We start from the raw sequence: 72089 nt of genomic DNA on the forward strand, positions 1-72089 counted from the left end.
GTTCAACATTCTGTTTACCTAAAGCTCTAACATGTAAGTCTCCAGCACAAAATGCGGTGCCTAGAGCATTCTTTCTGTTTGTTCCTAGTGACGATAACGAAGTCCGGAATTTAGAGCCATCGGTTTTGCTGAATTGACAATTGGAAGCTAATGTACACTACTCGACGGTTTATTTCCGGTTGTTTCTGCCCTTTGCCTAAATTCATTGAAACTTTCTAAAATTTACTGACCAACGACTTTACATTTATGTAAGCTGACTTGGGAACTAACCAATCTGGGCCCTACAGGTCACACTTGTAAAATGTGTGTTTCACGAACTTTTGTTCTTCATGTTGATAGAAGTGCTGGTCTGACCTTCAGCCATATGGTATGATTTAAGTTCAGGAGCTGTGTTGTAATGTAATCATTTGTGCTAGCTTCAAAAAATGTTTCAAATGGCTCTGAGCACTATGCGACTTAACTTCTGAGGTCATCAGTCGCCTAGAACTTAGAACTAATTAAACCTAACTAACCTAAGGACGTCACACACATCCATGCCCGAGGCAGGATTCGAACCTGCGACCGGAGCGGTGCTAGCTTCTTTTAGAAGGACCGGTGCAGAGAATTATAAAATTCTGTAATTTCTTTGATGAATTCTTCTCGGCTTATCAGACGAGTGGTGGTGTCGGCTTGTCGCAACGTTTCGACGAGTTTCGTGCCCATAATCTTCTGGCGAAGTGTCGGGATGTCCTGTCACCCTCTACTTTCCCCTCCTTGGGGAAGTGTATGGAGGAGTTTATAGCCTGTTGGCTTTTACTACACAATGTATGTTGTGGTTGTGTTCTGGTGGTGTATTGTACTTGCCTGAGGTTGGCGAGACGTTGGGTATTTTAAGGATTAAGGATTGGTATTAGGACTTGCAGATTTTGGGATTTTTCTCTTTGACTTAGTGGTCGAAGATCGTCATAGGGATCTACTAGTCAGCTTTGATGTCACTTCTCTTTTCACCCGGCTGCCGCTGGATGATTCCTTAGCTCTACTCGAAGATCACTTCGATGAGGACACATCCAGACTCTTTCGTCATGTGTGACTTTTTGGACATCGTGTTACTTCAAATGTGGCGGGAAATTCTATGAAAAAGCAGATGGTGTTGCCATAGGTTCCTCCTGGTCCCAGGTATTGCCAACAGGTACATGGAGCGTTTTGAAGATGTGGCACTGAACACTGCCCGCCATAAACCAAAGTGGCTCTACAGATACGTAGACGACACCTTTGTAGTGTGGCCCTATGGCAATGAAAAACTACAGGAATTCCTACGACATCTCAGTGACATACATTACAGCATCAAATTCACCATGGAGGTATAAGAGAATGGGTGCCTTCCGTTCTTGGATATTTTGATCAAGAAAAATCCGGACGGTAGGTTGGGACTCTCGGTCTACAGGAAGAAGACGCACACGGACTTGTATCTCAATGGTAGGAGCTGCCACCATCGAGCACAACGTAACTCAGTACTGAACACCTTAGTACAAAGAGCCAGGTCGATCTGTGACAGCGAGAGTGAGCACATCGGCGGGAAACCTTCCGTAAGAACGGCTACACCGAGACACAAATAAGACGCGCCTTGCGTGCAGACAAGAAGCGGGAGGAGAAACCAGAAGACGAAGCAAAACGTGTGACGTTTCTGCCGTTTGCTTTACAACCGACAGCCAAGATCGCAAGAATATTAAAGTAGCACGAAATAACGACCATCTTCCGCGCACCGAAAAAAGTCAAAGATGTACTTGGCTCAATTAAAGACCAGCTGAGGCTGCAGACGCTGGGCATTTACAGTATTGAGTGCGAATGTGGGATGGAATACATCGGGAAGACGAACGATGTATCTCCCAGCGCTGTACTGAACACATCAGGAACGTACGAGTAGGACAGACAAGGAAGTCCGCGGTAGCAGAACATAGCATTATCGAGGGACACACCTTCGAATTCGATAAAACGAAGAATCTGTGCACCGCCAACGGTTTCTGGGACTCTATCTTCAACGAGGCAGTGGAGATACGTCTGCACATCAATGTAGCAAACAGGGATAGCGGTTTTCAGCTCAGTGCAGCATGGATTCCCACAATTGACAAAATACGTCAAGAACTCTCCGTTCTGAAGGCAGCGGCATCCGCAGACAGATTGGAGAGCCCCCCCCCCCTCCCCCGCCACCCCCACCACCGCCGCTGTACCCCCTTCCGGAGGAACGTGATTGGCCGGCCAACAGAAGCGGACGACGGCCAAGCCGCTGTATAGATATGCAGAACACAGCATCCTGACGCTTCGCCAGAAGATGATGGGTACTAATCTCTTCGAAACTTTGCGACAAGACGAAACCACCACTCGGCTGATAACCCGAGAAGAATGCATCAGTGGAATACGAAGAGAAAGACTGCAACCTGTAATTTCTTTTCTATTTCCACGTGCACGTGGACCCACAATGTATTACCCTGTATTTTCTTGATGGCTCTGAGCACTGTGGGACTTAACTTCTAAGGTCATCAGTCCCCTAGAACTTAGAACTACTTAAACCTAACTAACCTAAGGATATCACACACATCCATGCCCGAGGCAGGATTCGAACCTGCGACCGTAGCGGTCGCGCGGTTCCAGACTGTAGCGCCTTTGACCGCTTGGCCACACCGGCCGGCCCTGTATTTTCTTAGTCGGACCCATAGTAAATGCCTTAAGTAAGCACTAGCGCTCTTTCAATCATTTACTATGTTTCCAGAGCCTCCAGCAGTTCGTAAGGTCATTTTCCGTGACGAATTCATCCTCACATTCTGCACTTGACGCAAAACAGGTATATCACAGGCAAGTAACACACTTTTGTGAGATTCGTACGACGAGGTTTCGTTTCATATCTCCTTATGTTGTGGATATATACCACATAAGGAGCAACACTATCATAGAAAATAGCTCATAGCAGTTCCGTAAAAAAGTAATAACAACATTCCTCATCAGGATTTCAGGAGACGGTCGTTTCTGTAATCAAATCGGAAGAGGTTTCTCTGGGCGTAGGTAAAAAGTAAAACGGCGTTCTCATTGCAGTTCAATAGAACACCTTGTATCTCTGATCTTGATTAGGAGGATGTAGTGCAGTCAGCCAAGGAAAATTAAGCACAAAAAATCGTATAGTCGTAAATTTTTGCACAGTGATAGGAGGGAGTGTCATGAACAGCACACTAAAAATCCTGATCGGTGGGATGGGAAAGTTGAGGTGGGTGTGGATCTGAATTTCACTTTCTGATGTTTTTCTCTAATAATTCGAAATCGGCTGCTTCTATCGAAAATCTTTCCCAGTACAAACCGTTTGGCTACAATCGTGTACATTACCTTTTAATGTGTCTTAGCTGCAAGAGAAATTTTTTGCCAGTGGAAACTCCATATACAAAATTTGTGAATGTTCGGTCTTTTCATTATGTACAATTGCTGCCAACTTTTGGTTATCATTATAAAAATGTATCAACATGTCAATGTATCAGCGCGCAACAGCTTGTGACCGCAAGAACACACTGAAAGGCTTGGTTAGTTATAGTCCACTGTATAATTGAATAGTATTGTTGTTACTCTCGGTGATCGTTAGTGAATGAGTAATTAATTTATTACAACTGTGAATGTTTCAAAATTAGTTATTGTGGTCCATAAAAAGAAGGCAAGCGTTTAGAATTATAATTTCGAAAAAAGTTTCCTATTCTTGTACAGATCTTATGTCTAAATTCATTAAAAATGAATTACAGCTTAAAGAAAAAGTTTCCTTCACACAGAAAAATTCAGAACAGGACTAAATTTCCTACGGGGATGGTTCTATTGATTTGTTTATCTAGGGCTAATAGCTTCCGTTTTACAAGAGATAGATAATTCGCCGATAGTGAAAACTATTGTTCTAACGATATAAAAATAATGTTTATTTTTGAATGAAGTATAAGAACGAAATATTAAAGGTTTGTATCACATCTTCTTGCAGGAGAGTCGCATTAAGGAATTGTTGTGTTCCACAGGTTTAACAGGGTGGAGGAGGTTGTGTGGGGTAGAAGTGCGGGGGAACGTAGGTCACAGAATTGTGTTCATGCACTTTCCTTCTTCAAAGGTCTGCACGCTGAAGGTCGAACAAGTGACTTCACATTCTGTCTATTACGTCAAAAAAGGCAACTACAAGTTATAGCGGCCCTCCGCAGCTAGCGTCATGCCAGGGGTGTGTTTATTTTGCACAAAATGCATTATCATTGCAGGGAATGAACATATTACACTCCCTCAAGAAACGCAAACGGATGGGATCTACGTAAAACCTCTGCTAACAGTTCTACACTGCCAGAGGAGAAATTTGTTCTTAATCATCATGTATAGCTGTTGTAGTATTCTTCTGGGGAAGGCAACTTCCCTCTCCCCCCGCCCCCCCCCCCCCCCCCCTCCCAACAAGCGCTGCTCTCTTTTTAGTAGCAGACTATAACACCCCAGTATTTTCTGTCTAGTTCTCTTACGTGGTCATGCTTATATAATACAGTTATTTTCAGTTTATTGACAATGTATTTGCAGTTGTTAAGTGAGATGTTACGTAAAAAAGCCAAATAGCTTTCATCTGTCTGCCAGAATGAAGAGCCTTTCGTAACTATGATAACAATGTCGATTTCAGTGTCTCCACTACCGCTGTCTCTAATACTTATCACAGTATGTGGAGTATCAAATGCATCATCCTAGCCTCAGCTCTCCCAAAATCTGAAGAGGATCAGAGAATTAAATTATGCCCCTCTACAAGAGAAGTGTGTTACCTAGGTGTCATAGAACTGTAGATATTTCAACGTAAGTCAAGAAATGCATTACAGCAGTTAATGTTTCATAGCTGAAAATCATCAGTCCCATTCCATCAGAAATATTCATACTCGATGTTGAACATAACTGTGGATGTATGGTAGCTTGTTACACGCAATGATGACCACTCTACAACTGCCAGCAACTCCTGAATAGAAAATATTTATGCAGTCTAACAAAACACAATGCTGATAGCAGTACCGTAACGTTCGGTCATTTGTTAATTCACCACCAACTGACTAAAGCATAATTACATTGCTTTAAAATATGCAAGGTGTCACAGTTACTAATCTAATTCCTCTCTCACCAACACTACGTAGATTATTGTCGCTATCAAGCTTACAAACTAAACACGCAGGAATGTATCCTACATAGCAGCTCACTTAGCAACTCCAGGTATAGTCTGCCAGCAAACTTAAAAGCGAGCAGCGCTCTTGGTGGAGGGGGGGAGGTTACCCTTCCCAGGAGATCACTACAGCTGCCATACATAATGACTAAGAATAAATTTCTCCTCTGGTACTGTAGAACTGCGTGCAGAGATTTACATAACTGACTCAACTCACTCATTGATTGAGGAGGGGGGGGGGGGAGTTATGGGGCTCCACATATCAAAAAGTGGGCGGATGCAGTAAGAGGAGTCACCAATATAAGGCGAGAATGCTAAGAACACACACAGTGGAGGGAAATAAAAGGGGAGGTCAAACCTAAAAATTGGAAAAACACAGAGGGATAAAAAAGAGCGGTCCCAGACCCAGAATACACGAAGAGAGGGCCTAACAAGAGCCTCCCTGCTCCTGCTCCAGGAGGAAAGCAAAACCTTATAACTAAAAAGAAAAACCACTTTCACGAAGGAAACTGAGTACCAGTTCAGCTAACCGTGAATCGTCCGCTAATATGAAACACAAGGAATTTGGAAGGCCATACTTAGTATGAATGTCCAGAAGAAGGGGACTTTCCACCTATATATGGGATTCCGTCAGTCAGTCTCCACAGCTGATTCTGTTCATATGAGTTACCTGCGTATTATTAGTCCCTCAAATCTAAATCCCATTTAGTGTTAACGCAGTTTGTGATAACCTCTGGTATGTAAGTACACAGTGTCGCCCTTGATTCGTAAGGCGCTCTGTGGTGGGTCCGTATAATTTCGTCAGAAAGTTGCGTTTAAACCCATCGCACCCCAATGTTCACATTGCATGTCAGGACGTTTCTTGAGTTGTTCAGGGCTCTGTCTTCTAGAAACCCTGCAAAAATTTTACAATTACACGTTTTTTACCCATAGTTGACCTTCTTCGGTCCTCACTGACTGGGCTAATGTGTACGTCTTTAGTCAGTCAACAGTCATGCACAGACCGTGCACACACACTGCGGCAAGAAGGACTGGCAAAGTGAGATACTGGCGGACTCCATAACTCCGACATTCGAACATTCAGGCACTATCGTGAGACACGAAACATCGAAACTCTCCGTCGCCATCGTCTTTCGAAATCGACAACATCAAATGTAGACCGCTGTCTGCAGAATTATGCCTTGCAGGTAGACCTAGGAAAACGCAACTGTACTGCGTACTTCATTTTGGAGGCAACGTATGGGGCTGTGGCGTCCCATGCATCATCCAACCCTCTCCACGTGGTCAAATTGGTCTATAGGGGTCCATTACGAACAAAAGACACCCAGCACTGCGTTTCGTGTACAAGACTGACGTTGGAACATCGTCTCGACCACCATCTGCTCACCATGACAATTTAATTTTAATATAGGGTGGAGCACCTCCAGGCCCACACCGGCATGATGACCAACATAAAACGTCTACTGCCATCTTTGCATATTGGTTGGTTTCCACTAAGTTAGGTCTCGCAGAATGTGGGTAATGTGATGTTTGTATACGTCTACTTATGATTAACCATTAATATCCGTTCACCTGAAGATATGTTGAGTCGAAAGTTGAACGAAGAGGCAGAGGAAAAAAAAGGTGTCAAGGCAAGAGCTCAGAGAAGAAAAGAATCTCTGTGATAGATGGGTCGGGTTGTAAGAGCAGTAGCGGTTTTCTTACTGCGTGCGACAGACCATACAAGGATAGGCTTTGTTAGTAGTTGGTATCGTTTAGGCGGACACCTTCGACTTTGTGCAGCGGTATTACTCGGCAGCTGCAGTTGGGTGCCGGTGTTGGCTTCGTGGTCAGTATCAGTACTCAAAATTTTGAAAAACGCAGCCCTCAGTCACGAACACAATTTGTGACCTAGGTTCGGTGTCACAAGAGGCACCTTCTTCGGACAAAATTAAAACTAAAAGTTACAGCATAACTTACCAAAAAATACGAAAGCTGCGGTCATACCTGACAGCGTCAGGTGTTGACTGTAGCAGAGGACACATGGCAGCCCCTAGTGGCTTGCACCTCTGTTACATTTTATTTAAATGCTGACTATCTGACGCTGCCAGGTATGACCACAGCTTTCGTATTTTTTTGTACGTTATGCTGTAACTTTTAGTTTTAATTTCGTCCGTCGAAGGTGTCCCTTGTGACACCGAAACCTAGGTCACAAATTAATTGTGTTCGTGACTGAGGGCTGTGTTTTTCAAAATTTTGTATTATACAACAGTCGCTGATTGACAGCCATGTTAAAAACCTTAAGTATCAGCATTCCTGTAACAGTGGGATTCGTCATCGTTTGGTGTCCGATAGGTCATATATCGGATTCGCTGTGTAGGATACTGTTTGCGAATTGTTTGTGTGTTAATGCGCGAACTTATCGGCTTTCATGCTTCGATAGCGGCTGACATATCCAGTCACTGCTGCTGATTGGCAGGGGCTTGCCGACGTTGTCGCTTGTGAGTATATGTTAGTTCGCCATTTGTGGTTATTTCCTAGCTAGCAGCGTTTTTGGCCGCTTAAGCTTCCACTATGAAAAGGAGGGTAGAAGCATGTCATAGTGCGTTACGTGGAGCAACACAACACTGGATATTCCCGAGCGACAGATTTCACAGAACGCTCAAAGATATGCACTTTTTAAGAGACTATCGCCATTTTGGTTATTGTTAAGTTTTTATTTTCTATTTTTTTTTCTTTCATTTCCTGCTCCCCTTGATTTTAAGCCTTTTCTGCCGTTTACATTACAACAGATTTCTTTTAAAAACCCTGCAATTATGAATTCGTCGACAAATTATGGAACACTTCACAACTCATACTTACTTACTTGCTGACTTCTAAAGCAGAATGATGTCCCTTGAAAGGAAGTTCAACGTACCACAGGCAGAAGAAAGGAAAACATTGACAATAGGAACTGAAGGTTAGTGTTGTTGCCTGTGGCATAACGTCAAGGTAGCTCCTATCCCACAATGCAAAAAGCACTATGAGTCCACAAGAAATACTCTGACGTTCACTCTGACTCAAGAAACTTTCTCGTGAATCACACATACTAACTTATCTCGAGTGGTTTTTGAGAAAAATTGTTGCCATAACAAAGCACCCTTAAGAACATTTCATTCATTTCCAAAAGCTTCTTGTTCCACATCTGAGACCTCAGAAAGTATCCGCCATTTGGACGATTTCTCGCGCGTGACAGCCTCAAAAAACTGCATTAATATGTACGAGGCCGTCGCGTGACGGAAGGACTGTAAAATAATATCTTTCCTTACAGCGTATTTATAAATGGACTTTTTGAGGAAATTACTATGGAAATAACACGCGCTAAACGGATAGCTTGTACAGGAATAAACGATCTGAAAATGAATATTTACAACTATTTTTCTATACTAACTTACAGCCGTCGACAAGAACTTTCCAGACATCGCAGTGGGAGGACGTCAGACTGTTGATACATACGAGATTCCTTGTCTGGCGTAGCTTCATCGCTGGAAATCTCGGCCGGCTGAGTGTCTCAAAACAGAAATCGCGCCTTTCCTGAGGTCTTGTTGGTCGCAACAAGAAACACATTATTTACAAGTTTTGTGAATTCTGAAAACTTACATCTTCAGATCGTGGTTTCATCAGTCGATTCTGTAGCCAGCCATCCTATAGATTATCTTGATGTAAGGCTGTTAGAAGAAGGAAAGAAGATTAGAGATTAACATCCCATCGACACAGAGTTCATTAGAGACAGAGCACAATCTCAATTGCTTGAAGGAGGGGGAGAAACCATTCCGATATTTGCATGAAGCGAGTTAGTGAAATGACGAAAAAGCGAAATCCGATGGCCGGACGCGGATCTCCCCAAAATGTGGGACCAGCGTGCTAACCCGAGCGCCACCTCGTTCGGTAAAACCGTTGGTGTCCTGATCACTTTCTGTGTCATTAATTTCAAGTCGAACGAGTACTTTCAGCTTCCTGCCCGAATTAAACAACACGACGAAAATGTTTCTTTAGAATACTACTAAAGTGTGCACAATCTTTAGACCAGTCTACTAGAGCTATTTCTTTTATGCGGGTTTGCCTCCGTGCAATGAAATTTTTCAACGAAAAGTTGTTGGAATTTCTTACCATTCCGTTTCCTTTATTTATGTACAATCTCTGCTCTGACAGATTCTCACAGAGATAAGGAGGTAATAGGAGAAGTAAAATCATTCTTCATTTTCCATTTTATTGTCTGGGACACGTTACCCCATTACCACGGTTCTGACCAAGATTAGCAGAAGGTTTCCCTTACTTGTAAGGCAAATGCTGGAACTGGAAATCAGTATGATCCACATGTTCCTTCGTCGATGATTCAACTGAGAACCCCGTTTTTTCCCCTGTCTTCTCTGTCCATATAATTTAGAAAATCCTTCTTATAGCAACATAATTGAAACCCTTCGATTCTCTTTCTTCCGATTTTCTCAGAGTCCCTGATCCACTACCATACTAAGTAGTGTTGCAAACGTACATTCTCAAAAATTTCTTCCTCAGATAAAGGTCGATCTTTTGTGTTATCAGACTTCACTGCCCCTTTTGATTGTGTAAGTCTGCTTTTTATGTCCTCCTTGATCCATCCACTGTGGGTTACTTTGTTGCCTTGGTAGCACACGAACACCTTATGCGTCTTGGTGGCCGAAATCTCGTAGGCAATGTGATGAAAAGTATCCAGACACCTGTTAGTAGACATTGATTTGAGATGTGTCCGTCATGTGCCCTTATGACGGCTTGACCATTGCTGGGTACACTTTGAATGAGGTGTCTGAATGCCCGTCTGAATGTCCGTAGAAGAATGGCAGCCCATTCTTCTTCAGGAGCAGAAAGCAGAGAGCGTCGTGATGTTGCATGCTGGGGTCTGGAGCGAAGTCGACCTTCTCATAGCAAAGGTGTTCAATTGGTTGGTTGGTTGATGTTGAGAGTTAAGGAATTAACCACCGAGGCCCTCAGTCCCTCGGTACAGAGGTAGTTCATCTGGAGTTAACGACGGCCGTAAGGAACATGTTCTGATCATGGAACTACGTACGAACGGAAAAATAGAGGCACCGAAGTCAGCTGAGAAATAGTTTATGGAGAATTATATGGTTCGGGTTGGTATGTAGGCCACACTAGGGGTCATCCACGGCTAGAGGAATTCCCCACCAACGCCATTAAGGGGCGAAGAAAGTAACGGAACCAAAAAACACATTCTAATAGGAAGATTCAGAACAATATAACTGAGAAGATTAAAAATTTAATTGACATCAGCTGGACCATAAACAATAAAATCAAGATGAGAGAAATACGTGTGGCCGGAGGTGGGTCTCCTAAGGGGCTCTACATGCGACGGGAGCCATAGGACCGACATCTGTTCCACCCCTGATCCACCACAGTCAAGGAATTAAAATCATCCACTATTAAAGATAATGACGCCCCTGAAAAGAGAGATAGGGTGCAGCAGAAAAGAAGGTAAACCACATCTAAAAGCTATTAAAGCGGAGGAAAAAAAGGGATGAAATAGGCAACTCCTAAAGGACAAACTGTCGATTGTCCCTCAGACTCATCGTGGAGAGTGAGACGTCACATCTCGAAGGTAGTTTAATATTTTATATCCTGTTGAAAAACGATAGTTTGTATGCATGTATGTATGTATGTTACAACTCCTAAATCATTGTGGCAACTTCCACCGACTTGATATACATATCACTTACTGCCTGGAAAGAATCCATGTGGGGGATAAGAGTCACCCACTTTGTCGAAGGGCTGGGGTTGAAATAGAAGACTGACTCATAATGCACGAATATCCGGACTTTATTCACCCAGTATTTGAGAATGAAAGCACTTAGTAATTTGCAGCAAACTATCGAACTTTCATGAAAGTTTCCTCGCTGACAACTCCTTCAAAATGATATCAGGGAAAATATGTCGATCGCTTACTACATTTTCACTGTTCACGAAGTAAAAAAGCCGCATCTGGCATGACCTTGTAATGCATTACTTCTTTACTATTAACTGTACTCGATACGTACACTGAAGCACAGAGAAAACTGGTATAGATATGTGTATTCAAATACAGTGATATGTAAACAGGCAGAACACGGCACTGTGATCAGTAACGCCTACATAAGACAACAGGTGTCTGATGCAGTTGTTAGATCGGTTACTGCGGCTAAAATGACAGTTCATCAAGATTTAAGTGAGTTTGAACTGGTGGTATAGTCGGCGTGCAAGCGATGGAACACAGCATCTCCGAGGTCGCGATGAATTGAGAATATTCCCATACGACCATTTCACGAGTTTACCGTGAATATCAGGAATACGGTAAAACATCAAATCGCTGTCATCGCTGCGGCCGGATAAAGATCCTGCAAGAACGGAACCAACGATGAGTGAAGAGAATCGTTCAGTGTGACAGAAATGCAACTATTCCGTAAATTGCTGTGGATTTCAATGCTGGGCCATCAACAAGTGTCAGCGTGCGAACCGTTCAACGAAACATCATCGATATGGGCTTTCGGAGCCGAAGGTCCACTCGTGCACCCTTGATGACTGCACGACACAAAGCTTTACATCCCGCCTGGGCCCATCAACACCGACATGATGGACGTGTACGGGTATGGAGACAACCTCATGAATCCATGGACCCTGTATGTCAGCAGAGGACTGTTAAAGCTGGTGCAGGCTCTGTAACGGTGTGGGGCGTTTGCAGTTGGAGTGCAGCTGTCTGTTAGTGCACCCGGTGGAATTATAGACCTGTCCAGATCAGAACCTAAAACATAATTAAAAGAGCATGTTAATCATAAATGTTAACGACAGCACCAGTGGCACCTGGTACCGCTATTTCATTGCTTGCACAGACGGTGACAGAAATAATGTTAGGCGTCATTTGGCAAGGAGAAACATTGTTAAAACCAAACAATAAAAGAAAGCGGTCACCAAAGTCGTCTCACCAGGGGATTACAACTATTTTATTTTTCAAGAAAGCAGCACAGAGCTCCCAGAGAAACGGAGGTGGCAGGCTCATACAGATTTTATAAGTGATACAGACCACACCACTATGGATCCCAACTTCCCGAGAGGTATAAATTCACATCTCAGGGAAGAATCAACTAGAGCAGGTCAGTAGCAACAGAGCCCACTAGCGTCGCCAAACTAGATCACACAATTCGGCCCGGCAACAGGAAAGAGGTGGCCGTTCAGAGCAGCGGAATCAGATAATCATACCCAAAGTCGTTCCTGCTACAATGGATCCGTCAGAGCGAATCGGTCAAGACACCGAACATTGGCGCATGACAACACAGGTTTCGTCCAACCGACTTTCTTCCTTCTCGTCGCCTGGTGACTGTATGTCTCACAACCGCCCACCTCGCAATCGTTTCAAACCGGAAGACGCGGCGCAAGAGCGCAACCCAGCGACCAGAGGGAAAACGAACCAGAGATACGATCTACAGACTGCAATCGATAGGAACCGACACGGCTCACAGAAGACCTTAGCAGACGACACGGACGTCTGGCGCAGAAAGTGATCGCCCGATTTCATCGCGCTTTAATTCCTGCACTGCTTAAAGGGAATGCGAAGCTTATGCATTTCACCTGTGGACGATAGCGTTTACACGGCAAACTGGAGTTCCGAGAATCAGATTTGTAGCACCATATTGGACATTCACAGTTAGACTTCCTGAGATTTTCCTAGAAACTATAAAAATTTTGCAATCCTGGGAAAGCTGCAGTTAGTTCTTTCTTTCTCTACGTTACTTCCACTTCTAACGTGACATTAAGCTCCATCATGCACCAGAAAACTTCATCTATCTTCATGTCTGCCAAGTGTTGGTGATAAATCTTACAGGAGAAACGGAGAACGTGCTTTCCTGTCAGTCCTGAAGCTTCCTTGAGAATATAAAAAAGCTCCTTTCAATCCAGTGTGTAGCAGAACTTTTGACATAAAAGTTATCTTACGGTAAATTCCTAATGGTTGACACACTTTAAGCTCTACCCTGGAGTTGCACATCTGTGAATTCTGGGTGCTCTGACATTATTTATTTACAGTTCTCATGTAGTTTACCTTCATTCGTTTGGACATAGATTGTTCATATAGGAGCAATACAAAGCTAAAGTAACTCTTTACAGCCAGCCGTAGTGGCCGAGCGGTTCTAGGCGCTACAGTCTGGAACTGCGCGACCGCTACGGTCGCAGGTTCGAATCCTGACTCGGGCATGGATGTGTGTGATGTCCTTAGGTTGGTTAGGTTTAAGTAGGTCTAAGTTCTAGGGGACTGATGACCTCAGAAGTTAAGTCCCATAGTGCTTAGGGCCATTTGAACCATTTTTTAACTCTTTACTTTCAATATTAAAGTAGTAATTGCTCATTACACAATGCTTTCATGTTGCACTGTTTAGCACCTTACACACATATTTGAATTTCGCGAATAGTACTTTCCGCAAGTTTCTACTGTCTCTGTCTTCATTTGTTCTAAAAAGTTGAAATACTTGAAAATTTGTTCACCGTTGTCGTTTTCCACATTTTTCTACGTCTCTTACTTTGGCAGTATAATGCAAAATATTTTAACCATCATTATTTTCATACCTTTTGAAAACTCGTAAAGCAAATTCTTGTTCTTAAAATATAATAATTAAAACTGAACTACGAAACTAGCTGCTAAAATAATTTCTAATCTTGTGACAGATATCACCACATTCCTGATAGCAGTGAGTGCAAGCGGGGAAGTACCATTTCGCAAAAAAGATTTATTACGGTGGTAAATACCAAGAACGGTTCGCTTCCTTCAGAATAAGGAAATTCATATTGAAACCTGTGTTTTTCCACATTTAATAATAAGGAACACATGGACCGGCCAAAACCGAACTCAACGCCTCATAAAAGTCTGAAGGGCGAACTCCCTATGTTCCAAACAGAAATTGAACTTCTCCAGCGGACCGGCGTGGCCGAGTGGTTCTAGGCGCTTCAGTTTGGAACCGCGCGACCGCTACGGTCGCAGGTTTGAATCCTGCCTCGGGTATGGATGTGTGTGATGTCCTTAGGTTAGTTAGGTTCAAGTAGTTCTAAGTTTTAGGGGACTGATGGCCTTAGATGTTAAGTCCCATAGTGCTCAGAGCCATTTGAATTTTTTTTTTAAACTTCTCCAACGTGAAGAGGATGGCCAACGATCCTCACTCGTATACCAAGTATTTCAGCTCAGCCAGAGATAAGCAGCGTTATGTGATGTAGGCAACAGGGTGGAACACCCCATTGGTGTTGGAGGAGTACTGTGCGTATCCCAATATTATATGCGTCAATATGGACAATGCCGAACTTGCAAAAATCCGAGATGGCTAACGTGGGAGGTTTGCTAAGCGCAGCCTTATTGCCTCAAACGGCGCTTGATGGTATTCTCCCCAAAGGAATGGCTCCCCTGTCTTGCGCGAGTTATTGAAAGGTACGGCCAATTGGGAGAAGTTATAAACAAATTTTAGAAAGTAATTAGCCATTCCAATAAATCTAGCCACTTACTTTTTGCTCTTGGGCGGGGGGAAGCCACATAAGGAACGCATTCGCTCTTGATGAATATTGACCCCCTGAATAGAGACAAGATGACCAGAAAAATATAAAGACAGATGAGCCAAAGTGATCTTAGAAGGCTTTACCGTAAACCTGCTCTACCTAAAAGATAGCAAAATTTCTTTGAGGTGATCCATGTGCTCCGCAAATGAGGCATTATGAACAACCACATCAAGGTAATTGTAAACGGGTTTCGACTTGAGATATCCCAATACATGATGCAAGAGGCGAGATAAGATGGCCACACCCGTAGACAGTCCGAAAGGAAACCGGTTAAGTTCATAAAGGTTCCAAACTGTACAAAAGGCGGACACGATTTTGGAGTCATCAGTCAAGTTTATCTAATGGGAAGCTTGATTGATGTGCAGAACTGAGAACCAAAGTGCACCCATAAACAAGGTGAAATAACTGTGAATTTCAGGTAATGGAGCTGATCCAAGACTACTTTCTGCCTTACAATCAACAACTGGTCTGTAGTCGCCACTCTGGAAAAAGAAAAGTGATTGATTCCTAGGGAGAAGTTGAAGGTCTAATGTACTTTCGACAAATTAGACACCGTGGTTGCCGAGATGGAGGGGTTAAGATTTGCTGATGAACAACGGAATGCTGCGGTTTGGCTGGCTACTCCATCTTGGGGGGAACCAGAAAGAGGGCAGTCGTGTCGCCACTTTGTCGGCGTCTAGAACCGGAGAGAATGACGATTGTTTAAGTTTCAGGCCAACCACGACGATCTTTTGGTGATGGAAATCGGTGGCCAACCAGCCCGCTGCAGCTACCTCCAACCTCCGCTGCACGGCGCTACATTGCTGTGGCGGCGCACGTCGCCCCTTGGGGCTACACCGGCGCGAGGAGCGAGAGGGCTGCTGCTAGCATCCGCATCCTGGGTGGCATCCTCAGGCGGACTGCAAGCTGCTGTCCACAGGTGCGAGGCCGGGGCACGAACTCGCGGCCACCCGGGTGCAGAGCTGTCTGCGGGCACTTGAACGAGCTTCCCTGGGCGGACAGCGAGATCTGCTAAGGCTCACTACAACGACGGCGGTCGACTGCTTCCCTTAAGCCGTCGGCACGCGGGCCGTGCTGTCGAACGTCAACGTTGAGCGTGCTAAGTTCAACGCGCTGCTGAACGCTCAGAAATGATGCGACTTGTACACACGGTACGTGGTCCCTAACGTGGTATACGTGATGACAATTCACTCCAGCGGCAGTTGCGGGATGTTTCTAGTTCGTAAATCACACTGTTTACTAAATGGGCACGCGGAAAATTCCCACGTTGCTCTATTAAAACTCACATTTTCCTCCATCGTCCACGAAAAGGAAAGTACCATGTCCAGTCAATAAGAACACAGGCTTATAAAAGTTCCATTACAAACAGTGTGATACAAATTTGCAATACATCTCCACATAAGATAAACATTATTTCATCATTCCCACATTTTAGTAAAAACCCCAAGGTCAGCCTTACTTGATCACTGTTCCTACCCAGTAGCAGAATCTTTGCAACATGTGAATTACGAAGCATAAAAGAAAAAGGAGCAAAATATCTTTATACAAGTAGCGCAAGCTGTCGTATAGATTAAGCGAACTGAACAAAGTTACCCTCAAAAAAAGGTGCACTTACATCTACATACCATCAGATATTATAGTATATACTTATATTAAACTAATAATAAAGCATCAGAACCTAATAAAAACGCAAATATCAGGAAGAAAATTTTGAAGTGTCGAGTCGCTAACCACTGCCCAAACATACTACCACATATGGATCAGTGACGCTGCTCACTTCGCTAAACCAACAACATACTATTGACATGCAGTCATAGCATGTTACCACTTGCTGACAACTTTAATCGTAGATATGTTACTAATTTAAATTTAATTATAACAAATTGTACCAAGAGCAATGCGTTTTGGGTGGATCTTCAGTGTGCTGCTGCCTTCAAATAGCCTACTCTCATAATACGCAAGTTACAATAATTCTTTTGCCATGGATATTGTTGTGTACATAGTTCCGCATAGTCAGCGTGTACACAACTTTCCCACTAGAGCGCGCCCCGCTAAGCACAACAGCGCAGGCGCAGCGCTCAACCGTCTCCGCACTACGAGATGGCGCTGCCTTAGACACGGACCAAATTCTGCTTCCGCCAATCCGCGTATTAATATGTTACGCAGCCAATGAGATTGCTGCTAACGTAGAACCTTTTCTCCTTGAGGATCACACTCGCACAGTGATACCTGAAATGAGAGATATTATAACAAGTGTACAGATGTCCGATTAGTCAGTCTGCATTTGTCTGCACCAGTCTGTACCAGTCTGCATTAGTCTGTACCAGTCTATAGTCAAGTTTCAGTCTGCGCCTAATGAGATTATCATATTCCTGTATATAGCCATGAAAAATGTATAGACATTTTGTCAAGTATCAGAGATATGTGAGAATAAGATTAATGTACCAAGACCAAAGGGACTTCAGATTGTCAATTGTAAATAGCCTCCAGAATCAAGATACGTAATGTCTATGCTTTTTATTATTTTAACAAATGTGTGTGAAAATCAAGTTCTGTTTAAAGTTGGTCACCGTCAATCTGCTACTCTAAGCGTGCAAGTGGCATTTCTATCGTCTGACTTAACGGCAGAAGATAAACACGCCACGATAAGACCACGAGACATATTGCTGACACTCGCCTACTTCGTTAGAGCGACAAGTCAAATAATCTGATGGTGTGTGTACCGAAGGTCTTACAGTACGCACACCACAAATATGGTGTTTCTCATTATTTTATTGCAACGAATCACACAGTTAACAACGGGTTTTGCAGTGATTCTCAATTTGCTGGTGCCATTGCCAATATGTCACCTCACAACTCTGTACTGAAGGGAGACAGCGTGCGTGTGACGTAGGTGGCGTTGTGCCATCTCATTAGTCAACGCTCAGACGCACGCTCAGAATATCTGACATGCTAGATATTGCTCTGCACGTTCGGAAAGACTCCCGAACGTGCTATTCCACGCTATGACGTCAGAAACTCGGCACGCTCAACGCTCAAGTTCGGTTGCACGGTCCGTGTGCCGAAGGCTTTAGGCGCTCTACATGGTGTCCACGCTTGAGGAAGCAGACAACCGTGTTCCGAGCTATATAGCACAGCTAACGCACGCGGCGGCCACTTAGCCGGGGCACGAGTGGGTCGTTACGTCGGCAAGGCTGGGCGATCGGACGGCAGCGCTTCAGATGCCGGCATTCGCGACTGGCTCTGACCCACGCACGCTGCGCCGAAGACCAGCTGTGTATCTTCGATGTAATAAATTCAATGAAACACTTGCCTGTGTTTCTCTGCACTCTTTGGCGTGGGTAATCCCTCTCTCCCAAAACATGTTTTTCGGTCGTTCTCACATATCACAACCCCTGAACTCGGAGGGTTGAAACAGAAACCTTTAATAAACAGTTACAGCGAATAACCTCAAATCCACTGGGATTGGTCGTGCATGAAGGCACTTCAAAACCCTCCAAAAGGTGAAAGAGTAGGAGAAGAGGCAAAAGACACTCAGCTTCGACAGTATGGGGTCGTTCGTCCCTTTCCTTATGACGCCAAGGGACCTGCCCGCACGACCTCACCGATTACGAAGCCTTCCCACGTTGTGCTTTTACCGGTAGCGAGGGCTCCACTCACGAGATCCAAATTTAAGAGGCAAGGGGCAAAGACGATCCTACAGGAAGGAAATCGATTGAGTATCGAACCCACACGGCTCAATACTCAAGAAGTACGGAGCGCTTATAAAAACACATTTAGAGGGGTATGAGGAAGATAAGATGAGGTGAAGGAGGAAAATTTTTGGTATCCTGGATGATCTGATGTCGGCAGCACATACAGCAACATCAAGAAGGAAGCCACGGATTGCAGGAAATGGAGACACAAAGGACTCGTTGAAACATCCCCTCAAAAAAATGACTGTGCTGGTAAACCTCTATCTTATTTGATTTTCAAACAGCTGAGCAAAACTGAACGTACTCAGACATTCCTCTCTTTACTTATTCTGATCAACACTAAACTGACACGCAATATTTTTAGCGCAACGCAATCTGACTTTCAATAATCTCTACAAAAGAATGGCCCTGACTAAAAATAACCCATATCTTTCATGAATCACTTACCTCACAGAAATCTTCGTTACTTAAGTACTGCAATACAGCGAGCACCAATACTGGCAGCTAACTAAAAGATCCTAACTACAGATGGCACTAACTACTGATAGGCATAGTTAACAAATGAAAGATTTTGATGGAGAACAAGCAATGTATTTGCCTAAATAGTGTTCAAAAGTAATTATATATTTAGGCAAATATTATATATATATATATATATATATATATATATATATATATATATAATGACTTTTGAACACTATTTAGGGAAATACATTGCTTGTTCTCCATCAAAATCTTTCATTCATTATATATATATATATATATATATATATATATATATATATATCTGGATGTCATGAACTGATATATGTATATATCCATATATATATATATGGATGTCATGAACTGATATATACATATATCAGTTCATGACATCCAGTCTTACAAATTTCCTTTTTCTGACGGACACGTGTCCAGATCGTCCGCTCTCAAAACTCTGCCATCTCTCTCCCCACATCCACCACTGCTGGCGGCTCACCTCCAACTGCACAACGCTACGCGTCTGTTCACATCCAGCTGCCCAACACCACAGCAGAGAATATCCCAACAACGCAAACCAGCCACAGATTACACACAGCACAATCAGTGATTTTCATACAGAACGCTACGTGGCGTTACCAGCATGAAAACCTAAACATCCTACTTACACCGTTAATATAACAGAAAACTGATGATGATAGTGATTCCCTCTATTTTATATGCAAGTGCTGAAGTGGAATTTAATATATTTCCTGAAATTTCAATCATTACAAAGTCCATTTTGCGTTGCTTCTTTAACACAGGCACTCATCATGTTAGAAACCGAATGATCTTCACTGTAGAAAATCCTTCTCATCACACTAATACCCCCTCCCCCCTCACGATCCTTTCTTTTTACTTTATGGGATGCTTATCCAGCAATTCGTCTATCTAACCATAAATACCACACTTACTGACTGACGAACTACTTAACTTAGCTATTAACGTGTGAATGTGTAAATATAACTAAATTGATAAAAACAAATAAGGTATGCCAACAAAGAAAATGCTCACGAAAGAACTAGACGGCGTTCCGATTCCTACGCGGGGCGGGAAACAAACAATATTAGTTTGATGGAACTGCAGTTGTAGCGTTCAGCGGAGAAACACATCGTCCATTTGTTTATTTTATACATAAACTGGAGCGTTTACTCAGATGTACGATTCATGGAATGTCCTATTTTACACTGTCTTATTTAGGTACTCCGAACTGTCGTCGCGGGTTTAACAAACGGGATTCGAAACAATAGGGAGAGAGAATTGTAGAGAGATGCTAAGGTAGGACTGGTGGAAGAATAATTGTTCAGTTGTCATAATTGTTTCGGTACTTACGGTTGCATCTTATTTCTTCCTCGCCTGAAGAGATTCTTTACCTCTTAAGTAGGATTGTTTGTAAATATTTATATAAGTGACGAGGGACTGCGTAATTTAATTCGTAATGACGAAAATCTGTCTGGTTTCCAGCGGCGTTTCGCTTACAACGTTTCGACGAGAATCATACTGAATACCTTCTGGCGATATGTCTATATATTGCGGATGTCCGTATGTTTATTCTAGTGGTGTGAGCGAATCTTATCATTTATATCCTTTCACCCTGAATTTTAATTCCACTCTTGAAACTTTCTTTTATTTCCCTCAATGCTTCTTCGATGTATAGAACAGTAGGAGTGAAAGATTACATCCATGTCTTACACCCTTTTTTATCCGAGCACTGATCTTCCAATCTTCTTGTTCTCTCTTCGCTCTTGTACATACAGTATATTTGTCGCCGTCCCCTATAGCTTAAGACTATTTTTCTCAGAATTTCGAACATCTTGCTCTACTTTACATTGGCGAATGCTTTACACAGGTCAACAGATCCCATGAACGTATCTTGATTTTTCTCCAGCCTTGCTTCCACTATCGAGCGCTACATCGGAACTGCCTCTCTGGTGCCTTTTACTTCCGTAAAGCGAAACTGGTCGTCATCTAACGGATGCTGAATGTTCTTATCCATTCTTCTTCGGCCGGCCGAAGTGGCCGTGCGGTTAAAGGCGCTGCAGTCTGGAACCGCAGGACCGCTACGGTCGCAGGTTCGAATCCTGCCTCGGGCATGGATGTTTGTGATGTCCTTAGGTTAGTTAGGTTGAACTAGTTCTACGTTCTAGGGGACTAATGACCTCAGCAGTTGAGTCCCATAGTGCTCAGAGCCATTTGAACCATTCTTGTCAGCAGCTTGGATGTATGACGTGTTAAGTTGATTGTGCGATAATTCTGTTACTTGTCGGCTTTTCCAGTCTTCGGAATTACTTACGGTAACATATGTACCCCACACCCTCCACCAAATAGTTTCCACCCCCTCTGTCTATCCCCCTCTGTCCTATCACCTGCTCATCTCCCACCATTTTTGCATGCCGCTCTCTGCCAATGCACTCGCCCGTCTTTTCTCACTTGTATTGTGTTTCAATACGTTTTCACAACCTCACTGTCCCACAACGTCCCGACGTTGTGTCTGCTGGCAGTCTAATCCGTGCACACTCCATCTGACAGCGCTCCTATCTCCCACTCCCGTACCCTGTTAACGCTTCACCACCCCTCTGAGATTGCTGATTCTATTCCACGTGACAGATGCATTCTGGTCGGGGCTGCCGGATTTGACAGTTGGGTGCAACAGGTGTGCTTGCTTGTGTGAATGAACGGTGTGTGTTTCTCTTACTTTTTCGGATGAGGGCTGCGGCTGAAAGCTTATGTGGATGTGTCTTTTAATTGTGCCTGTCTGCAATGTAACATGTCTTCTTTATTGTAAGCAGCAATCTAACTTTACCTACACTACTGGCCATTAAAATTGCTACACCAAGAATAAATGCAGATGATAAATGACGTTTCATTGGACAAATATATTATACTACAACTGACATGTGATTACATTTTCACGAAATTTTGGTGCATAGATCCTGAGAAATCAGTACCCAGAACAACCACCTCTGGCCGTAATAACGGCCTTGATACGACTGGTCATTGAGTCAAACATAGCTTGGATGGCGTGTACAGGTACAGCTGCCAATGCAGCTTCAAAACGGTTCCACAGTTCGTAAAGAGAAGTGACTGACGTACTGTGACGAGCCAGTTGCTCGGCCACCATTGACCAGACGTTTTCAATCGGTGAGAGATCTGGAGAATGTGCTGGCCAGGACAGCAGCCGAACATTTTCTGTATCCAGAAAGGCCCGTACAGGACCTGCAACATGCAGTCGTGCGTTATCATGCTGAAATGTAGGGTGTCGCAGGGATCGAATGAAGGGTAGAGCCACGGGTCGTAACACATCTGAAATGTAACGTCTACTGTTCAAAGTGCCGTCAGTGCGAACAAGAGGTGACCGAGACGTGTAACCAATGGCACCCCATACCATCACGCCGGTTGATACGCCAGTATGGCGTTGACGAATACACGCTTCCAATGTGCTTTCACCGCGATGTCGCCAAACACGGATGCGACCATCATGTTGCTGTAAACAGAACCTGGATTCATCCGAAAAAATGACATTTTGCCATTCGTGCACCCAGGTTCGTCGTTGAGTACACCATCGCAGGTGCTGCTGTCTGTAAGGCAGCGTCAAGGGTAACCGCAGCCATGGTCTCCGAGCTGATAGTCCATGCTGCTGCAAACGTCGTCGAACTGTTCGTGGAGATGGTTGTCGTCTTGCAAACGTCCCCATATGTTGGCTCAGGGATCAAGACGTGGCTACACGATACGTTACAGCCATGCGGATAAGATGCCTTTCATCTCGACTGCTAGTGACACGAGGCCGTTGGGATCCAGCTCGGCGTTCGGTATTACCCTCCTGAACCCAACGATTCCATATTCTGCTAACAGTCGTGGTTGTCGACCAACGCGAGCAGCAATGTAGCGATACGATAAACCGCAATCGCGATAGGCTACAATCTGACTTTTTTCAAAGTCGGAAACGTGATGGTACGCTTTTCTCCTCCTTACACGAGGCATCACAACAACGTTTCACCAGGCAACGCCGGTCAGCTGCTGTTTGTGTATGAGAAATCGGTTGGAGCATAAAGTAGGGCAGCAATTGATGCTATCAAGTCTGTATAAATGAAGAAATTTATTATGTGGCTACACCAGGTGACTGAGATCATGTCACTACTAAATGTGAAACAATATTGGCAATACAAACTACTGTAGTTCACATCAGACGCCTATGGCGGTTTTTGGTGATCTAGATTCATTGCCACACTTATCAGCAATAACTACCCAGAAAAGAGAGGGGTAAAAAATAGGAAGAATAGAGAGCACAAGTGTCAGCATCATCTGTGCATGAACTCGCATTTGCGTTAAGATCACAAAAATAAGACAGGAGAAGACTGAGTATATTTTATTGTGTTTTGATGTAGGTAATGCTTATGATTGTTTTGGTTCGTCATACTTGTTATTGTTGTACATGTAGGCAGGACGACTGATATGTTCACCACAGAGCAATTTCATTGGTATAGGAAGTAAAGAGCATAGCTATTGTTACTGTGATTATTGTTCTTTATTCTCTTACGCCAGTCCTGTAATGATTATCAGAGGGGTTTTGTCTTTTCATGAACGGAAGTACTTTGCAGGGTGTTGGGTCTTTCGAAATGGGACGAGGGTAATTACAGTTTCTTTTTGCCAGGTTGATGCAGTTGGGGGTCAGGGAAGCCCTAAGCCTGTCTTAGCTACACCTTTTGTCTGAGAATATAGTAGGAGTACAGCAAGACCAACGGCTAGAAGGTGTAGTGCTGTTCACCATGCAAAATAATATCGTTCTCAGCAGTCACCTGTGGGTGCTAAGGCTGACATGTAATACATGAGAAATGAGGAACATAATGAAAAAGTTGCAAGAGACATTTTTGCAGTTACATCGGGTGGCAGAGAAGAAAGGACTGTTCTGAGAAGTATGAGCGATTATGGGAGTAATTGCAACAGGCTACAGCTGTAGTACCACAAACCTTACAATGGCTCAAATTAGAATAGTTAGATGCTGGCAGGAAGATACTCAGATTGCTGATGACAATTATATCTCACAGCTGAATGATACAGTAGGGGGAATAAGGGAGATTGTCGTAAAACATGGAGCAGGGTGTGCTGAACAACACATGTACATTGTGAAAATTATTGAACCATATGGAAAAAAAATGTAAATTAGTTAGAAACTACAGCGTGCACACGCTTTATTCAACAAGTAAAAGTCACTAGAGATATTCGGATTTAGGTTATGACATGTTTGATAAGCCTGCTATCTAACAGTCTGCGTGATGTCTGTTTATTCTATATAGTGTCTCCCTACCACTTTCGCGCAACGACGTTCTGAGCGTGTTTTTTAGGGAATTGACTAGCTTGAACCTCGGACCTGTTGCTGATAAGGAGACGTCAGACCACACATGACATGTAGAGTTCAGAAGAGTTCAGTGAGACTAGCGATGAAATAACCAAATACTTAATGATTTCAGCGTCAGCTCCACTGCACTCCCTGTAAAAGAATCTTAATACTAACTAAATTTAGTGGAAGGGGTTCAAGGCTTTCCTATTTTCAGTTAGCTGGTAAAATAACGTCGAAAAAGCAGTTAAGTTTACCATTGGAAATTTTATTCTACTCACAAAACATTTATTATAAATTGCACTATTGATAAAAGGAAATGTTTTAATACAGGATGGTAAAAACGAACTGCGTTCAAAAAAATGTGAACGAATATTCCCTGAATGGGTTTCCAAGTTCTACAATGGATCGAATGATGACCTATGCCATATCACATCAATAATCAAGGTTTAAATTAAGTTTCACAAAGTAGAAAACTATCAAAATGGTCTACAGTGACCCTCAATTATCTTTAATTACTTATCTAACTTGTCGTAAATTACAGTGGCTGATGTGGCTTCTCAATAACTATATAACAGCAAAATCATCGCGTTTCAGATTTTTACTTCAAGTGGCAAATGTAAACACCATGGGCTTTAATTGACGATCGACACTAGTATTACGCAAAAAGGGGGTGTAACAGATGAGACTTCTGCAGTTCTGAGTGAAGCTTTATGCGCTGTTATGTGGCATCGCGTGCGTTCATTACCTTGTCGATGTTCGTCAGGGGGCAGCGGACAGCACCGCTCTGCTCACCTCGCTGTCTTGGAAGCAACTCTCTCCTAACTTCTCCTTACTACAATTTACCGAAGTTGGTTTAAAAATACTATCTGGCTGTGTTTTCATCTGACCAATCAGGGTCTCAATGTTAACCTTAAGCTCCGCCTACAAAAATTCTGTCTATCCAATGAGAAACGTTATACTTTTCGTGGTGGGGCAATGTTTTTAAAGTTTGCAACATAACAGAGACGCGAAAAAGTCTCACGCTAAAACTTGCAGCTGGTGTGGTCCTTTTAGCGTTATCCTAAGATCTATACTGCTCTTCTAGAGGGCTCTAGCTTTTAACATGGGCTGGGGGTGGTCCTGACATAACAGAGACGCGAAAAAGTCTCACGCTAAAACTTGTGGGCTGGGGTGGCCCTTTTTGTGTTATCTCAAGATCTATACTGTTCTTCTGGAGGGCTCTAGCTTTTAGCATGGGCTGGGGTTGGTCCTGACGTAACAGAGACACGAAAAAGTCTCACGCTAAAACTTGCGGCTGGGGTGTGGTCCTAGCGGTTAGCTGGCGACGTGGGTGTCCGTCCCTCATCGTAGGGCCTTCCAGCTTAACACGGTTCTGCTCTTGGCTTCTGTTCTCGTTTCTCCCTCGGAACTGCGTCTGTCTCACGATGGGAAGGTATGACATGCATTTAGGCATTCTTGTGTTAGTCTGTGGTATTCCATTTGCTCACTCATTACTCGAATTACTTTGGTTAATTAAATGTCACGATTTATTCGGAGCTATTCTTCACCCATCTTCTTTCTTGGTTTCAATCTTGCGAAACTTCAACTTCTGTTCTTCCTGCTTTTTCTCTGCTTCTTACTTGATTCTTGGGTCTTCTCTGGGCAGGATATGGAAATATTTATTGATAACTAGTCGTTTTGAAGTTCTCCTCTTCGTAACAGTTTGATAAATGGTTTGGGCATGTCATTTCTACTTTGTGGACGTTTTCTTCAGTTTCGTGCATCAGCATGCTGTTTAATAGCGGTAGTGTGACTTTTGCACAATTTTTTTTTTTTTTTTGCCAGTTTCAGCTTGCCCAAGCCATCTTCTCGTCGGGCCATTTTTTGCTCGCTCCGCTGTGTGGGAGCGTCTCGGGGTTTACGAGCGGTGAAAGTCCGGTGTTTCCTCATCAGTCCCTGTACCGGTCCCTTCAGCAGTAGATTTACAAGCGCCCTTTGTTGGTCTCACTGTCTTTTCCCTTCTCTCGACGCTTCTGCCTTGTAGGAATTGTGTCTTGCTAATTACCTCCTTTCTGTCTTGATACTTCCCTTGTTGCAACTTATGGGTCGTTGCATCTCGTCCTTGCTGGAGTTTTTACAATGGTTCTTAGAAAAAGTTTTACTTATAGTCATCTAACATATGTCTAGTACCTACATTGTTTTACGCCTTCTTAAAAAGCTTTACAAATTTTGGCGCCCTTTCCATGTTACAATTCAAAGATATTTTGAGTCTTAACTTCTACAAGAAACCTCAAATTCGTTTTTTTATTTTTTTGTAGTGTTGTGGTGTATAGCATTTTAGTATTTCATGCTGTTAGACTATCTACGTTTTATCCCTTCACCTTAATCTATGGTACTATTGGTGTTATTTTTGTTTTTGTTTTTATTGAAACTACTTTCTTTTTCCTACCTTCCTCTCTCTTCATTCTTCTTTCTTCTGCCGATCTTATCTGCAACATAATCTTGAAATATTGTGCTGAATATTTACCAGTAATAAAATTAATCTTCAAACTTGTACTGAAAGTGCTTAATACTGCCAATCTTAGGTAAAAATACCTCTGCTTTATCTCGTAAAATACCCTCTAATTCTCTTTGACTGTGTTCCGAAATACTGAACTTCTTGCAATTTTTTGTCGATTTCTTTATGGACTTCTAACATGAGTTGAGGCGATTCCCCCTTTTGTGCATACCATTCTAATTCTTCATCCTCTTTATCTCGCGTCATTCTTAATTGTTTGTTTGTAACTGGTATTTCTTCTAATTTTAGCTTTTGCTCAAAGAGAAGTGTGACATTCCTGAGTCTTACGCTACCTTTCCCCATATCTATTATCGCTCGTCTCTCATTTAAAAAATCTGCACCTATAATCAAATCTACAGTTAGTTTAGGTATAATCACGAAGTTGGCTTCGATCTTTTGACCTTGACATGAAAGAGTTAACCTTGTTTGTCTCGTAACTTCCGCAGCATTGTTTCTAATAGGACCTCTTACTTCAATCTTACGTGTTTTCAGAACTGGCAATTCCTAATTGGCATTACACTGCATGAATAAATTTTCTGAGATCGCAGTCAGTTCACTTCCGCTATCAATTTCAGTATTGACTGGGATATGCTTTACCATGGCCTTCACAATTGGTTGAATTTGAAGGGTTGGTTCTGTTCTTCTTCTTCTTGCATCAACGAATCCTCCACTGAATCATACATGAGTCTTTTTAGGAATTTCCCTTGTGAATTCGAACATTCTGTACGATAAGCTTCGACTGCTACTTCTCTCTCTTTTATTTCCTATTCTCTATTTCTTCCTTCATTTACGCTTTCTTCAACATCCTCTACTTTTTCCTCATCCTCGTCTGTCTTCTCCTTCTTCGTCGCTACTTCCACATAATCGCATCTAAATGCTCTAATTATCGCTTCATAACTTCCTTCATTATATACGTTGGGTTGAGTGCCCACTCGTAACTTATTTTCAACTTCTGTCGACTGTGCATTATCCTCATTGAATTCGCTTTCCATGGTTTCCATCTCAAATAGCTCTGCAAAACTCATTACTTCGTCCTTTCCTCCTACATTCGTTGTGCATGCCTCTGATAATTCATCTTCTTCGTCAGTATTCTCCCAATTAATTTCGTCCCAACACGATATTGTTATTTTCTTGTTTTCGTTTTCATCTGGTCCCTGCGGATTTGTTTCTTCCTTCTTCTCTTCTAGTGATTAGATTTTTACTTCTCTATTCAAGGTGCTGCAATTGTCCTGGGTCGGTGCGTCATTGTCTTTGGCATGGGCGCTTAGCTGTCAATTCGAACGTTTATCGGGGTTTGGTGGTCTTACCTCCACCTCTTCTATCTGTATTCTCTTTTCTTGTTCAGCTTGTTGATAGTGGTTACTTTGTTGATAATTTGTCGGTCTATTGGTTCTCCAGTACCCGTTCCGGTTGTCGTTATTCCCTCTGTAATAGTTGTTGCCGTTCGTGGGTGAATTATAGTTATTGCCATATTCTCTTCTAAATCCATAACCCGTTCTTTGTTGAAATCTATTATCGTTTCTTGGAGCGAAGTTATCATATGGCTCGTAATTATTGTTTCTTCGTACTGTTTCTTGTGGATTCCACTGCTTTTTGCTTTCGTTTTCACGTGCGCTTCGTCTTTTTCTTGCGTCATCTTCCGAAAATATGAACTGTAGTTCCCTTAGAATACCTTTAAATGCTTCGACGTCATTGCCTCCGTGACCTACTAATGATTGCTGGTATTTCAATGGTAGCTTCATCGCGCATAATTTAATCAACTCTCCGTCACTGTATGGTACATCTAAGCATTGATTTTTCTTTGCCATTAATTCGAAAAATTTCACGGGACTCTTCTCCCCTGAATTTTCAAAATATGGGTTCTGTAATAATTCGTACTTCACTCTGTTCCGTGCTTTGCTGGACCAATATCGTGAGAGAAGCTTCTCTCTGAAATCTTCGTACGATCGGCATGTCGCAGCAACATTCTGCATGGTTTCTGCTACTGTTCAAAATGGTTCAAATGGCTCTGAGCACTATGGGACTTAACATCTATGGTCATCAGTCCCCTAGAACTTAGAACTACTTAAACGTAACTAACCTAGAGACATCACACACATCCATGCCCAAGGCAGGATTCGAACCTGCGACCGTAGCAGTCGCGCGGTTCCGGACTGAGCGCCTAGAACCGCTAGACCACCGCGGCCGGCTCTGCGACTGTTCCTGACATGTGTGCTAGCGTCCAGTGTTTCGGTAATCCTACTCGGAATTGATCAATAAAAGTTCGTAGATGTAATGAGTTTCCTTCTCGAAAGTGTTGAAATTTTCTGACTGTGAGGAAATGATCGTTGTTGTACTTCGTCGTAGTTCCATATGAAATTCGCGATTCTTCGCCACTTTTGTTTCTGATCATTTCTCCCGTCGTTCTTTCCGGTTGTGGTAGATCAATTGGATATTGTCCACTGTAACTTTCGCCTACCCTTGCGTAGTATCGTTGGAGTGGTACGCAATAATTTTCTTCCATCGGTTGTGAACGTGTAGCTGAATACATTGCACTGTACTCTTCGCGACCTGGCTTTCCATTGTCATGTATTGGTTGGGTATCTTGTCTGGCTAACCTTGCCGCTTCATTGCAGGATCCAAACTGCCTTGAAACATACATTTGTGGTTCCGCATGTGTTTGTGATGACGTTTGTTCATCAAGAATTTCGAAACGTGTTTCTTGCTGTGCAGGCTGTCTGATTTCACGTATGTTACTTTCCGCCTGTGATTGGAATCGCAAATGCGTAATATCTTCGTTAATTGCTTGTTTTTCCGGTGCTGTTACAGATACGGATGTGGTTGCAGACTCTGTGCTTGTTCGATCCTGTTCACTACGCTCTTCAATGGTTTGCAACAACTCTGTTCGCAATTTCTGAAATTGTCGCTTCGTTTGCGCTTCTATTTTGACTATGCGGTTATCATATCTTTTCAGCGCTGCTTTGGTCATACTTTTGTGTAACACACTGTTTTCAACAATTTCACTCGCTGTACCTACTACTTGTCTAGTAATTACGTTTATTTGTTTCTCTAGTTTCTTGACTTCTCGATGGGTGTTGTTACGTAATGTTTTGATATCGTCTTGAATGTCATTACGCAATGTTTGTACGTCCGCTTGTACCTTGTCAATGTCTGTTCTCAATTGATTGTGACCTGTTATTAAGTTTCCTATCACTTCTCGAGATTCTTTTGCCTCGTCTTCAATATGACTTAGGTGTAACTGAATTTTTTTGTTTTGTTCTTTAATCTCACGCATTTGTCTCGTGGTTTCTGCATTCTGAATTTCAATTTGGTTCGCTATGTCTTTATTTTGCCTTGTCATGGTTTCCGTAATTTGTTGTAATAATTCTGTCAGATTGGTGGATCCTATCGCGTTTTCTTCCGACATCCTACGCACTGTGTTTTCGCCCAAGTGTTGGTTCGCAACCGATTGCATTGAACTGTGCTGTGACACGTTTCTGCTCGCATTCCTTGTACTCTGTAGTGAGGGAGCTCTGATTACTTGTACCATGGGTTCTACGTATTCAAGACGCAAGTTAGAATCCTCATCGACTGTCCCTCTACTTTCCTGCTCCTCTGTCGTATGCTGACTTACATTTTCTATGCCTTGACGTACATTATCCTCGTTATGGTGCGTTATATGTCCTATTTCTCGCGATACTGCATCGTCTGTTGTACTGCCCTCTATTCTCTGTTCATTTTCATGCTGGGTCTCTACCTCAATTCGGTCAAGGTCTCGATCTGCCATTGCTAATCTTTCCGAATCCCTTATTTTCTGTTTTAAAAGCAATTCACGCGCCCTACTTCGAGTCAACATGCGCTCATACGATCTCACGCGTTTCATAAACTTTTTGTTCACACGACTTGGCAAACCATTAACTTACTTGTTGGATCAGAACCAACTTGTCAACGATGTATCCGCCACCTGTGCGCTTGCATTGGAGAGAAAACTTATTTCTAACAATATTAAAATTCATAACTTAATTATGATATTGTCTCTGCCAGAATGTCTCACTTTTATTGAATACTTTCTTACTCTCTATCGCTGCAGCTACTGTTTTCGACTATTTATAACGTTAAAAAAATGTTTTTTTGCGAAAATTTTTCAACAGGATATTTTTCTGACCTAGATAGGCATGTGGTCGACCTTCAATCATGGTATTTTACCATCCTGGAAGGGTCGCCATTTTCTAACATTCTGCGTGGTTTCTGCTACTCTTTGTTCTATATCGTGTCTCCCTACCACTTTCGCGCAACGACGCTCTGAGTGTGTTTTTTAGGGAATTGACTAGTTTGAACCTGGGTCCTGTTGCTGGTAAGGAGACGTCAGACCAGACATGACACGTAGAGTTTAGAAGAGTTCAGTGAGACTAGCGATGATATAACCGAATACTTAATGATTTCAGCGTCAGCTCCACTGCACTCCCTGTAAAAGAATCTTAATACTAACTAAATTTAGTGGAAGGGGTTCAAAGCTTTCCAATTTTTAGTTAGCTGGTAAAATAACGTCGAAAAAGCAGTTAAGTTTACCATTGGAAATTTTATTCTACTCACAAAACATTGTTTATAAATTCCACTATTGATAAAAGGAAATGTTTTAATACAGGATGGTAAAAACGAACTGCGTTCAACAAAAATGTGAACGAATATTCCCTGAATGGGTTTCCAAATTTTCCAATGGATCGAATGATGACCTATGCCGTATCACATCTATAATCTAGGTTTAAATTAAGTTTCACAAAAGAGAAAACTATCAAAATGGTCTACAGTGACCCTCAATTATCTTTAATTACTTATCTAACTTGTCGTAAATTACAGTGGCTGATGTGGCTTCTCAATAACTATATAACAGCAAAATCATCGCGTTTCAGATTTTTACTTCAAGTGGCAAATGTGAACACCATGGGCTTTAATTGACGATCGACACTAGTATTACGCAAAAAGGGGGTGTAACAGAAGAGAATTCTGTAGCTCTGAGTAAAGCTTTATGCGCTGTTATGTGGCATCGCGTGCGTTCATTACCTTGTCGATGTCCATCAGGGGGCAGCGGACAGCACCGCTCTGCTCACCTCGCCGTCTTGGAAGCAACTCTCTCCTAACTTCTCCTTACTACAATTTACCGAAGTTAGTTTAAAAATACTATCTGGCTGTGTTTTCATCTGACCAATCAGGGTCTCAATGTTAACCTTAAGCTCCGCTTACAAAAATTCTGTCTATCCAATGAGAAACGTTATACTCTTCGTGGTGGGGCAATGTTTTTAAAGTTTGGAACGTAACAGAGTCGCGAAAAAGTCTCACGCTAAAACTTGCAGCTGGTGTGGTCCTTTTAGCGTTATCCTAAGATCTATACTGCTCTTCTGGAGGGCTCTAGCTTTTAACATGGGCTGGGGGTGGTCCTGACGTAACAGAGACGCGAAAAAGTCTCACACTAAAACTTGCGGCTGGGGTGTGGTCCTAGCGGTTAGCTGGCGACGTGGGTGTCCGTCCCTTATCGTAGGGCCTTCCAGCTTAACACGGTTCTGCTCTCGGATTCTGTTCTCGTTTCTCCCCTCGGAACTGCGTCTGTCTCACGGTGAGAAGGTAAGACGTGCATTTAGGCATTCACGCGTTAGTCTGTGGTATTCCATTTGCTCACTCGTTACTCGTATTACTTTGGTTAATTTAATGTCACGATTTATTCGGAGCTATGTGACATACTACTGGATTTGCTTGAATGACCTGCTGAAGTGTCAGAACTTCGATGCTGTTGATGAACTCTTGAATGGCTGGTTTCAGCTCAGCAGTGGTTTGAGGTTATCGCTATACACCTTGATTTAGTATAGTCCCACAAAAAGGAGTCGCATGTGTTCAGATCTGGAGAATATGTCGGCCAATCGAGGCCATGACAGAGGCTTTGGGTACTCCAGAGCCAGAATGCTCTCTCTAAAGCGCTCCTCTAGGACATCATTCTCCTACTTCGATAGGGTCGAGTGCCGTCTTCTATGAACCACATCTTGTCGAAATCAGGGTCACTTTCGACAATGGGAATGAAATCATCTTCCAAAATCTTCATGTACCATTCGGTAGTCACTGTGACATCAAGGAATATGGCACTGATTACTCTGTACCTGGACGTTGCACACCACATAGTCACCCATGTAGAGTGAAGAGACTTCTCAATAGCGAAACGCCGGTTCCCAGTCACCCAAATCCACCAATTTTGCTTATTGATGAACCCAACCAAATGAAAGTGGGCTTCGTCCCTAAGCCAATTTATACACACAATACTAGTTCCCATCAAGCACCATGGCCAGTCGTGCAGTTAAACGTCCTAACGTAAACCGTCCAGAAGTTATGACGATTTTATTTCACATAATTCAATAATTATCACGCTGTACATTGCAGAAGCTGACTACAGAGCTAACTATGTGATTTAAACAACTGTCGCAAAGTGGGACCTGGGTGTTATTCAGACGCAGCTGCATTCGTTGGGCCACTAGGGTATTGGTACAAGGCTGTCACTGTCGCTTGATGACTACATAGTGGGTGCTCAGAAGGAAATGACAATGGTACAAGAAACCATACAGCATGCAGTGCATGGGCAGCTAAGTTTAGTGAGCCACCCATACACAGCATATAGGGGAGCTATACGGAAGTACGTGCAGGTAAAATGGACTGATTTCTTAGGCTGCAGGAAGGCAATCTTTGATGTCAGCAGAAGAACACCATCAATATCAAAGGGCACAAGCTGCAATATGTCAGACCCGAGTGATCGAGACTACTTGTAGGCAGACTGGATGCCCATGGATGCCTGTGGATGATCCTGGAGCCACAAAACAATTTTCAACGAATGGGGCTACAATTGATCTATTCTGTGTCTGATGCAACAGCAGTAGTAGTGAACAGCCATGACAAGGAGAGACACTGAGTCGTGATGTGACAGAAACTACAGACCAGTAGAGAGCTGGTCTGCAGGACAAGTTTTGATGTAATGAGTCCGAGATTCGACCTCCTAGTTACTTTTATTGCGATCATCAGGGTAAGTATAACTCAGCCACTATTTTACTAGCCGAATAAACCGCCAGAATTAATTTATTGTTTGTTAGTTGTTAAGGACTATTAAACAGGAATGACGAATCTGGTAACATTACTCTGTTAGTGTGTGAAGTGGTCATTTGAAGGCGATATTGATCATGGGAAAGATGGTATGGACTAATACCACAAGTTAAATACGCAGTCATTACAATGAAATCAATACAATTAAATGAATACCCTTAGCTGCATACAGGCGTTGATACACGTCAACGAGGACAATTGAAAATGTGTGCCCCGACAAGGAATTGAACACCGGGATCTCCTGCTTACATAGCAAATCCTCTGTCCATCTGAGCCGCCGAGGACACAGAGCATAGTGCAACTGCAGGGACTTATCTCTGGCACGCCTCCCGTGAGACCCACATTCCCAACTTATTGTCCCACACTCTATTCGTAGTGCCCCTGCCCATTACACTCATTACTCGCGGCTTTACCCATTCCTGTAAGACTTTGGGCAATGTGTGTCCATCCATATAGAAGATGGTCAAATCGCAGCCTTAACTCTATATATATATATATATATATATATATATATATATATATATATATGGTATCAGTTCTTTCGGACATATATAAATATGCAGTCAATGAACTAAGTATTCTAGAGGAGGTATGTTAAGTCTTTGGAGAGTGGCCAGGAGCTGAGATCTCAGAGACCACGTCTAAGAGAGTTATGAGGTTCATAGTGCCACCACTATTTTCTTTGCTACTGAGGCAGTGGCAATGCAGCAACGTCACTGGCCTCTTATCACACTTAAGGTCAGGAGAAGGGCCAAAACTGAAATAATGAAGACACAGCAAAACGGCATAACTCCTGCAGTATCAGAAAGCCACTTACTACACATTCAGTCGATGGCAGTCTATGAGGCGATATGGTTCTACAAACAGCCACCACTAGACTTGGTCTCCACGAACTGTGGGCGTACAGCTAGCTCTCAGTCCAATGCTGAGGACTTAGCGCCTCCCTGTTGGTGGGTAACCCATGAGCCTTCTTCAGCCACAGCTATCCTTCTGCACTCAAAGGCATGTTTACGGCCAGGACACTGCAGCTGCTCAACTACCTACTTCTGAGTGGCTGTACACCATCCTACAAGGACAATGGAGGGATACCATGCCTTGCAGTGTGTCCTGCCCTGAGCTGCAGAGTTGTGTCCAGTTGGCCAAATGCTGCCACATATTCCACACGTCAGCGTTTCTACTGTGCCGCTGGCGTCACACCTAACAAACGAAAATTAGCTAAGGAAATTGCAAATAACATCTTTCAGAAAATTATTAACTGGTTCTCTGCAATTGGACTCTCACTAAATTTTGAGAGAACACAGTACATAAATTTTGTACAATAAATGCCATATCACCTTTGATAAATACAGACTTCGAAAGAAAGTCTGTTGCTAAGGCAGGATATTCAAAGTTTCTCAGTGTGTGCACTGATGAGAAATTGAACTTGAAGAAACACATTGATGATCTGCTGGAATGGTTGGGTTTAGCTGCTTATGCTATTAGGGTTATTGCAAATTTTTGTGATAAACGTATGAGTAAATTAGCCTCATACACTTATCTTCATTCATCAATTTCGTATGGCATCATATTTAGGGATAATTCATCATTAAGAGAAAAGTATTCACTGCATGAAAGTACGTAATCAGAATAATAACTGGAGGCCACCCAAGACACCTTGCAGACATTCATTTAAGAAACTCGGGATAATCACAGAATCTTCACAATAGATGGATCCATTTATGAAATGTGTTATTAATAACCCATCCCAGTTAAAAAATAATAGTGAAGTTCATAGCTTCAGCAGTAGAAGAATGGATGATCTTTACTATTCTGGGTTAAATCTGACTTTGGCACAGAAAGGGGTGAATTATGCCGCCAGAAAAATCTTTGGTCATTTGCTAAATAGTATTAAAAGTCTGACAGAAGGCCAATTAACATTTAAAAAGAAATTAAAAGAATTTACGAATGACAGCTCCTCCTCTCAATATATGAATTTTAGATATGAAGTAGTAACTGTAAAAGAATGGTTATACTGTGTAATGAAAACTTATGTTAAACTGACATATTCCACATTATTACTAAATGTCTTACTCATGGTCATGTGGAACAAGTATTGAGGGAATGTAATGTAAGAGCAGGCCTGTAGCAATAGCACCTTCCCATTTGCTCCCTTGTGATAGTGGATGTCGAAAGGGAGGGGAAGCTGATTACAGTAATCTAAGTTACTCAAAAGTTAGCTGACTTTGAATGTAATGTCATCTTTAAATATCTATCTACTTTACGTAAAACATGCAAACTGCTTGTTGTAAACAGGTCCAAGGGATAACTGAGCAAAAAGTGACTGATTCACTGAGCCAATAAATTGAGAAATTACACTAGAAAATAAGTTGTGGCCACCCAAAACTTCTGACGTCACATTCATACGTCCACAATGTTTATCAATACAGTTGAATACTTCGGAAGCTCTATAAGTATTACACTCACTTCAGTACAGAGGAATTTCAGAACACGAAGATGTTTCCTATTCCATTGAGAATGGGACTAGATGGCTAGAAACCCGCAGTAATTCTCTGGAGTATATTCTATAAATGTTATATTTTTATAATCGTCTAGAATTACAGTACTCTCAAGCAAATGTCTTCCTAGATTTGCTTGAATGTCACATAAAGTTACATGCACTTTGGCTCACTTACACCAATTCCGAAAATCACTTGTGTACAACAGAATGCCCTTGTACCACAATGATTAAAATACGCGTTTCTGTAGATATTCTGAGCATGAGTCTGAAATAGCAAAATTTTGTTCCAGCCAACAGTAATCTGTAGTTTAGGACTAGGTGCAATATATTACTAACACAACAAGGTTTTTTCCTTGGCTTTTTATTTTTTTTACACTGTTAGCTTTACTTCTGGAATTTGTGGAAGTACACTTTGTCATGCAATGAGCTGTATTAGTATACTTGAATTGTTAAAACACTTACATCTCAGTGCTTTAAATATACGCCATCATCCGTAGTATTGCACATTCCACAATAACTCCGCCCCACTGGTAGGCCATCATTTCTAACTTATTCATATATTAAATAAAACTTAGTTTCTACAGGGAAACACATAGCTCTCTTGGAAAATGCCTTTCCGACACTGATGTCTGAAATACTCCTCCGTGTTACTGACAAGGAGAAGACTGAGTCAATAATTAAATCACTGGAGACTAAGGACTCTCATGCATATGATGGAGTGCCTAGCAGAATATTAAAGTACTGTTCTGCACACGTTAGCCCTGTATTTAGCCAAATTTGTAATTTTTCCTATAAGAATGGTCAGTTTCCTGAATAGTTAAAGTACTCAGTAGTAAAGCCGCTTCATAAAAACGGAGAAAGGATAATGTAGACAATTTTAGACCTACTTCTGTGCCATCAGTATCGGCTAAAGTTATTTAAAAGGCTGTGTGTATCAGAATAATCACTTTCATCATTTTACATCACATAATTTGCTATGAAATGTACAATACTGCTTTAAAATCGTTTAACAACTGAAAATGCTGTATTCTCTTTCGTTTGTGAGGTACTGGACAGATTAAACAAAAAGCTTCGAACGGTAAGCATGTTTTTTGATTTAACTACGGCGTTTGAGTGTGTTGTTCACAAAATATTGCTTCAGATGTTAGATCATTACGGAATAAAGGGAGTAGCTTACATTTGGTTCACCTTTTTCTTTAACAACAGACAGCAAAAGGTCATTATTCACAGTGTTGAGAATTGCTGTAATGTGGGGTTTGAGTGGGGTACAGTCAAATGGAGGGTGCGTCAGTGATCAGTGTTGGGACCACTCCTGTTCCTTATTTACGTAAATGATATGCCCTCCAGTATTATGGGTAATTCGACAATATTTACGTTTGCTGATGACACTAACTTGGTAGTAAAGGATGTTGTATGCAACACTGGCACTGTTTCAAATACTGCAGTTAATGGCATAAGTTCATGACTTGTAGAAAATAAACTAATGCTAAATCACAGTAAAACTGTGGCTCAGAAATGGTCTATTTGGGCAGTAAGTAGTGTAAGTTCATGAACCTCTTGTCGACCCTTGATCACTAATATGGATGTTTTGACATTGCCCTCTCTCTCGATATATGTATTACTGTCGTTCGTTGTTAACAATATCAACTTAATGCCAAGAATTATCAGCTTTCATTCAGTTAATACTAGGCAGAAATCCAATCTACATTTTGATTGCATTTCCTTAATTCTTGTGCAGAAAGGTTTCCAGTATAGCGCCACACCCATTTTCAATAAGCTACCACAAAAATTCAAAAATCTTAGAAGTAATCCAGGCGCTTTCAAACCGAAACTGAAGGGTTTCCTCATGGGTCACTCCTTCTGTTCTGTCGAGGAGTTTCTGCAAAAATTAAGGTTATTCTTGTTGTGTTGTTGGTTGCATTTAATTAAATTTATGGATTGAATTTTTTTCGAGTTCATAAACATTTTATTTTATCTATTATTACTTTTATGTTGTAATTTCATGTACTGACACGTTCCATGGCCTTGGCGATTTGCTTCTCAATTTGGTCCCAAGGAACTAAATGTGTAAATAAATTTAAAAAATCAGACAGTGCACTGTTAAGCGGCGCTCTTAGACTGTACTATTGCGCCTTCTTTTCAACTCACAGTGCAGTAGACAGTCATTTGTTGTTTTCGCCATTACTTACTTTCGAAACATTAAAATATTCACATCACTGCTGGGTATGGATGTTAACAACTTATGTAATATTGCCAAATCACCTGTTTGGCTTACAATCAAACAATATATACTATGTCAACTAATTAAAAACGGATTAATCAATTAACAAAAAACTATGTTAATGTGCCCTCACACTACATTTTAAAGATGATGCAAGTCCTTTCCTGATAACACTTCAAAATTCAAACTCAGGAATATGAATTTGGTGCCATGATAACTGAAGTCAACTCATAATATTGAATCACTACGATCTAAAAATGTGATGTACGAATTAATACTTACTTTGAAAAGCATCAGAACTTACAATAATTCCTAACTAAGGCACAAATGATATCAAACAAAGCCCAACTATAGAAGAAAATAGAAACATAGTTTTAAAAAACACAAAAACTTCATATAACTTCAGAATATCATTATGAATTCATTGTTGGTGATTTTTAAGTAAGAATATAAGAGATGCTCTAAGATTTATTTTTCATGTTTTATATGCAAGGACTATACGAATGTACTCGAATGTATAATTCAGTGTTTACAAGTGGACGAAATAACTGTATTTATCGATTTTGATCCAAACCAAACTGGTTTTATATGCTCTGTAATTATCCTTCCTATAAGAGGAACACTGCGAATCATTATCATCATATATACTTCAAGTATGAGGCCTGTTTTTTGTTTTGCCTGTTATGGTACCCACCTCTTCCTCGGTCTTCGTTAACTTTCTCTCCTAACTGGCTTAAATCTTCTTATCTGGGAGGTGATATTTCTCCACTCATTTTTTTAGATGTTAATTCTAGGTTCTCCTACTTTCTTGTATTTTATTGAGGGTATTGAAGATATTCAGCCGGCCGAAGTGGCCGTGCGGTTAAAGGCGCTGCAGTCTGGAACCGCAAGACCGCTACGGTCGCAGGTTCGAATCCTGCCTCGGGCATGGATGTTTGTGATGTCCTTAGGTTAGTTAGGTTTAACTAGTTCTAAGTTCTAGGGGACTAATGACCTCAGCGGTTGAGTCCCATAGTGCTCAGAACCATTTAACCATTTTGAAGATATTCGTTTCTTCCCCAGTTTCCGAATTTCGAAATCTGTCGGCTCTTGCGCGTCACTTCACTACTCCTAGAAACCTCATCTCCGTTGCTTATATATGACATTCTTGGCGTTTACTTATAACCGACGATTCACTTCCGTAAACAAGCATTGCAACTGATTTTGTCTTAAAATATTTCAATTTTGTTTCCTTTCTTGTTTTATTTTGTTACACATCTCTTCATTGATCCCCATATATTCCGAAATTTTTCTTGCATGTTCTCTACGTTGTCGTCGTACTCATATGTAACGTCGCAACCTAAATAGTTAAGATGTTTGAGCTGTTCTATTGTTGATCTCAGATTTTGTCTGCACAAGATGTCTACCTTTGAAAGCCATTGATTTTGTCTTCTTCTCTGAGATCATCAAGTGTTACTCTTTATAAACCCTAGCTGACAAATGTATTCCCCTTTGTGAGACATCTTCATTGTCCGCCAGCAGGGTGGCGTCGGCTGAATATAAAAGACAATTCAAGAGGTAATTACCGTTAATCTTAATTCCTCCGCTAAAAATCTCCTTCCATTTCCGAATTGCGTCACCTAAATTGCGAATCACGTACTAGAAAAAGAGTTTTCCTGCCATGATCTTTTTCATAAGCTATTCACTTTACTCAGAAAATAAACCCAATATCTATATCTACAGGTATTACCAATGGATATAATTCTCACAAAAACGAGTTTTCCGCAAGTGCTCCTGGTATGCGTAACTGACGGTTGCAGCTTTCTAGTAGCGTCAAGTTTTTAGAAAATAGGACGTTCCATTGTTACAAATTCCGGCGATCCGAAAATATAGAAACATGAGATGATTTTGTAAACAGAAAGGCTTTCCAGGAAAAGTTGTTCGCAGAACTGGAGAACTGGCTTTGGTGCAGAGTGATGCCGATTTTGTAAATAAAGCTGTGAGTGGAGGTGATAAAGGTTTAAAAATTGCACGTTTCGGCCGTTTTGTCTGAGAGGGAAAAACATAAAAGATCGCTAACACAATACTAGTGATCAGAGGCTGCAAATTACTGCAGCAGACTTAAAATGCCGTACGACAACTGCACAGCTCCCATCAGGCTGACAACTGCCGGGCAGTTACTTTCACAACGTGTCAATTAATACGGGTAATACGAGCGGCAACAAAACGAAAACACGATCACGAGCAGTGAACTTCGGCTTTAATGAAGTACATGTTGAAAGGTGGCTACACTGAGCCACTGCGCACGTGGCGACCGCTGCTTCGGATCGTCCCTTGGAATTCTTCTGATTGTAAAAATAGTAGACAGTAGTATTGTTGTAGTAATTTGTAATTTAGTAATTGTAGTCTATTTTGCATGTGTAGATTTGGTAATTGTCATTCTTCTAATGGTATTTTTTTCTCAGAATTTGATTTGTTGTCTTGTATACGCGTTTGACAATCTAGTGCAATTATTTCAATTGTTCGTTAATCGTGTTTGAGGGAAACTTTTCATGTAAATGGTATTGTTGGAGATAAAGAGTCATTGTGTGTAATTTTCGTACAGTGACGAATTTTTTTATGTTTTGTAAATGATTACGCGATCAATGAAAAAGGCGAAAATGATGAATAGTGAGAATGACGAAATTGTTGACATGGCGAACTCGCCAACACAGGACAACAGTATGATGAATAATGGAGTTGAAAACAATTTAATAAGTCGGGAAGACAGTCCGGAACCATTTCAAATTTTTTCTCAATCCGAAAATTCACAGAATATGAGATTAACGATAGAAGATTCTGGAATAGTATCGAACACAGAGAGCTTTACAGCTATGACGAAGGAAACTGGTTTTGCGGGAAATGTTAGGGGCGAAAAGAATTTAGAACAAATTAGTACGGAGCAGTTGATGAGTGCAATATTAAATTTGGGAACACGGTTAGACTCACGAATAGGAACAATGGAAACACGGATGGGAACTTTGGGATCTGAATTAAAAAATGATATGGGGACAATGGAAACACGGTTAGGATCTGAATTTAAAACAGAGATGGGAACTTTGGAAACACGGTTAGACTCACGAATAGGGACACGTTTCAAAAATATGAAAGATGAATTAAAGAAAGAAATCAGAGAAGAAGTACAACCAATTTTGAATGCTCACAATAATACACTCCTGGAAATGGAAAAAAGAACACATTGACACCGGTGTGTCAGACCCACCATACTTGCTCCGGACACTGCGAGAGGGCTGTACAAGCAATGATCACACGCACGGCACAGCGGACACACCATGAACCGCGGTGTTGGCCGTCGAATGGCGCTAGCTGCGCAGCATTTGTGCACCGCCGCCGTCAGTGTCAGCCAGTTTGCCGTGGCATACGGAGCTCCATCGCAGTCTTTAACACTGGTAGCATGCCGCGACAGCGTGGACGTGAACCGTATGTGCAGTTGACGGACTTTGAGCGAGGGCGTATAGTGGGCATGCGGGAGGCCGGGTGGACGTACCGCCGAATTGCTCGACACGTGGGGCGTGAGGTCTCCACAGTACATCGATGTTGTCGCCAGTGGTCGGCGGAAGGTTGACGTGCCCGTCGACCTGGGACCGGACCGCAGCGACGCACGGATGCACGCCAAGACCGTAGGATCCTACGCAGTGCCGTAGGGGACCGCACCGCCACTTCCCAGCAAATTAGGGACACTGTTGCTCCTGGGGTATCGGCGAGGACCATTCGCAACCGTCTCCATGAAGCTGGGCTACGGTCCCGCACACCGTTAGGCCGTCTTCCGCTCACGCCCCAACATCGTGCAACCCGCCTCCACTGGTGTCGCGACAGGCGTGAATGGAGGGACGAATGGAGACGTGTCGTCTTCAGCGATGAGAGTCGCTTCTGCCTTGGTGCCAATGATGGTCGTATGCGTGTTTGGCGCCGTGCAGGTGAGCGCCACAATCAGGACTGCATACGACCGAGGCACACAGGGCCAACACCCGGCATCATGGTGTGGGGAGCGATCTCCTACACTGGCCGTACACCACTGGTGATCGTCGAGGGGACACTGAATAGTGCGCGGTACATCCAAACCGTCATCGAACCCATCGTTCTATCATTCCTAGACCGGCAAGGGAACTTGCTGTTCCAACAGGACAATGCAGGTCCGCATGTATCCCGTGCCACCCAACGTGCTGTAGAAGGTGTAAATCAACTACCCTGGCCAGCAAGATCTCCGGATCTGTCCCCCATTGAGCATGTTTGGGACTGGATGAAGCGTCGTCTCACGCGGTCTGCACGTCCAGCACGAACGCTGGTCCAACTGAGGCGCCAGGTGGAAATGGCATGGCAAGCCGTTCCACAGGACTACATCCAGCATCTCTACGATCGTCTCCATGGGAGAACAGCAGCCTGCATTGCTGCGAAAGGTGGATATACACTGTACTAGTGCCGACATTGAGCATGCTCTGTTGCCTGTGTCTATGTGCCTGTGGTTCTGTCAGTGTGATCATGTGATGTATCTGACCCCAGGAACGTGTCAATAAAGTTTCCCCTTCCTGGGACAATGAATTCACGGTGTTCTTATTTCAATTTCCAGGAGTGTAGATTAATTGCAGTAGAAATCAGACAAAGGGAACAGGATAGAGAACAGGAAGAAAGAGATCGCGTGGTAATACAGAAATTTTCAGAGTTAAATTTACAACGTGCAATAGATAAGGAAGAAATATTTGAGAGAATCGAGGAATCCGTACCAATTGACAGATTAAATAATCTAACACAACAATATGAACAGTTAGCTACCAAATGTGTCAATACCGAAACCCGAGTCACGACACTTACGGAAGACGTAAATAAATAGAAAGAACAAATAGGTGACTTATCGGAAAGAGTTGAGGAGATTTCAGATAAATTGACAAATCTTAGTTTACATGGGGACAGAGATTCGTATGATACAGCTCCATTACCATTTGCAGAAACCGAAGAGTATCAGAACATAAATAAACATGTTGAAAATCAAGGAAAATTTAATGAACGCGTAAAAAGGGAAGTTGAGGCATTAAAAAAGCAAGTCAAACAAATTGAAGGCGAAATCGTAGGAAAAGACAGCAGAAGAAATCTAGAATCACAGATAGCAGAGGGCTTTGAAGAAAATAATTTGTTTCATTTACGGGATGCAACAAGAGAGCGCCAGGCGCGCGAACTTGACAATAATCGTCATTGAGACTGGGAGAGACGCGGTAGGTCTTTGTCGCCACGAGGCGAAAACTTTGACTATAAACACTATTTGACTGTCCGGAAATTTAAGATCTTCCGCAATTCTAAGAATGACATACATCCATGTGCATGGTTAGATCAATTTATGTACGCACTTCCGCCAAATTTGTCACTAAGTCACAAACTTAAATTTATGTGCGGCTATTAAAGTCCTCAGGGGATTCACTACTCTAAGTGAATATGTGCCGTAGCGAGCATAGGGCCCCGAGCTGTAGTGGTGCTATTTCTCTTTTAGTTTTCTGTACCGCTGCCTACTCTTTTACTATTCTTTGCGTCTGTCAAACCAACTCTTCGACTATCAATCTATCTAGAGAATAAGTAAACATTAACCGGATATGACTAATTTACCTAAATGTGATTTCGGAAATTACCGTTTGGACTTACTGTATCTTCAGCAGCATTCATTCGTAGTTTAAATGAAATTTTACCTGTTTATCTTCGTGACAACATTACTTCATATGTTGACGATATTCTTATTGCTAAACATTCTTGGAGTGAGCACAACAAAATTTTGGATTCATTGTTACGTATCTTTGCAAGAGTAGGCATTACAGTAAACTTGGAAAAATCTGAATTTGGTCGCTCTCAGGTGAAATTTCTCGGTCACATTATTTCTACAGAAGGTATTCTTCCTGATCCAGAGAAACTAGATGCTATTTAGTTCGGAATGACATTCTTTTTAAACGAAAATCGGTCGACAACTCTGTTTGGTTAGTTTGTATTCCTGATGAGTGGGTTAATAAGCTGATTTGGTATACGCATTTCAGTTATGCACACTTTGGTCCCAGAAAATGTTTTCATAAATTACGGGAAAATTGCTACTTCAGTAATATGGAAAAACGTATTCGATCTGTTCTGGCCAAGTGCAAATTATGTCAGAAGGCTAAGCCGCCAACAGTTTCTCACAGAGCACCGTTGTTTCCTATAATTCCAGCTAAATTAAAGGAGATGGCTGCAGTCGATTTGTTCGGTCCAGTGGTTCGTTCTACTAATGGTTTTGCGTACATTTTCGTAGCAGTGGAGTTGACGTCAAAATATGTGTGTTTTACACCTTCACGCAAAGCAACAGCTTGTTCAGTATCTAACGCTTTCATCAAACATTTTCTTAAAGAAGTTGGTCATGTTGATAAGGTTATATCAGATAATGGATCACAGTTTCGTTCTAAAATTTGGCTTCGTACTCTACAGCGTCGTAAAATTAAACCAATTTTCATTTCACTTTTTCACCCTCAATCCAACGCTTCAGAGAGATGGATGAAGGAAATCAATAAATTGTGTCGTCTTTATTGTCATCAGAATCACAGAACGTGGGATCAGTATCTTCATATTTTTCAAAACATTCTGAATGAACTCCCTAATGATTCAACTTCTTTACCGCCTATACTGGTATTAAAAAATAAAGCACCGACAAATCGCATTTCTGAAATCGTTCCTTTTCCGCCTACACGGAAACTGCGGCATTCTGAAGTTGTGAACCTGGTTCTGCAAAATATTGCATCTGCGGCTACTAGAAGAGAGAAATCAGCTAAGCGTCCTGGTCGTTTAAAAACTTTTTCAGTTGGCCAAAAGGTATTAATTAAGTCTCATCGTTTGTCTCACAAAGGAAAAGGCTTGTGTCGCAAATTTTTTCTGCTTTGTAACGGTCCATATAGAATTCGCAAAATTATACATGATAACACTGTTGAAGTAGAAACTCTTAAATCTCGGCGCTCTAAAGGAATACATCATATATCTAACGTAAAAATTTTTGTGGAATGACATACTTTAGAGAAACTCACAGCTACATGTAAACATGCGGAGAGTACAAGGATACCGCGCTGTGTTTTGGCGGCGGCACGTACTCAAAGCAACAGTCAAGTCTGCGCGCCGCACAGGGCAGTCGTTGACCGCGAACAATTGCTTCCTACGTCACGCGCCTACAGCTGATCGAGCGCTCAGTGCGAATGCACTGACAGCCGTAAACAAATACTCAGTTTAATTTCTCCGATTAAATTCAGTATAAAGCTATAGTGACTTGATGAATTATGTTATTAACATTCAGTATTTTTCAGGATACGGTTGTATAAAATATTTAAGAACTGCAGGTAAATTCTGTGTGTCTCCGACGTTAAGAGGACTATCGAGAAAATTTCAGAAAGAATGTAATTTCCAAGAAGAAACTAATAAACTAAAAAGGTAACTATTAATTGAGTTTATTTTTTCAGGTAACATATTTCCACTTAGGTACGTACTTTAGACGTAATTTGCTGCTCGCGATTACGTGATTCATACTTTGTGCTAATTTCATGTTCTATGAAATTACTTGTGAAGCGACGTGCTTGCGTACGTTAACTGATTTTCACAATGATTATTAATGAACTGTGTTGTAACTTGTGTATATTATGCATCGCTTGGCTGCACTGCTTTTTCACTGATGTCATATTTTTTTTTTATTATGTGCCTGCTGTGCTTATTTATTTAAATTATAATTGTCACCTGATTTATTGTGCTGATGTGGTTAGGTATGTAAGTTATACTTTGTGATTTATCTGCTTACGCCTTCACGTTTACTTATTAAGATTACATATGAACATTTATTTGCTTATGCTGATATGATGCTAATGATCTGTTTATTATGTTAGATAACATATGTTTGCTGCTATGCATATGGATTGCATATTTATACATATCTGTTGTTGTCATAACTACTCTTTAATTTGGTGTATAGAAATGCTGATATACTGTGTACAAACAGAGAGTTTAGGCCACAGTATGGTGTTAATTATAGATTGTTCGCTTGGCAGAGCCTCGTTGTAAGAATTGTGCTGCATCCACTAGTTGACATTCTGCTCTCTACTGGTATATTTACTCGCTATTGCTTGTTTTGCTTACGCTCAGTGCCTTATATTTTTAAGATAAGAAAATGAACTGCTATAATTCGACGAACGACATTAGTAAAAGAAACTTCATAGAAGTCACATGAGCTGGAGGTTTTATGAAAGCTGTATAAATGTATGGTAATAGGAAGGAAGCTAACGACATGACATACCAAAACTAGGTTTAGACCATTGACAGTCATTACCCTGCATTTTTCGTGAGCAATTGAAATAGGAAGTGACACTAGACACAAGAAATACTCCACATGTTTGCTTCTGCCATAATTCTTCAAGTGGTGTACACACTGTGAAATATTATGATCATTCACACTCCGTAATCGTACTTAATTACTGAGAGTTATTCGAACTAAGTCTGTTAGAGGTCATGTATGCATTTCTTTTGTTTATAATTCATAATGAGTAGAAGATTTGGGTCAGATGGATTACACAGAGGTTGTGTGTTGGCAATGTGTCTTCGGATTGTATGGGATGATGAACTGAAGTTTGCACTAGGATTTTATCTGTACTTGTTCGAGGAGACTGACTAGAGGAAAGAGTTGTTATGGAAGTGAAATGATATTGGCAATAAGGTTTATATGTATCGATGTATTGAAGAGGTATTATTGAGGTATTATTGAGATTATATGAAGTTGATGATTATTGGAGTTTTTGTGGACAAGAGGTAAGGTAAATGATATTGATGATAAGATTTATATGTATCGACGTAAGAGGTATTATTGAAGTATTGAGATTATGTGATGCTGATGATTATTGGAGTTTTGGTATATAAGAGGTAAAGTAAGTGAGGAGCATATTTTTTTTTTTGGTCTTATGGAACAAGGAGGATGAAGATAGCAGACTAGAACACTAAAGTAGAAGGAAGATAGTCTATACACACACTTCATTAAATCACTAAGCAGTATATACTTTTTTTTTTTGAAGAGAGGAAGTATTTGCCTATCTTGGCTCGCTGACAGTTGTTCAACAACAGTACATTTGATCTGGCTTGGCAAACATTGGTCTTGACATGATGACTATGACGTTGACTTAACTATTATTGACTGTTATACATTGCTGCCACTACTACTTGATACACATGATGAACATCAGATTTTGACAGAATTGCATTTACACAGTTAACACTATTCAGTTACACAGTAGTACTTAATGTGGATGAAAGATGAGTGAGTGTGTTTTGTGTGTTTTCCTTTCCTAATCTTACCCACCTATTTCCTAAATATTATTTTATTTGTTTGTTGTGGTTTGCACTAACACCCATAAATATTATAGGTTTACTGATATTTGAGTATTTGTAATAGTTAATATGACAATTATCTGATAGCATTTGTGTGTTTATTAGAATTTATATGTCTAGTGTGTAAAAGCATTTGTATGTGTATTCAAACTGTTGTTCATGCCTGAACTGTCTGATTAGTGATGGTGAATATTATGAGCTGTTACCTGCACCTCTTCAACATAATGGGTGCCACTTAGAAACGTTTAATTTCTGCTTATAAACTTTGATGAACAGTGTGATCAGTGATAGTGAATATTATGGACTGCTCTCTGGACCTATTCAACATTGCTGAGTGCCACTAATGGAACTGCTTCTACCGAAATAATGTGACTTGTTGCTGTGTGTACCTCTTCAACATTGCTAGGTGCCACTGATGAACTGCTTCTACTGAAATAATGTCACTTTTTGCTGTCTGCACCTACTCAGCATTGCTGGGTGCCACTAATGGAACTGCTTCTACTGAAATGAAGTCACTTGTTGGTGTCTGCACCTGCTCAACATTACTGGGTGCACAGATGAAGCTACTTCTATGGAAATGATGTCACTTGCCGGTGTCTGCACCTACTCAACATTGCTGGGTGCCACTGTTAGAACTGTTTCTACTGAAATGAAGTCACTTGTTGCTGTCTGCACCTACTCAACATTGCTGGGTGCCACTGTTAGAGCTGTTTCTACTGAAATGAAGTCACTTGTTGCTGTCTGCACCTACTCAACATTGCTGGGTGCCACTAATGGAACTGCTTCTACTGAAATGAAGTCACTTGTTGCTGTCTGCACCTACTCAGCATGGCTGGATGCCACTAATGGAACTGCTTCTACTGAACTAATGTGACTTGTTGCTGTGTGTACCTCTTCAACATTGATGGGTGCCACAGATGGAACTGCTTCTACTGAAATAATGTCACTTGTTGCTGTCTGCACCTGCTCAACATTACTGGGTGCACAGATGAAGCTACTTCTATGGAAATGATGTCACTTGCCGGTGTCTGCACCTACTCAACATTGCTGGGTGCCACTGTTAGAACTGTTTCTACTGAAATGATGTTACTTCTTGCTGTCTGCACCTACATAACAGTCCTGGGTGCCACTGATGGATTGCTTTTTACTGAATTAATGCGACTTGTTGCTGGGTGTACCTGCTCAACTTTACTGGGTGCCACTGATGGACTGCTTCTACTGAAAAGGTGTTACCTGTTGGTGTCTTCTTTTTTGTATAAACTAATCATTGAAAGCATTTTATGTGAACATTGTATAAACTTATTTTTTGTGTATTGTGTGAACTCTTATCTAAAGTCACATGTATGAAAAGAAGTTGTATTGCTTACTGTATTTCATATATTAGGTTATTGAAAGGTCGGTGCAAAGCCAAAATTTTAACTAATTATGTGATATTTAGGTATTAATATTATCTTTTATTTTTGTCTGTATTTTTGTGGACGAATTTGGTGGTATTTTCACCACCAATGCTGGCAAAAATACCATCAAATTCTGGCCTGTGGAGGAGGGGCATATGAAAGGTGGCTACACTGAGCCACTGCGCCAGAGATTGCGCCAAAGAGTATTATTAAGCCGCCTCCACAGTGCTTGTCGAGAGCTCGTAGCAGTCAGTGCCTGTTAAGAACTCGTAGAAGTCAGTGCTTGTCGAGAGCTCGTAGTGGTCAATGCCTGTCGAGGACTCGGGGTAGTCTGTGCTGAGATGTTGTAGCAGAGAGTGTTTGTTGAGATGTGCTATTAGGCAGTGCTTGCCGAGATGTGATATTGGAGAGTTCTGGTTGAGATGTGATAGTAGAGAGTCAGTGTGAGATATAATGTAAGGATTAGAGTGATTTTCATCAATATAAATGAGGTAACTAACTCCGTTTCTTTTTATTTCAGTGTCCTAAATAATGCGTCATTACAGGTTCAGTCAACAAAGCATCTGGCGTGTGTTCTTGTATTAGAGTTTAATTCTGCTTTCCTTGCGCAATTATAGTATTTGTAATTTTCTTTTATCACGTCAGTAAAATTGGTATTTAAAAATTCTTGTCTTCTTGAAGAAGAACCGTGCCAGATGTGCGTTGAGTCATACTTCCACATACAGAACAGTTATACTTGTGCTTTGGTTTTGTATGTTTTATAGTTGCTGGAGACTTAATTAATTAACTGTGTTTACGAAAATTTTCTTTCATTGTTTGTTGTTGTTCTATGCAGTCAGATTGCGTACAAATACTAGTCAGGGCCAACCGATTACGAGACACAGCGTACTCGGACATACAGCTACTAAAAATATTTGCATTTTAAATAATTAAGCCCCCATGCAATGTTTCAAGCATAAAACAAATGGATTCTTTATAGACGTACAAATTCATATCGCCCTAGATAGAGACGTACCAGGCAGCTGCGCACATTATTATTATTAATTGCGTACGCCTTCCTAGTAAACATGAACAAGTTATATAGCAGTCCTGGGTTGAGTATTTTCCAGAGCTCACTATCTAAATCTTTTGTATTCAATTATTAGTCCGTCATACTAACGCTCAAACGGAATTTGACAAGGAGTTGTTCGGTTCTAGTAGTGCGCTAACCGAAAATGTTTGTCTGTATAAGTTTGCTCACTCCAGTGGTTGCGTGGATGTGGAAAAATACCTATAAAGACAGTGCAAAGAGAAGCGCGACAGCAAGAAGGTTGTTGCAACTCAAATAATATCTATTGTATTACTACAAATGAAAGAAGTGAACTACATGCGATCAACAATTTATCAGAGGAATTCAAGGAAGCGAAGCATCCTACTTCGTAGTAAAAAAATACAGATACTTCTCATATTTAAAGAACTGCTGATTGACTTAGGGGAAATTATTAGAATATAACTGGCCGTGTTCGATAACGTCGTTAAAATAGATTTCTAAGGTTTCCATCAACTTGTTGCAGAATATGATTTGTGCTTGCGTATGAGTTGTTTTAGCGATCAAGTATCTTGTAGTCTAATGACTCAAACAGAAACTTTATTTTTCGACTTCTGCTTAATCTATTATATAATTTCGCACTATTCCCTAATAAAAAAAAGTCATTACCAAGTATACGCCGATGAATTAAACAGTTCTTGGGAAGTAGATTTCAGTGCAACCCTTGTAATCTGACGACGTTTTCGATAGATAAAAATAAAATATGTGTGCCAGGAAGCGAAATAGGGCAGTTGTTTGTTAGGTACATAAAGCAAATAGCTCTCTAAGGCAGCTCGTGGACGAGGTTGTGCAAATACTGCGGAGTTGCGTAGGTATGATTTTTTTGCGTAATGCCGGTAAACAGGTGGCGAAGGTTTTTCTCCGCTGTAAATTATTACAGCATCTCTATAGTCATGGACGATGAGCTTACCGTTAACCTAATTTGTGCCTCACTAATTTTTTTATACGTATCAACACGAAATATAACAGCAGCGTAACTGTAAAAGAACGCAGTGTGCTTATCTAAACATTTGTTGTGCTGTTTTTAATGTAGATGCAAATGCAAATCCTATGTAATGTTAATTATAAATTTTCAGTGCTGTGACCTGGTAGATAACAATTTATCTCTATAATTTTATCAAGGCGGAAGAGAAAGTTAACTACCGTGAGAGATAGTAGAAGATCGGCAGACAAGACATGTCAGTTTCGGTAGCGGGAAATAAGTTATATTTTGTGGGAGAAAAGATGTTTCTCTGTGGTAATTTTCGGATGGCAAGGTGTGGAGAGGAGAGCTGTCGTACTGAGAGAGTGGGAAGCAGATTTTGGAGGTTTAGTGACGAGCAGAATGAAAATGCTTCCAGAGAGGTATGCTGGAGTCATTGTCACAATGTGTTATTGAGTTTTACGACGACACATTGAAATATACCCCCCCCCCCCCCGCCCCCCCCCCCCCCCCATGAACCATCGACCTTGCCGTTGGTGGGGAGGCTTGCGTGCCTCAGCGATACAGATAGCCGTACCGTAGGTACAACCACAACGGAGGGGTATCTGTTGAGAGGCCAGACAAACGTGTGGTTCCTGAAGAGGGGCAGCAGCCTTTTCAGTAGTTGCTAGGGCAACAGTCTGGATGATTGACTGATCTGGCCTTGTAACAATAACCAAAACGGCCTTGCTGTGCTGGTACTGCGAACGGCTGAAAGCAAGGGGAAACTACGGCCGTAATTTTTCCCGAGGGCATGCAGCTTTACTGTATGATTAAAAGATGATGGCGTCCTCTTGGGTAAAATATTCCGGAGGTAAAATAGTCCCCCATTCGGATCTCCGGGCGGGGACTACTCAAGAGGATGTCGTTATCAGGAGAAAGAAAACTGGCGTTCTACGGATCGGAGCGTGGAATGTCAGATCCCTTAATCGGGCAGGTAGGTTAGAAAATTTAAAAAGGGAAATGGATAGGTTAAAGTTAGATATTGTGGGAATTAGTGAAGTTCGGTGGCAGGAGGGACAAGACTTCTGGTCAGGTGACTACAGGGTTATAAACACAAAATCAAATAGGGGTAATGCAGGAGTAGGTTTAATAATGAATAGTAAAATAGGAATTCGGGTAAGCTACTACAAACAGCATAGTGAACGCATTGTTGTGGCCAAGATAGATACGAAGCCCACACCTACTACAGTAGTACAAGTTTATATGCCAACTATCTCTGCAGATGACGAAGAAATTGAAGAAATGTATGATGAAATAAAAGAAATTATTCAGATAGTGAAAGGAGACGAAAATTTAATAGTCGTGGGTGACTGGAATTCGAGTGTAGGAAAAGGAGAGAAGGAAACGTAGTAGGTGAATATGGATTGGGCTAAGAAATGAAAGTGGAAGCCGCCTGATAGAATTTTGCACAGAGCACAACTTAATCATAGCTAACACTTGGTTTAAGAATCATGATAGAAGGTTGTATACATGGAAGAACCCTGGAGATACTAAAAGGTATCAGATAGATTATATAATGGTAAGACAGAGATTTAGGAACCAGGTTTTAAATTGTAAGACATTTCCAGGGGCAGATGTGGACTCTGACCACAATCTATTGGTTATGACCTGTAGATTAAAACTGAAGAAACTGCAAAAAGGTGGGAATTTAAGGAGATGGGACCTGGATAAACTGAAAGAACCAGAGGTTGTACAGAGTTTCAGGGAGAGCATAAGGGAACATTTGAAAGGAATGGGGGAAAGAAATACAGTAGAAGAAGAATGGGTAGCTCTGAGGGATGAAGTAGTGAAGGCAGCAGACGATCAAGTAGGTAAAAAGGAGAGGGTTAGTAGAAATCCTTGGGTAACAGAAGAAATATTGAATTTAATTGATGAAAGGAGAAAATATAAAAATGCAGTAAATGAAGCAGGCAAAAAGGAATACAAACGTCTCAAAAATGAGATCGACAGGAAGTGCAAAATGGCTAAGCAGGGATGGCTAGAGGACAAATGTAAGGATATAGAGGCTTGTCTCACTAGGGGTAAGAAAGATACTGCCTACAGGAAAATTAAAGAGACCTTTGGAGAGAAGAGTACCACTTGTATGAATATCAAGAGCTCAGATGGCAACCCAGTTCTAAGCAAAGAAGGGAAGGCAGAAAGGTGGAAGGAGTATATAGAGGGTCTATACAAGGGCGATGCACTTGAGGACAATATTATGGAAATGGAAGAGGATGTAGATGAAGATGAAATGGGAGATACGATACTGCGTGAACAGTTTGACAGAGCACTGAAGGACCTGAGTCGAAACAAGGCCCCCGGAGTAGACAACATTCCATTGGAACTACTGACGGCCTTAGGAGAGCCAGTCCTGACAAAACTCTACCATCTGGTGAGCAAGATGTATGAAGCAGGCGAAATACCCTCAGACTTCAAGAAGAATATAATAATTTCAATCCCAAAGAAAGCAGGTGTTGACAGATGTGAAAATTACCGAACAATCAGTTTAATAAGCCACAGCTGCAAAGTACTAACACGAATTCTTTACAGACGAATGGAAAAACTAGTAGAAGCTGACCTCGGGGAAGATCAGTTTGGATTCCGTAGAAATACTGGAACACGTGAGGCAATACTGACCTTACGACTTATCTTAGAAGAAAGATTAAGGAAAGGCAAACCTACGTTTCTAGCATTTGTAGACTTAGAGAAAGCTTTTGACAGTGTTGACTGGAATACTCTCTTTCAAATTCTAAAGGTGGCAGGGGTAAAATACAGGGAGCGAAAGGCTATTTACAACTTGTACAGAAACCAGATGGCAGTTATAAGAGTTGAGGGACATGAAAGGGAAGCAGTGGTTGGGAAGGGAGTAAGACAGGGTTGTAGCCTCTCCCCGATGTTATTCAATCTCTATATTGAGCAAGCAGTAAAGGAAACAAAAGAAAAATTTGGAGTAGGTATTAAAATCCATGGAGAAGAAATAAAAACTTTGAGGTTCGCCGATGACATTGTAATTCTGTTAGAGACAGCAAAGGACTTGGAGGAGCAGTTGAACGGAATGGATGGTGTCTTGAAGGGAGGATATAAGATGAACATCAACAAAAGCAAAACGAGGATAATGGAATGTAGTCGAGTTAAGTCGGGTGATGCTGAGGGTATTAGATTAGGAAATGAGACACTTAAAGTAGTAAAGGAGTTTTGCTATTTGGGGAGAAAAATAACTGATGATGGACGATGTAGAGAGGATATAAAATGTAGACTGGCAATGGCAAGGAAAGCGTTTCTGAAGAAGAGAAATTTGTTAACATCGAGTATAGATTTAAGTGTCAGGAAGTTATTTCTGAAAGTATTTGTATGGAGTGTAGCCATGTATGGAAGTGAAACATGGACGGTAAATAGTTTGGACAAGAAGAGAATAGAAGCTTTTGAAATGTGGTGCTACAGAAGAATGCTGAAGATTAAATGGGTAGATCACATAACTAATGAGGAAGTATTGAATAGGATTGGGGAGAAGATGAGTTTGTGGCACAACTTGACCAGAAGAAGGGATCGGTTGGTAGGACATGTTCTGAGGCATCAATGGATCACCAATTTAGTATTTGAGGGCAGCGTGGAGGGTAAAAATCATAGGGGGAGACCAAGAGATGAATACACTAAGCAGATTCAGAAGGATGTAGGTTGCAGTAGGTACTGGGAGATGAAGAAGCTTGCACAGGATAGAGTAGCATGGAGAGCTGCATCAAACCAGTCTCAGGACTGAAGACCACAACAACAACAACAACATTGAAATTTTAACATTCGAAGGAAAAGAGTACCTGTCGGGGGAGAAGACGGAAGAGAGAAGGCAAAGGAAGTAAAATTTATCTTCGTAAAAGAATTCTTAATAGAGTCGACACGGAAGATCATCAGAATGAAGAAATCAAGACCGGGAACAGAGCAATGAATATCAGAGCATTTGTTATGATGAGGAAGGCGTAATTTAGTATGATAGTAAAGACATTAAATACTTTGGCACCACACCACGTAAGTAAATTCTTGCATGGACGTTCTTTGTTGTGAACAAAAGCAATGTGTATTCGTGAGTAAACCCAATCGATCCCATTTAAATATTCCGTCCCCAGTATTCAAAAGAGTTTTAGCAGCAAGACTGTACAACGAAACAGAATTTGAATCACTGATATTTGTCAGATAATTTTTCAGTTATGGAACTAAACAATATCATATTGCTAGCTTCCTTTCACACAGAAAAACTTCTGCGGTACACAGATCCAGCGACTACCTTCTGCCGCAGCAGTTACGTTTCCTACATCTTTCGGAAGCTATTTTCATAATAAGGAGACGAGTCTGTGTATGTGAACTGAATAACAAGCTACTAACTGTATTTCAATATAGTTACCCGCAAAGTTGTTACTAAAGTGACATTTGCTACTAAATATAATTATAAAATCAAATACCTTTCTTATTATGCAGGAAAAATTGAATTATTTCTCTCAGTGATATAAAGCAACTGCTATATGAAACTCAAGCAGGAAAACCGTGTTGGCTTAGAAGAGGAATGTTAAATCAACTCTTACTTTTCTGCCATTTCCTTGACAACATAACTTTGGTCAAGGACTAGTTCGGCTGCGTCATTACGACGCTGCATTTAATGAGACATTACGATTGCCATATATGGCTAGAAATACGGTGATGGTGACTCAAATAGTTACTTTACATTTCAGTTTCAGTTCAGTTACTCTTCTGTACAAAGAGATTGTTTAATAGAGTTTCAATAGATTCACAACAGATTAACCATTTCAATTTAATATAGGATAACTGGCACTTGTGACATTTATACTCAGTGGCACTGTCTGAGTAGAAATATAGTATAGTATAACTACTTAAATGCTTCACGTTACTTAAATATTATAAGTGCATCATTTATGTGTGTGTGTGTGTGTGTGTGTGTGTGTGTGTGTGTGTGTGTGTGTAAGTCTGTGATCTTTTCTTTTATCTGAAAGTGAAAACGTGAGACATTGTCACGTAACAGTTTCAGGTAGACATTTGGTCAATTCTGACATTCTGATAAAACAGTAGGTAGTGAAGAGAGGGTCATTCGATTGTCGGTTGAGAACAGTGACAGCTCATCCGGTACTCATACATACGTAGTGAAAGATAATATTAAGAACAGTGAAACTTACTGGAATATTAAAACAGTGTGCCGACTGATACTCCAACTCGGAACCTTTGCCATTCGCGGGCAAGTGCTGTACCGTCTGAACTACCCAAGCACAAGTGACGACGCGTCCTCACAGCCTCGCAGGAAAGCTTCTGTGAAGTTTGAAAGGTAGGAGACAACGTACTGGCACAACTGAGGCTGTGAGAAGGCGTCATGAGTTGTGCTTGGGCAGGTCAGATGGTAGAGCACTTGCCCGCGAAAGGCAAAGGTCCCGAGTTCCAGTCTCGGTCCACAACATAGTTTCAATCTGCCAGGAAGTTTCATATCAACGCACACTCCTCTGCAGAGTGAAAACTTAATTCTAGTTAAGAACAGTGTTATTCATGCACATAGGTATATAAAAAGCTTTCTAGACCTCCAGCTGCCAGCACTTAGTCCAACAACTAATATCTATGCAAATAAACGAAAAAAACCACGATGTTGTTTTATTTCAAGAAGTCAATGGGAATTACGAATCAGAATATGAGAATAACGGACTTGAGCACTATAAGGCAGTACAATGGTGAAAATTCACTCACCAAGTTCATTCCCCAGAAAATTATCATCTGATACACTCTTGAGAATTTATCGTCTGGAACCATTGGAAAGTTACATTAACAGAAGAACAAGTCGAGAATCGAAGAAGGCAACTTATATTCACCACAAATTTTTTATAGTAACACAAGAGAGACTCTTGTGAGGGACGAGTTGTTTACAAGGACGTATGGATTTACTTTTAAAACTCCATCAGTGTATCTTCCAAGACAAATCGAAAACACGGTGCTTTCCTCTCCATACTTGATGCACGTAGACTCCAACAGCAAAACTCGCCGTTTCCTGTATTAAAAGTGAACCATCTTCGATTTTTTCATAGCTGTAGAATTTGAGGATCAGCGTCCAGACATATTTTCCTGAACCAATACCCAGCACTTACCAAAAACACTCTGAAAATCGCGTTTCAAGATCTGCAGATCTGAGCTCTGTTTAGAGCATCATTTAAACACATCACAGATACACACATAAATCTCCCCCCCCCCCACCCCCCAACAGAATATACCTGTGTGAGTACCATTCCACCTTGATAATGGTGAAGTCGCTGACCCTGTTTCTGTTAGACAGAAATTATTTTTACTTTTATTTGATTTCTACACGTTTTCTCAAATTTAAATATTAGTTAACAGAATATAGAGTGTTTCATATACTACAAAACTTTTAAAAATGCAGTTCTCGAGTAAAAAATTCATCGAAATAAGAACTTATTTTGCTCAACTGTCTTGGCAGGTCTATGAAGGTAGTGATGACCCTTTCAAAGACATCTCTGTTGATGTCGATGATACGTTGAATTTCTTCCTTAAGTTGCCACCGCGGCCGGCAGAATCACACCTTTAGTGCCCCAAAACAGTCATCATCAGCTTACCGCCCGAGTCGTTGCTTCGATTTTTTTTCTTTTGTGGGGAGTGTGGATAGTGTCAGTCCACAGACATTTTTTTGTTTCAGACTGAAAATGGTCTATATCTACATGGTTACTATCCAAATGACACTTAAGTGCCTGGCAGAGGTCCATCACACTAGTTATCTATTACACCACTCTCGAACAGTGCGCGGAAAAAGCGAACACCTATGTCTGTCCGCTCGAACTCTAATTTCTCTTATTTTCTTTTGGCGATCGTTTCTGCCTATGAAGGTCGGCGTCAACAAAATATTTTCGTGTTCGGAGGAGAAACTTGGTGATTGAAATTTCTGGAGAAGATACCGCAGGAACGAAAAACCACTTCGTTTTAATGATTTCCACCTCAAATCCCTTATCATGTCCGTGACACCCTTCCCGTATTTCTCGATAATGCAAAATGTGCTGCCCCTCTCTGAACTTTGTTGACGTACTCCGATAATGCGGTAAGGATCCCACGCCACACTCGAAAAGAGGATGGACAAGCGTGGTGTAGGTAGTCTCTTTAGTAGATCTGTTGCATCTTCTAAGTGCTCTGCCAATAAATTGTAGTCTCTGGTTCGCCTTCGCCACAACATTTTACATGTGTCGTTTGAAAGTCGCAATTGTAATTCACAAGTTTTTAGCTGGGTTTGACTGATTTACCGTGTACCCGAAATTTAAAGGATTTCTTTTAGTACTCATGTGGGTGACCTCTATTTTTTTACTATTTAGGGTCAACTGCCAATTTTCGCACCGTACAGACATATTATCTAATTCGTTTTGCAGTTCGTTTTAGTCTCTTGATGACTTTATTAGACAATAAGCGACAGCATCATCTGCAAAAAGCCTACGACATCGGCTCAGATTATTTTCTAAATCATTTATATAGATAAGGAACAACAGAGGGCCTATAACATTTCCTTGGGGAACGCCAGAAATCACTTTTGTTTCACTCGATGACTACCCGTCAATTATTACGAACTGTGACCTCTCTGATAGGAAATCCGGTCACATAACTGAGACGATATTCCATAAGCATGCAATATGATTACAAGCCGCTTGTGAAATATGGTGTCAAAGCCTTCTGAAAATCTAGAAATACGGTATCAGTTTGAAATCCCCTTCCATCACTGAACCACCGATGGCAATACAGGACAACAGGACCACCTACTCAGTTTCAGAACATAACTCAGAGCAAATCGTTTTTTTTTTTTTTTCTGTGGGAGTTGTGTTCCACCATAAGACAATGCTAATACTGGCATCCACACTTCCTTTGCTGGCATGTGAACATCAGGGCGCTGCAACATGTTCAGATGTAAGTGCAGTGGCCGGTCCGCCCGCTCCTTGCAAATTATAGAGCTCCGGCGAGTTTTTTTCTTTTTTTCCTCCGTAGTGACAAACTCGATGATGACACGCTGCTTGTAACGTAAATCATTAACAGACGCCACATTGAAACATTACTGAAGCTGTGCTATCTGTCACGGGAAACAGACATTCAGAATTCATAGCTAACGTTTCGCATTGGCATTATTGTTTCTGGATGAGGAAAGGAAATGTGGGGCGCTACTCTACGGATGGCCCTCATATATCTTTTTTTTTTAGCTATGACTCGCACGAAAACGCGATAATTTATTGTACACGCAAGTTATGTACAAAAATGTGAAATGTTTAATTGAAATGAAAAGCAAATCAAGTATATCGGAAGTACTGCTTTTGCATTGTATTTGTTTTTTTTCGATTCTGTTTGCTACTTCACATTTAAGTATCAGATTTTAATTTATTACAAGTACCAACACTCGTATTTTCGTATGTTTAAGAGTGAAAATATAAACGAATTTCTCTTAATAAAACGTATTATTCTGTATTTGTCAATTAACACTTGAATTTGCTGATAAACATAGAATTAAAATAAATGTAAAAAATAATTGGCGTTTAGCGTGAATCGAGTCAGACACCTCAACGATTACACCCAATGTTCACAACAGTTACTTTATGCATACAGACATTCGTCGAAACGTGGGCAGTTTGCAGTGCAGTCTTCATTCCAAATGGAATGCACCAGCTCTGGTAGTAACTCCAAGAGCAAGCTTTCCATTTAATTCATCTATATATGAAATACTGAAAGTTCTTCTTAAACACTTTCTCCTCGTGTAATGTATCCGTAAGATAGCATATTCCACTGCTGCGCAACAGTGACTGTTGGTTGGCTGCGTATTGCGCTTGTGAAAAGTATCGTGAAAAAATACTTTAATCTTAGTGAAATGCTGAATTTTAAATAATGAAAATGAATCTAATTAAATCCCAAAAGAAACTAATTGGGTAAACAGTGAAGACTATTTGATTGAAACTCAATACTAGTTAACCGAAACTCAATTTCTGAATATACTCCAATCCCACAAGAAACTAATTGTGTACACAATGAAAACTATTTAACTGCAACTCAATACTGAAGTACATTATGAAAGTTACATAACTTGAAATGCTGTGTCTGACTTGAAATATCCACGAAATAAAATACTGCTCAACTCGAAAGAAAATAACTGTCTAAGATTACATTCACTGTTCACCGTAAATTAACTTGCTTACTTAAACCAACAACTGAAATTTCTAACTAAGTACTGTTTGCTCACACGAATACAAAGTGAGATCTGCCCTGAAAGATAAATAACTTATCTTTTGCTCAACGTGGTGTTTGGTGTCTTGTGTACTGACATTCTATAAAGCATATTGAAATCAAGAAATGCAGCAGCTAAAGAAAAATAATCTTCTTACTACTAAATTTTTCTTTGCTTCTCAGGAACAATGTGTCGCTGCGTGTGGCGTAAAGTGCCATGCAAACACGGAAAAATATTTTAAACTTTTCTAAGAAAGATGGAGGAACGTTTTACTTTGACTAAATGCGTTCTTGAAAAATTAAACTCTGATTTTTGTTAAAAAATCTGTACAGCGTAAAAAGAGTCTAACAGTTAAGGAATTTTCTCTTTACAAAAGTTACAGACATTTAATACAATTGCGTCGTTTGTGACATAATGAAAGCAAAGAGAGCAAATTAACACTAATCATGAATATTATTAGGTACTTAAGGGAAAAACATTTCGTTCGCTTAGTATCTCTGACAGACAAACGTCTCATTCTTGTATGTGCTTAGGTTACCTTGAAATACAATTCCAAGAAGTCTTCTCCAACCACACAGTCAAGAAAATGCCTTTCCCAACAAGGTTTCATCTCAGTAATAAAATATTTGAGATAATTTGTCCTAGTTGCACAAACCTCAGTTCTTCTTTTGTAAAACTCATCTGCCGGAAGTTGTGTTAAATTTTCTCATTATGAACTATGGCGGTTATTCGTCATCATAAAAACTACCGTTCCATGCCGTATTGTACATGATTTCTGTAATCTAATGTGCGTCATCTGTCCGCCACATGGCGATGGGCAGCTCAGAGTAGCAGCTTCCATAGTGTAACGTACGCCTTGACCCATTAAGGGGATACCTTACAATTCTACTGAAGATTTCACGAGACTCTACAGGTGCTAGGGATGTTACCACCAATTACATGTCTAGCAAGTTTTGTTGAACATTTTCAGGAGTATCTGAGTTATACTGAAATATTCGATTCAACGTAAATCCATTTTAATACAGAGGTTACTCAATAGGCCGTTCGGACTGTCGACGATATTTACACTCGCTACGGCAGAAACGTCAGAGTTTATTTCTCTTTCTTCTTCCAGCAAAGGCTGACAATATTGGAGACATAGCTCACGCTCGGATTAGCGAAGGATGGGAAAGACAATCGGTCGATAAACAGTAAAGATACACAGTCATGAGCTTTCTACAACGTGAGTCATGTTGAAACAAAATTGTTTTGTCACTGAACGATACTCATTTCCATGCGCGTCTGCATACCCCGTAACCCAGACCGAACAGTTACAGTGGTCGAAGAAGTATGCGCTTTTCGTATATTGTAAAGGTTGAATAACATCTGTACAAGTTCACGCACACTAGCATTGATCTCTAACATAATTTGTCGTTCGTTTCTAGAAATATACCAAACTTTTCGAGCTCTCGTCTTATTAGAAGTATTCTAAACACAGTCTAAAACAAAATATTGATTTATATGTTCCGCAATTACTTTCAGTGCCTAGTAATGTGAGGGGACAATTTTCGCTCCAGTTTGATAGACGCAGACGAAGAAACCGCGGTTGTTTAGGTCTGATATATCTTGATAAGAGGTCGAAATTCTGCTCCGAGCATGGCGGCCATAGATGCTCAAACTGTGTTTCATGTCTAACATTACAACCCAGCGGACACGAAGTGGTACTAGAAGGAAAAAGAACCTATAGCATAGAAAATTTCAGATTTTTTTGAGAAGAATAAGAAACACACTGATCATTCTCATGTAAGATTTGAAAATTCTAGTGAAATACGAAAGCTGCCAAGCCCATCAGGAAACTGATTCTGCTTTATGTCACATATAGCTCACTGAGCCATTCCATTGTCGTAAAAACAACGCCATTAAATGTAGTAGAAAGCAATAAATTAAATAGAGAAGGCTGAAAAATATTTAGATTGGAACACATTCCAGATTTTGTTGTCTAGTCATCCGTATAATAGAAATTTAATATTTTTTCTTATTCCATTTTGAAATAATAGCAATAATTTCGTGTGTGCTGCAGCCTTTTTCAGAAATTACGAAAACGACACCTGGGAAAGTAAGGTTTTCCCGAATGCGAAAAACTATTCCAGGGTGCAACATGGTCAACTACCCAAGAACAAATATTCCATTCAAATTTAAAAGTAGTGCAACCAAGAAAATCTTGGTAGTACTGTATTTCATAGGTGCCAATAATCAAATTCGGCAGTATTTCCAAAACCAGATACAAGTTAAGGACATTTTGAAATTGAAGTTGTTGGCAACACAAATTTAGATTTTCAAGACAGGGAAAATTGTGGAGACATTAAAGCGACTCAGTTTTTCTGCAAACATTGCCTTTTCCCTGGAAGGAAAACAAGATGGAGCACGACTGACGAAGTGTGGCTTAACAGTCGACATGAAATACGACGAGTTGTGAGAACCTATTGGATTTTACTCATCATAAAACCCAGCAACAGAAGAATTAATATCCTTCAGATAGCTTGAATATATTATACAGCACCTAAATGTGTAGAACTGGTAATATGCACAAGCACTGCAACAAAACAACATCATGTCCAACAACAACAAATTTTACTTATTGCGGTCTCAAGTGCGCGTTCCTTTATATGATTTTAAAATGGGTCACTAGATTTGAACGTCGACCAGGAAACATAAAGTATTCCTAGGTACTCTATCGTCCAGGTACAACACGAGCCCGCTACACACATCAACAAAAGTGTTGCATCACTCCTTTATTTAGAGATTTATGGCACAGAAAACAACAATTAGCCCTGAATAATGCCTGTACATTCATTTATAATATGTCGACATCACAAAAAAAAAAAAATCGCAAATCGCTACGTTTGTTTCACATGTGTGGCATTTCATAGTATTTCTGAGCAACGTTGATACATGGTAGAACAGACTCCTTGGGAGGCATATTTGAATCCGTCGTGGCATCCCATCAACGAGAACATAAAGCGAGCTCTGGTAAAAATTGGTCCACTCTTCAATGGCGTTTCTGCGTAAGTCGCACAGAGTAAACGGTTTTTGTCGACGTCGAGAACAGCTGAATCGATCCCACACATATTCGATCAGGTTCATTCCAGGGGAACAGGGAGATTACTCCATTTTGGTGGTCTCAGCTTGATGAAGGAACTTGTTCGCGGAACAGCACGACGAGTGTGCGAGATATCATCAATCAAGACAATATTGTCACCAAATTGTTGACTGTAAGGTCCCTCTTTAGCGAAGAACAGTGAGATTGCCCTCAAAAGCCAATGGAGCTGTTCTGTTTTCCACGTAATGCCAACCCAGAAGATCATCTAACCACCGCCTTGTTGGACACGTGGCTCACAGTGTTGGAGCAGTTCACCATTACTAGGCTGTCCATGGTACAAACAACACTCAGTGCCAGTTCTGGCGTTGAATTCCACATGATTTTTTGCCCAGCTCTACTACAGCCCATGGTGTTGAGGTGTACTACGTGGTGCTCAGTCTGGTGGTTGGGAATCGAGATACGCAACATGAAGTCTACCAACAGCTCTATGTGACACATGAAATCCTGTAGCCTTTTCGAAAGCCTGATTCAGATCTGGCGCACGGCTTTTTTGACTAAAAAACTGTAGATAGCGGTCATCTTGTTGAGCCGTTGTCGAACATGAACGGTCCCTGCTGGCTTTTTTTTTTCATCAGTCTCCTGACTGCTTTGATGTGGCAACTATTTCTTCTTAGAAAAGCAATTACAGCGTACGTCCTCAATTATTTTGTGGATGTAATCCAATCTTTGTCTTCGTCTACGTCTTAACAAATGTCCTCTTATCCCTACCCTTGCTGGTGTTTTCCGTATATTTCTTTCCACGTCGAATCGGCGGAGAATCTTCACATTCCTTACCTAACCGGTCCACCTAACTTTCAACATTCTTCATGAGCACCACATCTCAAATGCTTCGATTCTCTTCTGTTCCGTTCTTCCCACCGTCTACGTTTTACTACCATACAATGCTGTGCTTCAAATGTACATTATTGGAAATTTCTTCCTCAAAGTAAGACCTTGATATCAGTAGACTTCTCTTGGTCAGGAATGCCCTTTATGCCAGTGCTAGTCTGCTTTCTACGCCCTCCTTGCTCCGCCTTTCATGGATTATTTTGCTACCTCGTTAGCAGAATTCCTTAACTTCTTCTACTTTGAGATCCCTAATTCTGATGTTAAGTTTCTCGCTCTTCTCATTTATGCTAGTTCTCATTACTTTCGTCTTTCTTCCATTAGTTTCAGTTCATATTCTGCACTCGTTACGCTGTTCATTCCATTCAACACGTCCTGCTATTCTTCTTCACTCTCATTGAGGATAGCAACGTCATCGGCGAATGTTATCACTAACATCAGATCAGCCCGAATTTTAATTCTCCTTTTGAATCTTTCGTTCTTTTCTGTCATTGTTTCTTTGATGTACTGATTGAACACTTTTTAATCCGAGCAGTTCTTTCTTGGTCTTACACTCTTACTGTTCGATCTGGGTTCTTGTACATACTGTATAGTACCCGTCATTCCCTAGAGCTTACCCCTATTTCTCTCAGAATTTCGATAATTTTGCACGTCGTCGAACGCCTTTTTCAGGTCGACAAATCCTATGAACGACATTCACTTATTTGTTTTGCTTCCATTAGCAACCGCAACATCAGAACTGCCTCTCTGCATCTTTTCCTTTTTCTAAAACTAAACTGTTCCTTTGTTCTGTACGTTATTGTTGTCAGCAACTTGGATGCATGAGCTGTTAAGCGGATTATGTGGTAATTCTCGTACTCGTCGGCACTTGCATTCTTTGAAATTATGTAGATCATTTTTTCCGAAAGTCTGGTGGTATACCGCCAGTCTCATTCATTCTACATACCAACGTACGTAGTCGTTTTGTACCACTTCCCCCAGTAATCTTAGAAATTCCGTTGGAGTGTTATCTATACATTCTCCTATCTATGACTTAAGCGTTATTTGATCGTAAGTCGTCCTAGGCTATGATGATGCGGACCCAGTCATTGGTCGCGAAGTCATAAAGTGGCGATAAACAGGTCTTTCTTTGTGTTTATCACAAGTTTTCAGAGAAAATAACCTTTAACGTTTCTAAAGAGCTGTGTTTACTAAAGATAACAAACTCTTGAATAGTGGATGCGTATAGAATTGTAACCCAGAATTTTTCCCTTTATCGAGGGTTCAAATATCGCTTTAATCTTTTTTTCGTTAAATTTGATAGCTACGTCTTTTAACTGTAAAATTCGTCAAATATATGCTAATTATCACATATCTCATCATTATTTTAATTTAAAAAGAACTACCACTTGTTTCTAATTACATGTCACTCACAAAATGGCAGTTTTCATAGTAAACATAAATTCTTAATTTCTTAATTTTATAAATGATTGTTAATAAACTTTGCTTAAATTACGAAAACGTCACAAATTAAGTTTTTAGGTCAAAAATGAAAATTAAATACTTTTTATTTGGACTATGTCCAGCGTTTTATGACACAGATGTGATTTCACACGAGCCAAAGTGATAAGCGTCGTGGAAACATGGACAACAATCATTTGCACAACATTGAGGACACCATTCAAATGCCCTACTTTTGCGGTTGCCACCATACCACTGCAACATTCACCGAACAGAACTGATCTGGAGGACACTTACAGGGTTTTCTCACGAGAAATAACAATGCATTTAACCTGGCAAACGTACTGTAACTAATGCAAAAAGCTGTTGCTCAAGTTACTGTGAACGATAACGGGTTACAAAACGTCGTGCTTGTTTGTCTTCGTCGTTTCTGTCGTTGATCGACTCTTATCAGTGCAGCAGATGACAGTTGTTGTTTTGTGTTGTGGTCTTCAGTCCTGAGACTTGTTTGATGCAGCTCTCCATGCTACTCTATCCTGTGCAAGCTCCTTCATCTCCCAGTAAGTACTACACCCTACAACCTTCTGAATCTGCTTAATGTATCCATCTCTTGGTCTCCCTCTACGATTTTTACCCTCCACGCTTCCCTCCAATGCTAAATTTGTGATCCCTTGATGCCTCAGAACATGTCCTACCAACCGATCCCTTCTTCTAGTCAAGTTGTGCCTTAAACTTCTCTTCTCCCCAATCCTATTCAATACCTCCTCATTAGTTCGCGATCTACCCACCTAATCTTCACATTTCAAAAGCTTCTATTCTCTTCTAAAATGTTTCACTTGGATTCGTATATGGAAGGAATTGAGAGGCTATCATACGACTGACTGTTATGTTAATACCTTCAGTGGCATCATTATTTCACAGCAGAGAAATACTAATCCAGTCTTAAGTCAAGAATTTTCGTCACTGTTGTTTTTAATTACAAAATTACAATACTATGATAGCGAGAGTATGTTATGCTTGCCGTCTGGTTCTCTAAGAAGCGTGCGGTAATGCTGGAGTTTTGTTGAATATTATTTCACCCCCTTAAAAATTAAATAGCATTCGAAGCTGTGTTCTTTCTTTGCTCGCCTCATTATACGACGTAACTTCCACTGCTCACATGACTGCAAGTTAATTGGAGCAGCTGGCTAGTCTGTGCTGTCCTTGTTAAATGTGCCGGTGCAGTTGTTATCCCGTAATGTTGCTCAGTTGACGTGCGCGTATCGCACTGCATAAATGTATCCTTATTATCGTACTTGACTGTACATAAGACAGCTCGGCTACCGCGTGAAATGAAATCCAACCAGATTCCAGCAAATGCGGAAGAACACATGGTGCAATGTTTACATCAGGTCAGTTCTTATGATGAACACAATATAGAAGCAGGCAAGGGGCTGGTAGCGCCAGATAACCTGATGTTCTCGGGCTTCGAACTGTGTCCTCTCAGGTGAAATCTCTGACTTATTTTTCGTGTTTTCATTCATTAATAAATGATGGGACAACATTCACGAAGGAAGTGTTCATTGCACAGAAGCGTGTAATGCGGATTATACGTGATGTGCACTGTAGCCAGGCATATGGGAAAACAACCTCACGACACGTTTATTCCCCGACGGATTCTGCGAACAACAGTTAATCACAGAAAAAAACGGTAGTATTCATAAATCTACAGTAACACTATAAATATGGTTAACATTTCCCATCAGTCAGCCTTAGTGCGCCAGAGACAGCAATGAGGCATCTACATCTTCACCTGCATGGATACTGTGCACATCACATTTAAGTGCCTGGCAGAGGGTTCATCGAACCACCTTCACAATTCTCTAGTATTCCAATCTCGTATAGCGCGCGGAAATGACGAACACCTATATCTTTCCGTAAGAGCTCTGATTTCCCTTATTTTATCGGGGTGATCATTTCTCCCTCTGTATCTTGGTGTCAACCAAATATTTTCTCATTCGGAGGAGAAAGTTGGTTACCGGAATTTCGTGAAAGATCCCGTCGCAACGAAAGACGCCTTTCTTTTAATGATGTCCAGCCCAACACCTGTACCATTTCAGTGACACTCTCTTCCATATTTCGCGATAATACAAAACGTGCTGCCCTTCTTTGAACTTTTTCGATGTACTCTGTGAGTCCTACGTGGTAAGGATCCCACACTGGGCAGCAGTATTCTAAAAGAGGATGGACAACGCGTAGGGTAGGCAGTCTACTTAGTAAATCTATTACTTTTTCAAAGTGTCCTGCCAATTAGTCGCAGTCATTGGTTTTTTTAGCTTTCCCCACAACATTTTCTACGTGTTCCTTCCAATGTAAGTTATTCGTATTTGTAATTCTTAGGAATTTAATTTAATTTAAGGCCTTTAGATTTGACTTATTTACCGTGTAAGCGAAGTTTAACGAATTCCTTTTAGCACTAATGTGGATGACCTCATACTTTTCATTATTTAGGGTCAACTGCCAATTTTGGCATCATTCAGATATCTTTTCTAAATCGTTTTGCAATTTGTTTTGATCTTTTGATGACATTATTAGTTGATAAACGACAGAATCATCTGCTAACAGTCTAAGACGGCTGCTCAAATTGTCTACAAGTCGCTTGTGTGGTACAGTGTCAAAAGCTTTCCGGAAATCAATAAATACGGAATAGATCTGAAATCCCTTCTCAATAGCACTCAACACTTCATGCGAATAAAGGGCTAGTTGTGTTTCACAAGAACGATGTTTCCTATATCTATGTTGACTGTGTGCAAAAATGGCTCTGAGCACTATGGGACTTAACTGCTGAGGTCATCAGTCCCCTAGAACTTAGAACTACTTAAACCTAACTAACCTAAAGACATCACACACATCCATGCAGGATTCGAACCTGCGGTCACGTGGTTCCAGACTCTAGCGCCTATAACCGGTCGGCCACCCCGCGCGGCGACTGTGCGTCAATAGACCGTTTTCTTCGAGGTAATTCATGATGTTCGAACGCAATATGTACCAGAATCCTGCTGCATATCGACGTTAATGATAAGGGCCTGTAAATAAGTGGATTACTCCTACTACCTTTCTTGAATATTGGTGTGACCTGTGCTACTCTCCAGTCTTTGGGAACGGATCTTTCGTCGAGCGAACGGTTGTTAAGTATGGAGGTAATGCATCAGCATACTCTGAAAGGAACCAAATTGGTATACAGTCTGGACCAGAAGACTTTCTTTTATTAAGTGATTTGAGTTGCTTCACTACTCCGAGGAGTTCTCGATTCTAATTTTGGAATATTTACTTCGTCTTCTTTTGTGAAGGCATTTCGGAAGACTGAGTTTAGTAACTCTGCTTTGGCACCACTGTCTTCGTTGGTATCTCCATTGCCATCGCGCAGAGAAGGCATTGACTGTTTCTTGCCATTAACATACTTCACATATGACCAGAATCCTTTTGGATTTTCAGCTAGGTTTCAAGACAAAGTTTCGTTGTGGAACCTGTTATAAGCATCTCGCATTGAAGTCCACGCTAAATTTCGACCTCCTGTAAAAGATGGTCAATCTTGGGGATTTTACCTCTGTTTAAATTTGGCATGTTTGTTTCGTTGTTTCTGTAACAGTGTTCTGACCAGTGTTGTGCACCAAGGAGGATCAGCTCCGTCGTTGGTTAATTTATTGTGTATAAATCTCTCAATTGCTATGGGCTATGCGAGAGGCGTTCGATGAATTCGAAAGTAAAGTTCTATGTACTGACTTGGCAGAAAATCCTAGGGAATTTTGGTCTTATGACAAAGCGGTTGGTGGATCAAAACAAAATGTCCAGACACTCTGTGACCAAAATGGTACTGAAGCATTGGATGACAGACTAAAGGCCGAAATACTAAATGTCTTTTTCCAAAGCTGTTTCACAGAGGAAGACTGCACTGTAGTTCCTTCTCTAGATGGTCGTACAGATGACAAAATGGTAGATATCGAAATAGACGACAGAGGGATAGAGAAACAATTAAAATCGCTCAAAAGAGGAAAGGACGCTGGACCTGATGGGATACCAGTTCGATTTTACACAGAGTACGCGAAGGAACTTGCCCCCCTTCTTGCAGCGGTGTACCGTAGATCTCTAGAAGAGCGTAGCGTTCCAAAGGATTGGAAAAGGGCACAGGTCATCCCCGTTTTCAAGAAGGGACTTCGAACAGATGTGCAGAACTATAGACCTATATCTCTAACGTCGATCAGTTGTAGAATTTTGGAACACGTATTATGTTCGAGTATAATGACTTTTCTGGAGACTAGAAATCTACTCTGTAGGAATCTACATGGGTTTCGAAAAAAAACGGTCGTGTGAAACCCAGCTCGCGCTATTCGTCCACGAGACTCAGAGGGCCATAGACACGAGTTTCTTGACTTCCGCAAGGCGCTCGATGCAGTTCCCCACAGTCGTTTAATGAACAAAGTAAGAGCATATGGACTATCAGACCAATTGTGTGATTGGATTGAAGGATTCCTAGAAAACAGAACGCAGCATGTTATTCTCAATGGAGAGAAGTCTTCCGTAGTGAGAGTGATTTCAGGTGTGCCGCAGGGGAGTGTCATAGGACCGATTCTATTCACAATATACATAAATGACCTTGTAGATGACATCAGAAGTTCACTGAGGCTTTTTGCAGATGATGCTGTGGTGTATCGAGAGGTTGTAACAATGGAAAATTGTACTGAAATGCAGGAGGATTTTCAGCGAATTGAAGCATGGTGCAGGGAATTGCAATTGAATCTCAATGTAGACAAGTGTAATGTGCTGCGAATACATAGAAAGATAGATCCCTTATCATTTAGCTACAAAATAGCAGGTCAGCAACTGGAAGCAGTTAATTCCATAAATTATCTGGGAGTACGCATTAGGAGTGATTTAAAATGGAATGATCATATAAAGTTGATCGTCGGTAAAGCAGATGCCAGACTGAGATTCATTGGAAAAATCCTAAGGAAATGCAATCCGAAAACAAAGGAAGTAGGTTACAGTACGCTTGTTCGCCCACTGCTTGAATATGGCTCACCAGTGTGGTATCCGAACCAGATAGGGTTGACAGAAGAGATAGAGAAGACCCAACGGAGAGCAGCGTGCTTCGTTACAGGATCATTTAGTAATCGCGAAAGCGTTTCGGAGATGATAGATAAACTCCAGTGGAAGACTCTGCAGGAGAGACGCTCAGTATCTCGGTACGGGCTTTTGTTAAAGTTTCGAGAACATACCTTTACCGAAGAGTCAAGCAGTATATTGCTCCCTCCTACGTATATCTCGCGAAGAGACCATGAGGATAAAATCCGAGAGATTAGAGCCCACACAGAAGCATACCGACAATCCTTCTTTCCGCAAACAATACGAGGCTGGAATAGAAGGGAGTACCGATAGAGGTACTCAGGGTACCCTCCGCCACACACCGTCAGGTGGCTTGCGGATTATGGATGTAGATGTAGATTGCTGCCTATACTATTTCTTTGAATCCAAGCCACATCTGGTCTACACATATATTATTAATTTGGAAAGAGTGGACATTGTCTCTTAGGATGGCGTCAAGTGAATTTTTATCTGTTTTTCTTTCACGTATATTTATCGTTTATTTTGGGGGGATTTGGGGGTTACAATATTCAATCTAGCGGCGACAACCCAGTATTCACTAATCCCTGTATCCGTTTTGATGCTCGTTATTAACTCGGGATTATTTGTTGCTAAGAGGTCAAGTATGGTTTCACAACCGTTTGCTATTCGCGTGGGCCTGCTCGAAATAATTTTCAGAGAATGATTTTAGCACAATTTCGAATGACGTTTTTTGCGTACCTCTGAAATTAAAGATGCATTTTCGCCAACATATCGAGGGTAAATTAAAGGCACCACCAACCACAATCGTATGAGTCGGATAGGTGTTTGAAATCAAACTCGAGTTCTCTTTGAAGGTTTCAGC

Source organism: Schistocerca americana, chromosome 6 (genome assembly GCF_021461395.2).
Source record: "Schistocerca americana isolate TAMUIC-IGC-003095 chromosome 6, iqSchAmer2.1, whole genome shotgun sequence".
NCBI lineage: Eukaryota > Metazoa > Arthropoda > Insecta > Orthoptera > Acrididae > Schistocerca > Schistocerca americana.